At 35.4% G+C, this 54,635-nt stretch overlaps 2 protein-coding genes across 3 annotated transcripts; one reads left to right on the top strand and one right to left on the bottom strand.

The window, feature by feature from the left end:
• The first annotated feature begins 700 nt into the window (after window positions 1-700).
• On the top strand, window positions 701-17,392 carry Ac13E (Adenylyl cyclase 13E). Its single transcript, XM_089732211.1, has 8 exons — window positions 701-915; window positions 1,236-1,592; window positions 1,730-2,736; window positions 2,820-3,074; window positions 3,281-3,634; window positions 6,298-6,683; window positions 8,296-8,499; window positions 9,998-17,392. The coding sequence occupies exons 2-8, from the start codon at window positions 1,306-1,308 to the stop codon at window positions 11,810-11,812; spliced, it is 4,308 nt and encodes a 1,435-aa protein (XP_089588337.1). The 5' UTR covers window positions 701-915; window positions 1,236-1,305; the 3' UTR covers window positions 11,813-17,392.
• Window positions 16,426-54,060, bottom strand: LOC114241825 (gamma-aminobutyric acid receptor subunit alpha-2). 2 transcript variants are annotated; one of them, XM_089732223.1, is made up of 12 exons: window positions 53,842-54,059; window positions 53,671-53,684; window positions 28,636-28,979; window positions 28,209-28,276; window positions 26,964-27,184; window positions 25,740-25,822; window positions 24,999-25,133; window positions 22,088-22,215; window positions 21,673-21,858; window positions 20,848-20,976; window positions 19,981-20,170; window positions 16,426-18,387 (listed from the first exon to the last, which is right to left on the bottom strand). In XM_089732223.1, the coding sequence occupies exons 3-12, from the start codon at window positions 28,913-28,915 to the stop codon at window positions 18,224-18,226; spliced, it is 1,584 nt and encodes a 527-aa protein (XP_089588349.1). In that variant the 5' UTR covers window positions 28,916-28,979; window positions 53,671-53,684; window positions 53,842-54,059; the 3' UTR covers window positions 16,426-18,223. The 2 variants fall into 2 exon arrangements, with proteins under 2 accessions (XP_089588349.1, XP_089588348.1); XM_089732222.1 differs by lacking the exon at window positions 53,671-53,684 and having other exon boundaries at window positions 53,842-54,060.
• Between the last annotated feature and the right edge of the window lie 575 nt (window positions 54,061-54,635).

Below are 54,635 nucleotides of genomic sequence, written 5' to 3'. Positions count from 1 at the left end.
AATTTTCATACGAGGCTATTGCAGCTTGATGGCAAATCGTAAATATGATTTATAAAATTTGGTAGTCACATGTCTGGTCTGCGCATGAGGGTATATTGTACTTGTATAAATATTCAAGTACACGACTAAGGGTAGCTCCACATTACATGACACCTACGTCATCTCATTTGAAGTTTTATTAACAGCCAGTTAATTTTGTTACCAGCCAGTGCTATTTTCAATCAATTTTGTATACAAGTGCGTGTTGTATTTATATAAATACTGTGTGCTTCACGAAATTGACCGGACAACAAAAAATTGAAAATATCTTCTTCTATGCAAACTGCAAGTGGCTGATGGCTTATACTAGCCATCAGCCACTTATATGGCTTATGGAAGAGGATGCCTAATCCGAATCGAATTAAATCAATAGTAACACATAGGAACCAATTAATCAAGGCGCAAAACGAAACATAGAGCGTAATTGTACGTATTCGACTCCGTTCATTATTTTTGATCGTTTTAACTATATTGTGGTATTCATTTAATTTGGAAAATATTGTCTCAATTTTCTATTGTCTGAGATAGATGGACTGGAACAAACAATTAATTGATTTCTATTTAAAAAAGAGAATATAAATGAATAATAACAAATGATTAAAATCGATCTGTTTCCCTGGAAATCGATTGTTAAATAAAACGATTTTAGATTGCTGCACTATAGTTTTCTGACACTGTTGTATGAATTGTATGTATAGCAGGCACTATCGCCTAGAAATATTCTTATCCTTTTGTGATATCCTATTGTGTCTTCTGCTCATGTAATATATTTTTTAGATTTCACATAATTACGAGAAATGCAAGTAAAACATAGCTTTAATTCTAATAATATATGTGCAGTTTAACCTTGGCGATCAATAAGTCGAGAATGAATTTGTAAGTTTTTTCTTTAATTCCAAACAAATTAATTTTACATAGAAATGTACATACATATACCAGTGTTTTATAAAAAAAGGTTACCAACTTATTATTTTAAAATAACTATTAAAAATGTTAGAGATATGTTAGAATATTAATGCTTCATAAAGAATAAAATTGAAAACATTAAAAAAAAAGTATACAGAAAACTATTTCTGATATGTTCTTTGGTTAAGATTGGATGAGAACAGTGAAGTTTTTTTTTTAAAATAGCCACACCAAATTGCTCATGTCTAATGACTTGAAATAAATGATAGATCATTATTTGTAACATACAGAACCAGAAGTTTGGAAACACCAAAGGCTTAAGAGAATGGATTTGAATAAAATAATGTTAAAAAGATAACAATGAGTGCACCGAGTGGGTGTGTCAGCTGCAGTGGTGGGTCGCAGCAGTTTGAAAGTAAACATGACCCTGAATGCTCTGAGGGTGAAGATGCCCAAATCAGAATGGCTCCTCATGTACAAGCATACCTGGCTCGTAATAACTCAACCACCAACTGTTGTGGCCTTACTATACCTATTGCTTTCGAAAGAGCTGCCCCAGGCACATGGTGGAATCCTAGATTTGATTCAGAAATTCTTGAAGGCCAATATAGAAGTAGTTCCTTTAGACAAATAAGATTAAGATTTAGGTAAGTACTTTCATATCAAATCTATCTCATTAAGCTTTCCTGCATGCATGTATTGATGTTGTAAAAATATTCAGTATTATGTAAATGTGAATTCATCTTGTACAGAATACTATCTATTGATGTCTTTCCTTTTTCAGATTTGCACTTTTATACATTTTAATATTTTCTATATCATGGTTTGTCTACTTTGTGGTCCTTGGCTTGAATGATGTGACAGTAAAATGGCCATTTTTGTGTTCCCTGTTTGCTGGAGTCCTATTGATAACTTGCATAATGCTCTTGGTTACCTTTACGAATTTCTATAAAGTGTACACGTTCAAGTTGTCTCTGGTTATGGCATTAGCTTTATGTACCCTTAGTTTATCGTTGGTGACTTTGACGACACAACTTGAAACTAGCTTTTATCAGGCTGCAGATATTAGCCAATCAGGACATTTTACAATGTGCATTGAAATACTGCTGATTATATATACACTGACCCCGTTGCCATTGTATGCCTGTGTTATTTTGGGAATAATATATTCTATAGTATTTGAGGTGCTCAACATTGTGTTGCATCTGTCAGAACAAGAATGGCAAGCTTCTGGAATGTTTGTAAGGATTTTACTACAACTTTGTGTACACATCATTGGCGTGCATATTTATCTGATGACCTTTGTGCGAATGAGAGGTACCTTTATGAAAGTGGGACAGAGTTTATTAGTCAGAAGACAACTTGAAATGGAAAAGCAATTAAAAGAGAAGATGATTCATTCAGTTATGCCACCGAAATTAGCCAGTAATTTGATGAATGAACAAGTGACAGAAGCTGATACTAATGTGAAAACTTACCACAATCCACTTAATAGTAGGATATCAAATCCAGGATCAGACATTAAATCACTATTTAGACCATTCAACATGAGCTGTATGGACAATGTCAGCATTTTATTTGCTGATATTGTTGGTTTCACAAGAATGTCCAGTAAAAAAGGTGCTGAAGAATTAGTAAACATTTTGAACGACTTGTTTGAAAAGTTTGATGAGTTGTGTCAAATACATGGATGTGAAAAGATTTCTACTCTAGGAGATTGTTATTACTGTGTTTCTGGTTGTCCTGAACCAAGACCCGATCATGCAACTTGCTGCGTTGAAATGGGGCTAGGTGAGTCACCTACCAAACTGTGTAAAAAACAAACTTACTTTAAATTTTTTACTTTATTATTAATTTTCATTTGGTTACGGCAGGTATGATTGAAGCCATACAAGAGTTTGATAGAGAGCGTGGGGAGGGAATCAATATGAGAGTTGGAGTTCACACAGGAACTGTTTTGTGCGGTATTGTAGGAACACGAAGATTTAAATTTGATGTCTGGAGTAATGATGTCACATTTGCCAATAAAATGGAGTCAACAGGAAAACCAGGACGTGTTCATATATCTGAAGAGACAAGTCAGTTTCTGGGTGGATCTTATATATTAGAAGAAGGAGATGAAGTATTTGGTGAGCATAATTTATAACAATTCTTAAAAAACTTAACAGCAATAACAGCTTTATAGTTTTGTTACTGAAATTAATTTCTAAGGTTTCTTAATTAAAAACGTTTTGACCTTATTATTTAATCTATATATAAGACCCTGAAGTAATTTTATTTGGTATTTAACACAAATAATTAAAAACTAACAAAGGAACTATATTGTTTTGTCCAGGTCATAAGACATACTTTATTGAAGGTCGACAAGTATTTTGCCCGTACGATCGTGAGCAGTGTCTAACCCCATCGAATCCTGTAAACTTACGTCTGATTATATCTCCGGCGGCCTCACCTCAGTCCGCTCTGTCCTCCAACTACTTCACGGCACCACTTACTCCGAAAACCGAGGACAAATTAAATTTAAGGAAGCCAAACTCCAATAACTTCCTTTCGCCGACACCTTTCAATTTTCGTGCTAAAGCAAGCTCATTGCCGAGTATATTAGATTCGGATACTGAGTTAGACGACAACAGAGACAAAGGCCTCACCGAAAGGACAGATAGCTCATCGAAAAGTCCAACTTCTGTAGGTGAGTACAAATTTACAATGCTAGAAAGAGAGAGTCGTCGTTGTTGTCAAAATATTTACATACGCTACCGTTGCCTTAACAATGATTTGATTAATTGTTGAATAGCGTAGAAAGTCTTTGCAATCAGAATGCTGAGACAAGTACCTGATAAGATTGCAAGTGTCCGCTCGTGAAGGTGATGCTCCCAAGTTAATTAATGTGCATGACATGTCTCATTGATAACCATATCGTTAATTCAAGATATTTTCATGCTATTTTTAAGAGAACTGTGTAAGCTGATTACTAGGTGCAGCAGCAATAAAAATATTTATTGCTGATTATGGTTGTTAAATATTTATCCTATGAATGTAATTATTAGTCCTGTTTATTTTTGCATGCTTACAAATTAAATTCTAGTATTCACTGTATATTGTGGGCATCAAAGTTTTATTCGTCGAAATAAGCTTTATCGTCGATTAAATTTTATAAAGCAGATTATGTAATATTGTATGAATGTAAGGTATTCAAATCCATCCCTTGTAAATAGGCTAGTGTACTCGCTTTAATAAGAAGCAAGATCTGTGTTATTACATTCAAAAATTCTAACTATAGATCCATCAGTCACGTTCGGACATTTTTATGAAATTTATCTCTTCAGGAAAATCGTTTTACGGCGCCGCGTCGGTTGTAAAATTGAAACAAACATAGTAGCACATAGCATAGCGCCGATGACGATGATAACGTTACAATCGTTTTTGTCCAATTAGCGAGAACATTAGTTCGATTTAGAGCAGCAAATTATAATATTGGCGCTAAATAAATTTGTCGGTCGGCAAATAAAAATCATTTTGGTGGTGGTTGTATAACAGAAATTTGTCTCTAAAATTCGTTTTGTTTCTGTCTGGTGAATATAAAGGACCTCACCATTGTCAACAATTAAATGTGACCGCTCATTTAAAATAATAGGGTTCTCGAACTGTAAAGCTTGGCCCATAGACAAAGCCCATTGAGTTTCTTAATGGGTTTTAGTGGGTCGCCATTCCGATCCGGTGGTAGATTCGGCGAAGCCCTGTCATCACCAGAGCTAGTGTTAGCAAATTCTCTAGACTAAGCCCGTGAGTTCGCCTACACGTTCGGTGAATTTAGTACAACACGTTTTACCACGTAGATAAGATAGAATCTATTTAGGTAAACAGTAATAATGTTTTTATTTATGTTTACTTGTAATCGCTTACCGGCGTCTATGGATATAACTAATAAAATAGCGCCCCTACTTTGGGACATGAGATCGAAAACATCGTATTGTTTAATGACAGTTCCGCCCAGTTCCTTCCTAACTAGAAAGACCCGGCAGCCACAAAAAAACAGGAGGTTCGTAGTTCTACAATGTACGTGCGTGATAAAAAAGAAAATTCTAGACTGTTTCTCGGTACCTACTCGTATTCGTTCACAATTCGGTGCATCGCCAGTAACGTATACATTTTGCTGGTTTGGTTTTTATTATACGATGTTTATTCGTTCGTGGAAGCCATAAACATGAAGGAAGTGTTGAATAATAAATTTGAAATTTCAAGTTCATGTCTCATATTAGATTAGAATACCATTGACTCCTGTAACCACGTAAAATCACGTGGGTCGAAAGAACGTTCGCAAATTTACTGAAATCTATATATTTACTAGAGCAAAAACTTTATACCCCTTTTTAGGGAATTTCGCGGACGGAGGAGTATGAAATTTTCCACACTTATAGAGAATATAGAGGAGTGCAGAATACTAATATTTTTTTTGTTAATTATGCATTAATAATACATTAAATCCATAAAAAAAAATTACACACACTACCATGTATTTGACACACACGCATATAATTATATACTCTTCGTTTATTGTCAAACTTTTGTTATTGCTTAAAGTCTGTGGTCAAATTGAGAATAGGTTAATATTGTTTATCTTTAATATTATTTGTCTAAAGTGTAGTTTTGGAGAAATCTGTGATTGTAGAAGTATAGTAAGTCTTTGACAATAGAACCATAATTATGTTCAAACTTATAATTTCAATTAATTATAGTCGAATTTCGACTACTGCGGGATCACTAGTTATAATTAATTACAGCATCTAAATGTGGTCAAAAGATTGGTCGGAGTGTGGGTGAACAAAAAAATGACGTCCGAAGAGGCTCAGGCCTTTTTAGTATAATAAAATACATTACGCACATTATCCAAATAATTCGTTCGCTCAATATTATACTTATAATACCTTATGCTCGCGATTTACCTTATATCTTTAAACGAGCAATTCTTGTTATAAATACAAATCAATACATACAATCTGAATCTCGGAAACGGTTCCAATGATTTTCATAAAATTTAGTATAGGTACAGAGGATTTCGGGGGCGATAAATCGATCTAGCTACGATTAATTTTCAGAAAATGTGGTTTTGTTCGTGTTTTCAATAATCAACTTTATTGATTTTGATTTTTTCTTTAACCAGTTCTTTTTATTTTTTTATTCTGTCGGTAAGATCGAAAAATATTATTCATATTTCATCATTTTATCGATATGTAGTTCGTATTGAAATATAATTACTAAAAAATACAATTTGTCATTATCTAGTGCTTAATAATACGCGCATAATGTACTACAATTAAACCGTATAAGTTTAACAAATGTACATATTTTTAGGGAGCTACGGAAAATACACAAACAAGTTAAAGAATTGGAAAGTGCCAAGATTTTTGAGGAAGCATTCTGATACGCCTCTGCACGGAATTAAGAAAGAAGACGCAAGCGATAAAACTATACATTTACTCGAGAGAGGGGACGTGTCTGTCTGTGTCCAGTCTAGCAACGGTTACCAGCAAGTGCCTATCGTGATAGAATCTCAGGATAATAAGAGGCCTCTTCAGAGCAGCAGTAAATTAAATATACCACAAATCAACGAGACGTCATCCTTTGACCGGGAAATAATTGATATCAGATCGTATTTAAGCCAATCCCGAAGCAACATGTCCCCCTTTGCTAGGAGCAGCAGTTACCGGTCACAGCACAGTCGGCAAAATGCCATTGAGGTAATTTAACCTGTATTTCTATGTATTTAAATTTCATTTTCACAGTCAACAGCATTATCTATTGGTGCCTTTATTGATGACTAGCTGTACCCGCCCGCTTCGCTGGACATTTAAAATGAACATAATTATTTATTGTCATAATTACAGTTTCTTTATAAAAAAGAAAATAACTTTCTCTTCCCGTCTTAAATCAATCTTTTCTTTATTAAATAAATCAACAATTTTTTCTTACTTTTAAACAAACAAAGTTTTAATAGTACAGAAAAATATGAATTTAGTAGTTTAATTCATTAAAATTAATATTAATGTACATGATAATAATAATGATCAATAATAAGTTGATAAAAGCGGAAATTTTAAATTTATCGTTTTTGAATATTAGCGCCCCTACAACGATACTGATCATAAACGCCCCCGCGACTGGTGTAGAGACTCCAACACTCATATAAATATTAGCCTATCCATTAAGTACATGTATTTTCTACATGGATACCAAATTTCAATTCAATCGGATGCACGGTTCAGTAGTTATAACGGAACATCCGTAAAAACCACTGCAGATTTATATATTAGTATAGATACAACTGATTACTGACAGAAGATACAATTTTTTTTCTGATCACACGTCCTTGACTCTGAACTGTATCGTGTGTTGGTGATTACGCAACGTTGCCTTTAACGGAACATCTCGGGCGGGTTGCGGTGATTATACAAGACCGAACTGGCACGTCGACTATAAATATATTTTAATGAGCATTGTTCGTTATCTCACCGTCGCCTTGTCAAATAAACCTGTTTTTCTCGTGTCTGATACATTTGTGTAAAGACGCGACTACATAATCCTGCATTATGATGGTGATGATAAAAGGGCCCTTAAAAGCGAATCGACGCCTTCCCGGTCCAGTTCGTTTTGCGTGGTCGTATTACAATTATTGTAACTTCGTTACGGAAAATGTATCACGTAATGTAAATGTTATATTTGTTTTGACACAGTTGAATTTGCAAATATTATCATAATATTATGATGCAAGCTTCGTGTCATTATGTAGTGATTTCCCCGTAGCCACGTAATGATTAGGTGGTGAGTAATCGAGAAACGATTAATGTGTTGAAATGTCATCAACGCAGCTTGACAACATAATTGCTGCCAAATATACCTACTATTATGATTGGATTCAGTGCTAATTCTTGGGCTAATGTGATAATGTATGATTGTTATGTTCGTAATTCCGAATATCAGGTACAAAAATTCTAACGGGACTCGATAAGTAATGTTAGGTGTTTTAAAGAGAAATCTTCTATTTAATGCAGAATAATAACATCGAGGGTTGAAACTTCGATTATGTTTACCCCATTCAAATAGCCGAAAAATTTTGTTTGTCATGATATTTTTCTTCCAAAATTTTAAACTTGTAATGGCTCCCCTGTAGAGTTGCAAAAATGACGCTTAAACTAAATAGCTTTTCTTCGATATATTAACGATGTCCTTATTTATAGGTTTTTTTCATGGAAATTAATACCTAAACCCGTCAACATTAATGTGAACTCTATTGAAGTCGCTTTAAAGACGACGATGCCTGAATAACGATAGGTGACGTTTCTGACGAACCAGATCCCAGTCTGCCGGGCTCGGAGCTCGACCATAACCACCCAGTGCGACTTGATCCGGCCAAAGGACCGACGGCTGAACCTTCCGCTGCCGTCGCCGCAGCCGTCACGTCCGCACGATGACGTCATCAGCATCTGCCCTTCGGTCAACAGTAGGAAAGACTCCGGCATTAGAAGCACCAGCCGAAGATCCAGCATACAGCATCAGGTATTTATGATTTTGAGTGAAAACCGAAATTACTGGATTCGAATAATAAACATTTAAGAAATGCGGAACTAATTATGTTTTGATAAAAGAAAACACGTTAACACGTTGACAGCCATTTAGGTCAAAGGTACGCTACGTGGCGCACTGAAGTAATTATGTCGATTTCTCCCTTTGATTTTCTTTCTAAGGCGCCAGAATATCTAATAAACTTCGGAAAAGATGAATCCGAAGATACTGAGAATAAATCTATTTCTAAGTAACCTAAAAGAATAAAAGATACATTAACAAACAAAGGAAGACAAAGTTAGGCAATCCGGGCGTTTAGTAACAGAAATCGACATAATTACTTCAGTGCGCCGCGTAGGGCACCGATGACCTACACGGCAGTCAACGTGTTAATAAACCCAGTTAATTTATAACAAACTCATCGTTACATATTAATCTTCAAAAAAATTCGAAAATATTAAAGGCATAAAATTTAATATTAAATCTAAAGTCAAACAATTTTCTCTCGTGCAAGAACTAAGAAGATCTAAAAACGATCAAATTCGCATTTGATCTTGAATATTACAACCGTGGTACGGTCAATCGTGCTTTGATGTATTTCGACTAACTTTACATCACGTAAATAAACTATGGAGAAACTTTTACTGTCTTTTTTTTATTTTTTTTATATATATATTCCCGGAACAGAGCAGAATCGCTGCGATTTAATGTAATCGAAACGTGTCGTAAACATGGCTTAGTACTGTAAACACGCTCCTCTAAACTTATGTGCACTGATCATAAATAATTCGGGCCGTAGCCGTCTTACTCAGTTACATGTGCGGTGTTAAACTTTCGATTCAAGAAACGGGGTTAAGGTTGATTCACACCGAACGATGATTCGGTAATAAAACCGCATTATAAATGATCGCACAACCGATACGTGACGTCATCGTTTTTATCGTGACGTATTGCACAAGAACCTACTAGTGTTACTATGTAACAGACGAATACTGCAAATAGACCGACATAAACATTACGAACCACTTTTGCGTTCATTGCAGCGATATTAACGATGAGAAATATCTTTATATTTATTACCTAGCTTGGCTTATCGGTTTATTGGCATTCCCAATCCTGCGGACAGAATGGAAAGCAGTCGACGTCGCCCCAAACACGTCATTTCGAATCCTCCTGATCCAATAACCTCAAGCACCGGTCATTGTTCTCGTCGAACCCGTCGCTTGCGACGAAGGGCTCGACGAGTAAATTAACCCTCAGACACAGCCCACTGAGTTTCTCGCCGGATCTTCTCAGTGGGTCGCGTTTTCCGATCCGGTGGTAGATTCTGCGAAGCACGGCTCTTGCTAGGGTTCGTGTTAGCAACGTCGTCAGGTTTGAGCCCCGTGAGCTCATCTACTAGTTAAGGTTACGCTGATATAGCCTCTCAAGGCTCTCAGCTAGGTAGGTTCATTGGATTTTCGTTATTAAAAATCGAGATACAATGTTTCAGATATTCGCATTAAACCACATCGCGAACTCCCAGAACGACATGTTGCAACATCGGGTCTCTGGTTACTACACGTCGAGTCAGTCGTCTTTGAACGATTTGCATTCAAAGAGTAGGCTCCCGCCGCCCCTCAACGACCAACAGGTGCAGTCCTTGCAGAAACTGCGCAAACAATCTGACCTGCAACTGATACGGTGCGTGCAGGACAACGCCCGGTCCGGGATCAACTATTTCGTTCAGCCGCCGATCAACAGGTTCACGTTGTGCTTCGAAAGCGACGAAATGGAGAGGCATTACAGAGATAAAGCGCACCGGAGCGACGATTGCGAAGACTTACCCCCCACCCTGACCACGTCTAGGTTCAACACCGCCCTCGACATACTCGTCTCGGCGCTCATATTTTTGGCGGTGAGCGCGTCCGCGTTCGTCACGTGCAGCGACTGGTGGCGCATCGTCGGTTGGTTTGCGTTCTTCGCGGTCATCGAGCTCGTTGCTATAGCGCTCTGCTTTTATAGGCACTATTTAAAATGGCAAACCCACCACGATCCGCGTTCGGTCGCCGAAACGTTCCGCGATTCGTTGAAGATATTCAGGAAATTATCCGATTGGTATCCCTGGCATCTGTCTGGAGGATTAATGATTAGTTTACCGATTTTAATAGTTCTAATAAATTTTTCGTGTGAAAATACAACGTTGCCGATTCTACGCGGCGAACAGTCTTTCTATGTTTATCTGTTGTGCATTAGTATCGTCCATTTCTGCAACTTTACCCAGATGAACTGGCTGGCCAAAAATACTCTAGTCACTCTTTACGCCGGTGTGTTCCTCTTCGTGACATTTCTCGGTTGTCACGAAGTCAATACTCAATATTTGGATGGTGATATTAAATTGTATCCTCAATTTTTAGCTCAAAATTTAACAGATTATTTTTATCCTAACGATAATACTTCCGATCGTTCGGAAAACAATAATACACTGAACTACGAAGGTATGCATCATAAGCTGCACTTGACGGAGTTGTATCTCGATGTTACTCTCTTACTGATGCTCGTTTGGTTCCTGAATAGAGAGTTCGAGATTAGTTATCGTCTCAGTTTCTATAGCAACGTTGTTGCGAATCGGGACAAGCAGCGCGTTCAGAATATGAGGAATCAGGCCGACTGGCTACTGCACAATATAATACCGCGGCACGTCGCCGATCAGCTCAAAAATACCGCCAAATATTCGGAAAATCACAAAGACGTAGCCATCATATTCGCGAGTATAATTAATTTTAACGAGATGTACGACGAATCATATTTAAAAGGTAAAGAGTATCTGAGAATACTCAACGAACTGATAGCCGACTTCGATGAACTTTTAGAGAGGCCACAGTTCCAGCACGTCGAGAAAATTAAAACAATAGGCAGTACGTTCATGGCGGCCAGCGGCCTCAACCCCGACCTGAGGCACGCGTCCCGTGGCACGTACGACCACCTCTATCAACTCATGGATTTCGCTTTAGAAATGCAGAAAGTCGTCGACAATTTTAACCATGATTTATTCGAATTCGATTTCATATTAAGAATCGGGTATAATTTTGGGGACGTCACGGCTGGCGTCATCGGAACTACGAAACTGTATTACGATATATGGGGTGACGCAGTGAATATTGCATCGAGAATGGACTCGACCGGGGTGCCGCAGAGGATACAAGTCGGGGAAGCTTGCGTTCCCGTGCTGTCCGCCAGGTACGAGTTCGAGCCCAGAGGCAGTGTCTATGTCAAAGGGAAGGACGACATGAATGTATACCTGCTCGTAGGAAAAAAAGATACGTAGATTAATGAAAAATGTACTATACTACTTTTCTAGGTTAACGTAGTAATCTGTGATTTTAATTTAATGCTGAAGTCGAATTATAGAAATGAAAAATATTTATTGTACGCGTTGTGTTCTATACGAGGCGGATAGATAAATTAATTAGTTGTTGAAATATATAGCTTTTTAAATATAGTGATGTTTACGGAATTAACTTGAAAATTTTAAAATAGATAGATTTAATGATTAGTGAAATCTCCTTGCCTGTAACAAAATATCTGTGACCAGTGTTCTAGTCTCCAAATTTTTGACGTGATCTTTTTAATATATGGAAGCCGTACGAAAGAACGACAAGAACGCTTTTAGAAAATGTAATCGAATATGTACGGTAGTTCTTAAAATTTTGATCACTGTCATAGACTACATGATAATTAGTAGTAACCTTCTTTACAATAAAAAGCAATTTTTATATTTGTAAATAAACAATACGTGACCATTGATGACCGGTTTGGTCTTAAATGATCTTTATATTTATTGAATGTTTTAGTTTGTAAGTAAATGGTACTAATATATTGTATATTTTTAGTTTATAGATGAATCGTCGCTTTTTTTTAAGAATATATTTTATCAATAATAGGGTGTCGTAAGTTATGTAATTTGGTATTTAAAAAAAACGATTTAATACTAAGATGATCCACAAAAAAAAATAGGGAACTGGACAGATCTTATTTACCAAAACTACAGCGTTAATGTTATAAATCGCGGACGAGCGTAATTTCATTTTATGTGACGTCATTCGGGGCCAATATAAACGAACAACAAACCATAGAACATACACTAAAAGACAACGATTAGCCAGATATTCTGATATATTAATATAATTTGAAAATTCACAAAAAAATAATTTAAATAAGTATAAAACTACTCACATTGTTTTGATATTAGCATTCGGTTGCCCATAATATAGATATAAATATAGTTGCCCATAATAAATATTGTGTCATGGCAACCCTAACAATTTCGTTACGAGGCAAAGGGCAATACAGCTTACATAGGCGTAAAAGCGATAAGTAATTAAAAATCGTGGACCGAACGTGGATCATGCGTGCCTCACCTCTGGTGTCATTTGTAGGGAAAATTATTCTGCTTGATTTCCTTTAACTATGATCACATGCGACCGGCAACCTCTTTACTATGTATTGAAATTGTAAACAGAAGAATATTTTGCCGTTTTGACTAACTACATTGGAAAGTAGATAAAAATTTAATCTACCTTAAACAAACACAGTCGTTAAATAAATATTACAAGAACAGACTCGATTTAAAATATTGTTTTTTTTGTTTTTGGGATCATATTAGATATTTTGTTAACGTTTTTTAACATCGATAAATGATATTTCAACTCGTACCTATGTATAAGACTGTTTCAACGAAATATTCTTGTATTTTAATATAAGGAATGTAAGGAATTACTTCGGCTTTAAAAACGCAATGTTCTTTGACATTAGACGCATAAAGTCGGATTTATGTTTTTTTTTTAAACACTCCCTTTAATATTGTTTCCTATATTGTTTTTGTGTTCTTTTCTTGAAATATCGAAGTCGAGCATAATTTTAAGTCAATTGTTAATATTAAAAAAAACAATCCTGACCATCACACAGATTACATTAGAACTAAATAAGACAAGTTTGAATCCAGAATATCCGACGTTACGCCTCTAAAGTCGAGATTTAGCTGATCGTGCTTTGATAATGTCACAGTGTCAGGAATCCTCAGTGCGATAAGATTGCGAACTGTCTTCGTTTTCAGGGATAATTTCTCACATCATGGCGGTGAATCACTTACCATCAGGTGGCCCGTCTTGCTCGTTTGCCTCTTAGTTGTTATAAAAAAAAAAAACAGATAAAATAATTTGAATGTATTTACGATACCCTATAAAATACGGTTTGCTCACTCGTGTACAATATTAGCACAAATAGAGATCGTTTTGCATAACGAAACCAAACATATTTATTTGTCTTCAGTCTGAGTCTACTTTAAGTAAGTACATTTGCAAAAAATTTTTAGTTAATCAAAAAACTTGCAACGCATTTAGTGTGTAATTACGGGGACTATTTTATACTAACAATTCTATGTCTGCGATGCCAGAAATAATTCTAAATATATATGTATATATTTAAATGTTTATATATCTTATACAGATATAAATATTTACAAGATACATCGGAAATTTAATTCTATATTCGGTAGACGTACTTCTAACTTATGATGAAAGCCTTAAACACTATACATTCCAATTGTATTTAAAAATAATATGCCTTCGATTTGTTCTATTTTCCTCTATGTAATCGTCGAAGGGAATGTTCTATGAACTGCTGATTAATAAAAGACTGTGTGCATGTGGCCGTAACAAAAACACTGCTCGATGCAGTCAACAAAGATATTGCAACAATGAACTTTTACAAAATCATACGCTTAATGATGAATCGAGAGAGTCAGTTGTTGCAAAATTATAAAAGTGAAATTAAACGAAGATACGCTCCCATGCTGGCGATCGAAATGCAAATTATACATTTAATAATGTCAGTTAAGTCGAACAGCTGTTCCGGCTGGCTGCTGACAGAAAGGAATACAGGAAGCCAACGGCCAACCTTCAGGATTGAAGAGGCACTGGAAGAAGAAGAAGAAGTTAAATCGAGAGGCTGCCTATGCTATTTAGTGTTTTTAAATTTTCGTTCGAAGATATCATGGACATGGCGACACCGAGTAGGGTGGCACATTTGAAGCCCGACGTAACGAGACTTTTTTCCTACCTAAGCTGGTAGGTAGCCTTGAGAGGCTATTCCAGCGTAAACTAACGTGTAGGTGAGCTCACGGGGCTCAAACCGGAGTGTTCCTAACACTAGCCCTAGCAAGAGCAGTGCTTCGCAGAATGTACCACTGGATCGGAAACGCGACTCACTGGGAAAATCCGACGAGAAACTCAGTGGGCTGTAACGAGCAAAAACTTGGGTGGGATGCTTTTTATCTTTAGTAATCTAAACTCTTTTGAAAGAGTTTTAGCGACACTGAAAAACTCTTGGATCGAACAATGGTTTTGTTACGTGCATTGCACCACAGAAATTCGGACCAAATAGAAAATTCGTGAATTGCTTGCTCTCTTCGTATATCTCTCCATAAACGTATTTATATAAATGTGATATATATATATTGGCGATATATATATACTATAAATTGATATTGAAAGTCAATCGTTTTTTTTTGTGACTAAATTATATTAAACAGCAATAGTATGAGGCCACATTTTGTATCGATATTTAAACGTTTAATGGGAAGTTATAAGACTGAATGTTTTTTGAGATTGTGTGGCGTTCGCGCATATGACTGTATGCTAAACTCGCTGCTTGGTTTAAGGGAGCGAAAATAATAGCCTTGTTTTGTTTGCATTGTGCGGGTGTGCTATGCGTCGAGTTGGAGAAATCTTGTTCAAGACTGACGCCCGTTGGCCTTGGATTGCCAAATCAAGACAGGATTTAATGGTGGATTGTATTTTTATGAAATGAATTACTGCATTAATTAATCAATGTTGCAATACAAAATGTGGCGCTTGTTACCTTCTATACCGTAACGTACGTTGAAATCTAAGTGACAAACTTTTACCTACTTATGTAGAGCTTAAAAAAAATTTTTTTTTCTTATATACTTCAACATTTTTGCACTATAGTATTTTCTTCGGTTTTCGCAAGTCGTTTTATTTTAAAAATACTTTTACGGCCACTAAAACTGTTATGTATGCGAAACGTCGGAAATAAACCGTAAAAGTAGTTTTAAATTATGGTTGGTATTACATAATATTTTTTTTAAATATACTTAAAATTTAATATCATGTCACTTTTGTTTTCAATGTCTACTTGTATGTTTAGATTTCGTAGACGCAACATTTAGGGATGCTAACAATAAAATTGATCGTAAAATATTAGAGAATAGATCTGAACGTGGCCTTCATAATTTACATATTGACTGTCTATGCTTTTAATATCGGAATCCTACTTATATTATTATGAATACTTTCAGTTATCGATATTCGACTAATGTTGCTGACACTTCAAGATTTAAAAATTCATTTACTTAAAGTATTTTTTTTCTTTTAATTGGTGATGACATTAATGTCATTAAAAAAGGCTAACTTTCCAAATCATTTTAACGCATAGGTACCTCCTTCTCCTTAATCTCCTCAATCGCTGATAACAAAAAAAAATAGATTGCCAATCAGATAAGAAAAATTACACTTAATTGTTTTTACCTATTTATGTACAGATTGTGATTGATTTAATAATAATAATAATAATAAAAAGCATACATCTTCTCATTAAATAATGTAAAGTAAAATCGCTGCCTAACTCTTGTTTTGCTGCTTGTTTTTTCTAAACTACAAAGCCGATTTTGTACGTTTTTCATTAATAAAAAGAGCTACTAACAAAGAATGTTTTGTGTATATTTTGGACAAATAATCTAAGTTATTATTACGTTGTGTTGTATCGGAGTATTCGGAGTTGTAGTGAAATAGACCACGGGTCTCTTAATAGCTTCAATCAATCATGAAAATAGACAATTGAAGGATAAGTAATAAGTCATTTTATGGTTAATAATTTTTATTAGTTTTGTTTACTACATTTAAATATTTAATTGCTACGCTATTTTAATTTAATGAATGTGAAGTACATGATCTTGAATGCATTTTTTATTGTTGTGAAATGAAAAGTAGATTTCTTCTATGAGTCCTATAAAAGAGGCCGTAGAGTGTGCTTTATTGTGCCAATAGAAACCTGTCCTTGTGAAACTGGAAAGGCCTCCGGGCCACCAGAAAAACCTCAATCATAAAAAAAAAAACAATAGAAAATAAACACAAATGGAAAACATTGAACAAAAGATACTGGTAAGAGGACAAGAACTATCTAAGGAATGATATTAACCGCGGTGTAATTATCGATTTAAAAAAATATATCTATACTAATATTATAAAGAGGAAAGTACCACCACCCCGCCTATTTCCGCCGTGAAGCAATAATGCGTTTCGGTTCGAAGGGTGGGGTAGCCGTTGTAACTATACTGAGACCTTAGAACTTATATCTCGAGGTGGGTGGCGCATTTACGTTGTAGATGTCTATGGGCTCCAGTAACCACTTAACATCAGGTGGGCTGTGAGCTCGTCCATCCATCTAAGCAATAAAAAAAAAAAAAAAAAAAAAGATGGAAAAGATTGTTTGTTTGTTTCGAATAGGCTCTGAAACTACTGGACCGATTTGAAAAATTCTTTTTCCATTAGAAGCCGACATTGTCCCTGATGAACATAGGCTACTTTTTTTTTTTTTTTTTGTTTCATGTGTGTTTTAATGTTTCCGAAGCGAAGCGAGGGCGGGTCGCTAGTATATATATATATACAGGAAGATTTTATTGTAAAATGCATTCTAAAAATTGTTGCGTCTACGTAGATTGTTCTAGATTGTATTCTTTTATTACCCACAATCATGTAACGAGGTGTACGGACTGTATTTAGTGTTCAGCCTTAGATGAAATAAACGATTTTTAAACTGTTGACTATTTTGGGATTGCTATGAACCAAAAAGAGCTTTACAAATAAATTTGTATTCCTTGCCAGTTTTTGTGTCCATTAAAAATAGAAATTCTATAACTTGTTTAAAAACATTTTTTCATTTACCATACACATTTTAAAAGAATTTTCACATATTATTCTCTCACACATCTCACAATATTAAGAAAATGAATATATAGTTAACTATGGTCGAAAAGGATTAGAAGTTTACTTATAATACTGTTTTTATTTATTGCTAAGGTGGGTGGACGAGTTCATGGCCCACCTGGTGTTAAGTGGTTACCGGAGCCCATAGACATCTACAGCGTAAATGCCGCCACCCACCTTGAGATATGAGTTCTAAGGTCTCAGTATAGTTACAACGGTTGCCCTGCCCTTCAAACTGAAACGCATTATTGCTTCACGGCAGAAATAGGCAGGGTGATAGTACCTATCCGTATGGACTCACAAGAGGTCTTACCACCAGTAATTACGCAAATTATAATTTTGAGGGTTTGATTTTTATTATACGATGTTATTCCTTCAACGTGGAAGTAAATTGTGAACATTTGTTAAGTACGTATTTCATCAGAAAAATTGGGGCCCGCCTGCGGGATTCGAACATCGGTGCATCGTTAGATATGAATGCACCGGACGCCTTATCATTTAGGCCACGATTCTAACAAACTTATTTGTAGGCACACATTATTTTCTTACAATTGCGACAATTTACTAAACTTATAACACAAAATCCACTACATAATATTAATGTAATTTTCCTAACAAATCTACAATATTATTAGGTATAGTACGTTTCTATAAGTTTCTGGTATTCAACTTCAATGCGATAAGGTATTAATAGGGTTGTCACTCCAGGCAAAGTCATCGCTCGAGAAGGCATATATCATCCAGTAGAATAAATTGAGCAGTGCAAACGAAGCCGGGAATAAAACACGTGCAGCCCTGTCGATGTGTGAGACGCTGTTGATGTGTCCCCTACTCCCTGAAATAAAACTGAGGTTTAAATACGAGTGGAGATGAGAAAATTTGCTCGTTGAGATTTTTATTGTCACGTTGGTTCAGTGGATAGTGATTGTCTACAGTACCTTATGACCATGTGGTTGTTGTAATAGGCGATTAAGAGATTTGCCAAATAAGTGGCAGTAGTGTTCTCAGAGTGTTATAACAGCATTTGTCGGGTGATAGGGCCGTATTGTAAGTTGAGTATGAGTCGTCTATTATCAAAGGTGGCAATCTGTGCATTTGGACAAAAAAATGTTATTGATATGTCAATACAGATTGATTTGAATATAATCGTCTCCTTCAAAGAATACGGTTCAAAACCTGCACTAAATAAAGGTTAATTCTTAACCTGTTATTTATCTAAGATGTCGTTCAGAAGAGTTTTGTGACTGCCAATGGAATAAAAAGTCAATAATTCGTTTTTCTGATTTACCAATAATTGTCCAAAAGTCACATTGCCGGCTTTGATAATAGTCGACTCGTATCTCTAGCACGAAGCGGTCATGCGGAGTTAAAGGTGGAATAGTATAATTGAGATTTAGACCTTATGTTTTAACATGGAAGGTTGAATTTAGCTTCTGAAGTCAATGGGTTCCAGTAATCGCTTTACATCAAATGAGCCGTTAGCGTGATCATAGGTCTACGCAATAAAAAAACAACCTCGATTGCGTATAGAAAGAAAAGTGTTAGCAAAAAAAGTAAATTCTTCCAGTCAATAAATAGTCAGAAATGGGAGCAGTTGAAAAAAATTCTAATAATGTAACATTGAAAGAAAATATTGACGGGAGAAAGCGAAAATGTCGCATATAATTTGCATTTTGGGCTAAATCACTTTTTACCTTCTTATTATACCATATATTATTATACAATACATACCTATTTTCTACTTTCTATCTCAATAAATATTATTTGTGATGAATTTTTGGGATAGTTTTATGGCTCTGGTGTAATGGGTTTATCAAGTTACGACAATTCCGCTTTCTTCCGTCGAATTATAATATCTATTGACTATTGGGCTTAAGCGTCATTTTTGCAAATTCACAGGAGCGCCATTTCAAGATTAAATTTTGGAAAACATATCATGACAAAAATACTTCTTCAGTTATTTGAATGGAGTAAACTTAATTGAAGTTCAATCAGAAACTAATATTAAATAAAACACACCCTTAAAGAAAAAGGTCGCGTATTAACCAAAATATCGTTTACACCAAATACTTTCACCCCTCGATATGGTACTAGAGTGTGCATGGATTAGGTGCGTTCCGACTTACATACATAGATTTATAATTTCAAACAACTATATTGGCCATACCAATCTTTAAAATTATATAAATGGCGTCATTTTTCAGCCCATTTAATCAATTAAACTAACAGGCAAGTATATAAAATGTATGCGTTTGTTTATAATTACGCGTGTAATTTTTGTGATGAGTTCTCGGCACTTTGGGGAAGGATTTTGCTATACCACTATCAAACGTACAACAGCTGCTGCGTATTATTAACAAAACGGTATTTTTAGCGTAGTAAAATTTTACTTGTTTATGAAATAAAAAACCGTGTAGTTTGTACGCACCTGCTTCCCGTTGTCTCTGTCGTCTGTAGCGATCGTCGCCAGCTAAGCAGTACAAGAGTTGTCTCCAACGAGGCACTCTGGTCTCGGTCTGAGTTGTACGTTCCATGGTGAGGCGGACTACAACTGGCTGTTCAGTTTCCAAGTTATCCGAAGTCGTTGGGTTTGAACTTTGGGATGGCATGGAGAGGTTCTGTAAAATCAATAAAAAATATAAAATATTTTAAAACATTATAACCGATCAGTATTCAAATGTGGAGGTAATATATTTTTAGTAGAAAGAGAATGCAATCGAAGTTTTTTTATTTTGAAATTATATTCTTACAAGTACGCCACACGCCACGATTTGTAAAATAAAAGTAAATTTTTAAATTTATAAATTTATATAATCAGTAAACTTTTGTTACCTTGTGTAGTGATACCGGCACTCCTGCCATATTTAATCATTAAATTCTGTGCAAAAAAAAGTACAGGCTACACATTAAGTCTTATGACAATATAACAAAACGCAAAGTACGCGTTTTATCTATCTACGTCTTCGATCAACAATAGTACTATTGTTGATCGAAGATCTACGTGCTTTATGACGTGAAACAGCAGTTTGCATTTATTTGAATTACTTTTAAAATGTCGTATAGCATGAATCTGTACTAATATATAAATCTACAGTGGTTTTTACGGATGTTCCGTTATAACCACTGAATCATGCCTCCGATTGACTTGAAACTTGGTATCGATGTAGAAAATACATGTACTTAATGGATAGGCTAATATTTATATATGTATTGGACTCCCTAATAATAATGACAATAAACAATAATGTTAATTTTAAATGCCCAGCGAAGCGGGCGAGTACGGCTAGTTACATACATTAGTGGCGGATCTTGCCGAACTACGACGACGCACGGCGAGTTCGCGTGCCGCGACTGCGTCTCCTCCGACTTCTTCGATCAACTCTTCCCATTCTGAATCGTCGATAACTATTTCACCAGAACCGACCTAAATAAACAAAATGAAATATCTCGGTTTTGCGTACGATGAATATAATTTGTTACGTTTTCACGGATTCGAGGTTTCTTGAATAAATTTGAATTAAAATTGACAACATTTCATTCATTTATTCCAGACAAATGCATATAGATTTATGAACTGCATTTTAATGTATTATTCATTTTGATATTACCTATTTTACGGCGAGAGATCGACATCATAGTTTCTACAAGACTGTGTGATTTTAAATTACATTTTTATGCTATACTAGCTGACCCGGTAGACTTCGTAGTGCCTCAATCGATAAATAAAAGACCTAAGCTTTTGTATAAAATAAACTGAAAACAATCAAAAGGAATCCGTCCAACGGGGGACACATTAAAGAAAAAACAAAATTGTTATTTTTATTTAATTCCGAGCATTTTCATATTTATCTACCCTTTAAACCTTCTCTGGACTTCCACAAATAATTCAAGGCCAAAAATAGCCAAATCGGTCCAGCCTTTCTCGAGTTATAGCGAGACGAATTAATAGAAATTCATTTATATATATATATATATATATATATATATATATATAGATTTTGATATTACCTATCTTACGGCGAGAGATCAACATCATAGTTTTTACAAACCTGAGTGATTTTAAATTAGATCTTTATAGATAGCAAACCAATTTAGTAGAATAACATCAATTAAAGCTTGCCTTAGTGAAATAATGCACTCCAGCGAATTCTAGTAGAGTTGCGATGCAGTAAAAGAAACTCATTAGTAAGAACCAATCCAGTGCGGTTGCGTAGCGAACTTTAGGCAAATCGGTACGAGAATCAAGACTTATCGTGGACAGAGTTAGCACAGTGGTAATACCTAAGCCCACGCGATCGGATGTAGCCTGAAAAAACACAATATACAATTAATAGATACCATAAAGTTTCAGTAAAATTCATCTGAGATGTATCACCGTTATCATAAGTAGACATAAAATTATGTATACAGCGTGCAAATAAAACCAACCAAAAATGTCTTTTAAATCTCTATATTCCAAAATGTAATATCCAAGCACAGATTTGTATCCTAATTTGTTATACATATTATTGTTACAAAACATAATGTGTAAATACCTCGCGATGAATCCAGAACGAGACCCAAGAAAGGACTACTATAAGGATGCAGGGCACGTACACTTGAATAAGAAAATAGCCCGTGTGCCTTTTGAGGTTAAAAGAGACTTGTAACACTGAAAAATCACCTGTTAAAAAATAAAAAATTTAAAATGTTATTAGATTGATCCAGTAGAAATAAAAGGGATAATAAAAGGTATAATATATAGGTAATATATAAGTATAATATAACACATAATTAAGTATAATAGAAATCCATTCATAAAGCGACAAAGATAGTTCAAAACGTAAATTGAAACCAGATGCGAATATAATGGTCATTGTAATTCTGCCAGAATAACTGTAGGTTAATAAAAATGATGAACAGAATAAACTTGATAGTACATATATAAAGCAATGGGCATTTCTACGTTTTGGGTCGACACATCTTTAGCTACTTCAGTGGATGTGTATTACTTGAAGCGTAAAAGCCGATTCGTGTCATCGCATTGGCTCGATACATTTGGTTCGCAATATTTTGTATTTGCCCCGAGACGAAAAAAGCAAATCATATTTGAACAAGAAAGCACTTGAGGTCTACTTTGAAGGGCAATTTGAGATAAAATGCGACGCGTGTCGAACATTTTTTTTTCTATAAATAAAGAACGCTGAAGCCATTTACGCTTCAACAAGCTTGGAAGTCTACTTATCTAAATTAGGTTACTTTTATGGTTACGATATAATAGAATATGTTCGCATGTCTATAGACAAATTCACTTAAATACAAAATAAATATGTATCAACTTAATTTCAAGATGACTAAAATTAGTAAAATAAATCCTCGTTATTATTCTCAGTTCGTTGCATAAATGGATGTTATTTTCCATATCTGAATCCCAGTGTACGGGATTCGCATTAAGCTGTAAGCGGATAAAGCCCGTCGGCGCCGGGCCGCGATTAGTGAAGATTGAAAACTGAAATTCTGATGCCAGAAGGTGCACGGTTTATCGTTTACAAACCTCTGTAGAGATTTAAAGCGTTTGATTGTTTTTAGTAAATACTAATGCAGATAAAAATCTATGAAATCCAGATTGGATTTACATGAGTGCGTTAATTTTTTATATAGGTACGCTTCTGGATTATCCTATAAATTATTATAAAAGATCGTTACTAGGTTTTTTATTGCTTAGGTGGCTGGACGAGCTCACAGCCTACCTGGTGTTAAGTAGTTACTGGAGCCCATAGACATCTATAACGTAAATGCGCCACTCATCTTGAGATATAAGTTCTAAGGTCTAAAGTATAGTTACATAATATAGGTATTAAAATTTAACTATTCAAATATATATTAAACACATCAATAATGCGCCATTAACCCACTGAGTTTCGCGCCGGATATTTTCAGTGGGTCGCGATTCTGATCTGGTAGTAGATTCAGCACTGCACTGCTCTTGCTAAGACTAGTGTTAGCAATTTTCGCAGCTTAGGTTAGCCCCTTAGGCTACCAACGATTAGATAATGCGTCATCTAATCTTTTTTTTGACAGCATAATACTTCGTTTGGTTGATCGATTGATTTTAATAGCCCATCTATTCTATACCTAAGTGCATTTCTAGAAACTATCGATCTAGATTTTGACCGGGACACGATAAAAAAATTATATTTATAATATATTTATATATATAGTCGTGGCCTAAGAGATAAGACGTCCGGTGCATTCGTGTTGAGCGATGCACCTGTGTTCGAATCCCAGGCGGGTACCAATTTTTCTAATGGATTACGTACTCAACAAATGTTCACGATTGACTTCCACGGTGAAGGAATAACATCGTGTAATAAAAGTGAACAAAATTATAATTTGCGTAATTACTGGTGGTAGGACCTCTTGTGAGTCCGCGCGGCTAGGTACCACCTCCCTGCCTATTTCTGCCGTGAAGCAGTAATGCGTTTCGGTTTGAAGGGTGGGGCAGCCGTTGTAACTATATTGAGATCTTAGAAGTTATATCAAGGTGGGTGGCGCATTTACGTTGTAGATGTCCATGGGCTCCAGTAACCACTTAACACCAGGTGGGCTCGTCCACCCAACTAAGCAATAAAAAAAAAAAAGATTTATAATATAGTCACAGAGGTGGCTGATGTAATAAGTATTGCTCATGTTTACTCCGAATAAACTCATCGTCTTATGAACGGAAGTTCTTTGCTACTAGGGTACCGCCTATAATACAGGGTTGTACGGAAATGCAGAGCGGTGGGAAAGCACATTAAATATTATAGACAGTATATTTGCTAAAAATAAGTGTCCCTCTCTACAAAGCATTTACATATTGTTCCTATCGAAAAAAATACTGTATTCCATTGTCATTGTCTGCGTCATAATCACTCGAAGTGGTGATTATGATATAATTTTTCCTGTATCTCGCTATACTGATCGAAATGATTCATTTTAATAATAATTTGACGTTTTTATACAATACTAGCGACCCTACCTCGCTTCGCTTCGGAAACATTAAAACACACATGAAACAAACAAAAAAAATTAAAAAAAAGTAGCCTATGTTCATCAGGGACAATGTCGGCTTCTAATGGAAAAGGAATTTTTCAAATCGGTCCAGTAGTTTCGGAGCCTATTCGAAACAAACAAACAAACAAATCTTTCCTCTTTATAATATTAGTATAGATATAGATATAGATAGGCGAGACAGAGACAAAAAATTTCGAAGCTTTGACAGTGCATACTTTTGAGATACCCTGTATAAGATGTAAACGAACACGGATAAAGGAAAACTATTAAATATTGTCACCCCTTCAAATGCTTAGTCTTTTTCATGTACACATTATTATCAAGTAGAAGATTAATTTACTCGCAATCCTGAGTAATATTGGTCGGTTTTACACGGATTATTTCATATAAGGCAGTGTGAGCCTAACGTACCTTCTCGTCTGGTAAATGTGAAATTTCTGTACGGAAAACTGATAAGGTCAAACTGTGAGAGGGTCATTCCGGGAACAAAGTTGACGCTCTCCGAGTTTTGCCATTGATAAACTAGTTGTTGATTCGAGTAGGCGTCTGTGAATGGTGAAAAGTGAATGCAAATAAATTGTGCTATCCATATTAAGACTACACCCCAGGTCTCTGGGTGACAGCATTCAGTTTATAAGATTTTTTACGAATAAAATGAAGATTAATAATTAAACGTACTTTTACGATTAAATATCGCGTTTTTTATCGTATTTGTATTTATAATACCTCCGTTTCGAATATTTGAGATTTATGTTTCAAGATTTAAATTTCAAACCACTCTAGTGCTTAAAATACATGGACACTACAATGTGGCTCTCGTCACTCGCTTGACATATGAGGTCGACGTTTATCTGTTTCTGCTGCTGCCATTAAAATAAATTTAGACTTGATTAGAATCAGAATTTAGATTAAAAATATCAATTACAAAACACAAGTTATTTGTATGCTTCGTATTGGTATTGATTGAAAATACATATGTTCTTCTGGCTTAGATCTTAAATATTTTACAGTAGCATCTGGAAATTTTTAAAAACGTAAAACTCTGTTCTTTGGTATTATGCTTACTCTAAAGATACAGTAAGTATTGTCTATGAAAGCCTCGATGTTCAAACCATAATAGAGTCCACAGACTGGTGTTGAATGATTACTTACAGCTGCCAAGGATAAGAGGGCACGATTGACGATCCATCGGAAAATTACGAAGTTCCATAGGACATTTAGCTTTAATAGTTAATCTGAAAATAATATTAAGTTTGGTTAAATGTTTTATGCTACAAAACATAAAAGTTTCAAAAAATCTCACTTTTTTCGAAAGTCGAAGTTCGAAAGTTAGAACCATTATTTAATTCACTACTTTTAAACTATTAAATAGAAATCGTTATTTTGTAGATAAATAGTTAAAATTAGTACATAGAGTTGCACAATAAATGTTCCTTTTATGCTCGATTTAACTTTCAATTAGAAGTGATTAGCGTGTTCCACAAATCAACGAACTGCATCTTTAGAAGTGCATTTCAAAATTATATTCTTAGTAGGTATCTCGTATACTCGTACCTTATATAGTCTTAGTACCTCGTTATCGATGTGTTGAAATGTTTTCATTATAATGCAAAATCACCAAAAAATAGTCTTCAAATTAATTTGAATCAAATCAAAATTAATCAGACGGATTAAAGAGAATCCCAATGGCGAATAGAGTTTATAGTTTAAGTGGCAAACCAATGTGTGAGTGGAGATCACGATCTGACAGAGTTAATGAGCAAGCACTATGACAGTTCATGCAACTTGACTTGCCAAAAACGTAAAGCAAGAAGCGGATGAGAGTAATATAACCTGAATGGTGCGTAGTGGGAGAAATCTATCTACTACTATTTATTACTACTATCACGAATGTGAGTTGATGTCGATGTGCCGAGCGTCTTGTGTGATTAAATCATTATCACACTTTAAAAATTACTTTAGAGAAAAACAAATATAAGAAAACGTCAGCATTGATTGCTCAAAGCAATTTCTCGTTGGAAAAACGAATGAAAATATGAACATCTATGGCAATTTGCGTCCGATGAAATAACTTAGAGCGTAATCGGAGCGCGAGTATTTTTCACTCTGCCAATTAAAAATGTTGGATGCTTCGCTTGTTCGCGAATTAACTATGAAATTAATGAATCGCCTCTGCGGATCAAATTATACCGGCTTGTTTTCGTTTAGCCTATTGTCTTGAACTTAATCTGAAGATTAACTGTTAAATGTATTGATGTCATAAGTAGGTAATTGCGTAGGTACTAGAGGCAAAACGGTGTGACCTACTTTATTTTAACAGTAAAATAGTTTGGAAATTACACAATTAATTTGTTATTGTCGGTTTAATTAACTTACCTCATTGAGTACAAAATATCACCGTGTTGACTGATGCGGAGCAGTTTATTCGGTACAGTGATAGTGTGTACATAGGAATGTTTTCCGTTGTAAAAATACGTGTCTGGCCTCCAAATCCTCTCGAGCATCTTGATGGAAAGGGACAAAGAGCGGATGGGACCGAGAAACGACAGCCTCGTGTCACGCCAATATTGCCTGAAGTAGCAATCCATCGAATAATCCTAAATATAAAAAATAAGAATAATGTAACGATAGATCATCACACTTTATTCGAATATTGTTTACAACGTTCGTAATGTTTTTACACTATCCATAATTAGACAAGAGATAGTTATTTGACATATTTATTTTTACTGGAGTGACAGTGAACGAGGTCAGAGCCTACGCAATGTTAAGTGATACCTGAGTCCATAGACATCACAGCCGCCACCCACCATGAGAGATGTAGTCGAAGGTTCAATAATATTGTATGTCGACTGTATTAGCCTTCAACTAGAAAAACGCAGGACGGCGGTGAAGATACCAATTACGGATTTACAATGTGGCTTTAATTAGCACCAGCTGTATACTGCTATGATTCGCCACTGTTAAAAATAATGTTCTTGGAAAAGGCTCTCAGCGTCGTAGCAAAGCAATAGAATTAGTGGTACCAACAATAATTAACGACTATTTTTACGGTTTAAATCTCGCATTTTGTATTGTCATTAGTTCCGAAGACCTTACTCTCTTCGTGGTCACGGACGAGAAGAACTGTAAATGTTTCTGAACATGAAATGTTTCTTATGTAAATGTTTCTGAAATGTTTCTGTTTCTGAACTGTAAATGTTTCAACGGCCGTCTGGTGTAGTGGTAAGTGACATGGTCACTACACAAGGCGGTCGCGGGTTCGAATCCCGCCAAGGGAAGATATTTATATGATAAATATAAATGTATTTTCCAGGGTTATGGATGTATATTAAATATATGTATGTGTATAATAAAAATCTTACATTTATATCCGTTATCTGGTACCTGTAACACAAGTTCTTTACGAACTTATCACGGGACCAGTTAACGTGGCGTGATTGTTAGTAAATATTTATTTATTTATTTATTATTTATTCTCACATATATGGTGGGCGTACGTAAAAAAAAATGAACGAATCAACAGAACAAAACTAGAACTGACGTGTTCTAAATCTAATAAGCGTAGGTTGGTATCCAATATATATGGCTTTTTTCAGATATTAATGCAATGATACCTACCATATCGAGTTCTGAAACTGGTCCCATGCTTCTTATTAGTATGTTGGTTTGAACTACAGTTGGATAACCTATAACACAATAATCTTATTTAAAAATATCAATTTTGTAAGTAATGTTTTGAGCCATTTGGAAATAATGCATTAAAATATGTAGTATCGCTCTATGGGTATAAAGATCTCGTCAAAAGATCAGAAGATTTAAATACGAGAACGATATTATTATGATTACTATTTTTCCCCTACTTATTCGCTGAAGGAGCTATTCCAGCTCTCAACCTGAGAGAATTTGCTAACACTAATCCTGGCAAGAGTAGTGCTTCGCAGAATGTATCTCTGGATCGGAATCGTGACCCACTGAAAAGTTCGGTGAGAAACTCAGCGGGTTAGACAATCACGACAATTGAAATTATATTAACACGAAAACTGACCTTTTCCATGCGTTGGCAACTGAGAATTTTCATAATTCTTCAAAAGGTTCTCTAAAACAGAAGTTATATTTTTAGAGACGGCATCGTTTATACTTCTCTTATTCTGTTTCCACGTAAACACATCTGTCTGTTCAAAACTAGAGTTGGCGTAATTGGAAAACATTATTTCATTTATGTTGTTCCAGTAGTCGGATTCTGCGGTATCTCGTGACGTGTTTTTCGCCGCAGACAAAATCTTTGGAGTGTGCCGCGGCGTAGCTTCGTCATGGGATGTCAACATTATTGGAAACGTTCCATTTTTAGTTGTCAAGTATATAGCTCCTTTTGCTTGTACTTGGAGACAGCTGAAAAAAATCTTCTGTTAGAGTGAATTATTTGTGTGGTTTTCGTACTTTCACACCTTTGTATTGCATTAAGTGATAACTGAAGCCCATAAGTATGGACATGAAATGAAAATCTTAATGGTAATGCAATACGTCACCCCTACAATTGGGACTAAGTAGAAGGACTGGTGGTAGGACCTCTTGTGAGTCCGCACGGGTAGGTACCACCACCCTGCCTATTTCTGCCGTGAAGCAGTAATGCGTTTCGGTTTGAAGGGTTGGTAACTATACTGAGACCTTAGAACTTATATCTCAAGGTGGGCGGTGCATTTACGTTGTAGATGTCTATGGGCTCCAGTAACCACTTAACACCAGGTGGGCTGTGAGCTCGTCCACCCATCTAAGCACTAAAAAAAAAAAGGCACAAATATTTCCCTTACACTTTTACTACCGGTGAAATCAGATGGAAATTAGTGTCTAAGATTTTCAGAAGTAGAAGGTAATTTATTCTTAAAAAAAGTAATGTTACTGTGAAAGAAACGAAGGATTATCATGTCGTAGACATGTTATTGATTGTAGGTATTTAGTATCAATGAAAAACTAAACTACTATTACTTATTAAATTAAAGAAACAGAAAGGTGCAGTTTTCGTCTTGTTTGAGTAGAATATTCTATCTTTAATAGCTTGAATTTTAAACGAGACCGAACCAGGTTGAGTGGTTTTCCAATCCGTGTCATATTCTGACCACCTCGGACGCGGCTGGCACGACGCCCGACATTACTTTTATTTTATGCTAAAAAGGGTTCCGTGACCCAATCATTATACAAAGATGTGCTCTATTTGAATTTCATTCATGTAAATAAAGCACCGAGAAGTAAAACTTATGTTGGAAACCGATCTTTGGCTTTATTTAAAGAGTTTTATTTGTGTAAGTGTCCGATACCTATGGTTTGATTACTGCAGCTTTGTACCGTTTTATATTTATTAATTGATAATCCAATTCAAGAAGAATGTTTATAAGACATTGTGTGAAGAGTTTTGGATCAGACATCATTTTTTTAAATACAACATATTATTATGTTTATGAACTACTTTTATAACGAAGAACTCCATCATAGCGTCATAGTATGTTAGTTAAAAAATTCATAACAGAATTTGTTTTATTTTCATATAAATAAAACTAAGTGGATACTCAATTAATTCTTGGTACTTCCAAAGTAATTCTGAGGGAAAATTATTCCGCAGTAGCAAATGTATGCTGAAACACGCTTCCAGCTAATCTGACACGATCAGAGGGTGCCCGTCACTCCCGATGCTAGAGGAAGATGCCTTATTTCCTTCGCCGACTGACTTCCTAGTTTTCGACATGGACTTGTTCACGAGTGATGTGAATTCGAAACCTTTAGTAACAATCATGCAGTACTTATTTTGATATGACGTCATATTACATATACATCATATAAAAGGGCAAAACATTTTTTTTAACGGGCAGACTAGCAACCAGCCCGTCTTGTGTAAAGTTAGCAACCAGTCACACAGGCATTGCTTTTCTCCATTAGCAACGGTTATTAGCATTCAGTGGGCCATAAGTTCGTCACAATAAATAAATAAAACATTAAATCGAACCCTCTATTGTGTTGGTTACGTTATAACAGCTGCCTTAAGATTTGGAATTTATAAATGCTTCGCGAGTGAAACAGGCAGAGGTATTATTTATGCGTATAGGCGCAGTAAGCTTTACCACTATCATTTACTATATCTAATGATTAGAGAGAAACTTTTGTAATGAGGTGAAGTACCTACGACTATGATTACGACTATCAGTACATACGACTATGATTTCATACATGATTTATTAACTTTGCATCCGCTGGATGCAGGCAGCGCAGGACCGGTCTTTGTGGCGAGGCTTGGGGGAGGCCTATGTCCAGCAGTGGACGTCCATGGGCTGATAGATAGATTATTAACTTTACTCTATAGTGGTCTCTGTAGTCTTCAATATGCTGTTATACTTTAGTAACTAACTTTAACTCAATGTAGAAAGCGTATGGAGAATCATGTCTGCAATCAGTGTCTCTTATAGAGTAGCAACTCTAATTGCAATCTGACATTCGACGATTGCGCATTCCGTCTAAGCAGATTTGATTGCTGTTCTATATCAAATCTCGACCTTGATTCAAAATTACTGTGTGACCTAATATCAAAAGGGACATCAAAAGAAAACACATTTAACGGAATTTGCCATTTTCATTAACTATAAAACATTAAGCTGCGTCCAATGTCGGTATAATTACATTCAAACAATCTAAATGTCTTTTCTTCTCAAATATTTTTGTAGTAATTTCCAAAACAGATGAAAGTAATGTTATCCAAAGAGATATAACTTTGTAATAGAACTCTCGTCTGAAAGCTTATCGATGATTGATGGACGGAATGTAGACAGAGACATAATTATAAGACATAACGTGAACCATTTCCATGTCTGTCTTGAATATCGAATTATGGATTAAAATAATTTGCATTATTACAAAATATTATGTTGTATCATATTGAATTAATCCATTATGATTTTATTGCTTGATTACAATACGCAGTTAAAATTGTTTTGTAATAAAATGAAGGAGTATAGGAATTTAAAATTATTTTGCACATTAGAAATATTCATAAAAGTGAATCTCGAAAACAGGGATTGTCGTGGCCTAAAGGATAAGACGTGCGGTGCATTCGTGTTGAGCGATGCACCGGTGTTGGAATCTCAGGCGGGTACCAATTTTTCTAATGAAATACGTATTCAACAAATGTTCACGATTGACTTCCACGGTGAAGGAATAACATCGTGTAATAAAAATGAAACCCGCAAAATTATAATTTGCGTAATTACTGGTGGTAGGACCTCTTGTGAGTCCGAACGGGTAGGTACCACCGCCCCGCCTATTTCTGCCGTGAAGCAGTAATGCGTTTCGGTTTGAAGGGTGGGGCAGCCGTTGTGACTATACTGAGTGAGACCTTAAAACAATATCTCAAGGTGTGTGGCGCATTTACGTTGTAGATATCTATGGGGTCCAGTAACCACTTAACACCACGTGGGCTGTGAGCTCGTCCATCCATCTAAGTAATAAAAAAAAACCAATTCCTAAATTTCAAATAAGAAATAAATCGAAATTTTATCTGGATTTAATCGCTTCTTTGTTTAACGAGATGTCAGCTTTCGCTTGAAATACATTTGAATACGAGCTGGGAATATCTAGGAACTGGTCCCAGTTGCTTGCGGCGTTGATGAGAATTAGTTTCCGCTGAGAAAGCTCATTTTTCTCCTGAACAAAGGTTTGGATCAAGCTAAAAGGGCTAACTGCTTAATCTACTTGCGGAGCATGGAATTTAATAAAAAGTAATACATAATCCTGTAGTTTTTTTTTATTATATACTGTTTTAATGTAATATAAAACGAAATGGGCTATGGAATGAGCACCTTCCTCAAACGAGGCCTGTGGAGAGTATTAAGCCGTAGGCAGCGGCTTGGCTCTGCCCCTGGCATTGCTGAAGTCCATGGGCGACGGTAACCACTCACCATCAGGTGGGCCGTATGCTCGTCTGCCTACAAGGGCAATAAAAAAAAAATGAAATTAATAATATTGTAAAGAAAGCCCAAAAACAATGCAACAAAGTTTCGAAATTGAAATAAATAGCTCAATTGTAAACATTATTCAGAGTTAAAACAGAAAAGTGACGTTAAAAACAACTTTAACGAGCGTCTTCGCTAGAGTTGACGTCGGAAAAAACATATAATAAAAATATACATTGTTTCCGCTCGTCAACTGATATTAAAGTTAAATAGTCACGCGTTAAGCAAAACTAGTGAATTTACATGTTTCAATCGTCTTTTTTGTGATCGTATCAGTATTTAACAGTTCTTTGTCTACGCGCGTCCATGCTGTTTTCGTGCACCTGGTATAACCATAACATAGACGAAACAAAAAGTAAGGTTATAATGTCAAAGACTACAGAATCGTGTTAAGCTTAATGCCGAGTCATGGCCGCTCACAACTTCGGATGGCCACTAGCTCGGCCGCCGGCACAAACGGACAAATGGAAATATACGACGGACATCCTTTTAGCGTGTTACTACGTTGCAAAATTTCTCAGGCAATTGACTTTCTTTGAAGATTTAGTTGCTTTGCTCACTTTCAAAAATGTTTGTTGTATTCTTTTCTTTTTTCAATTAAGACATCGACCTCAGTACTTTAGAGGGCAGCATTGTGATATAGATGTACTAAAATGTCATCAAGTCAATCAAGTTTATGGCATTTTATGGCAATTTTATGGCATTCATATGGGATGCTGCCTTGTGAATTTTCACTAATTCGATTTCCATTCACATTCACAATTTGTATTATGATGTGATTTACTAACGAATTACTTATAATATGTACCTACAGTATGCCTTTTGATACACACTGAGATAGTGCACATCTAAAAGCACATTTCCTCGAATCAATCCCTCGAGTATTAAGTAGTATAAGTGTTAAGTCGTTCGAGTTACTTTCGTATGGCATGCCTATGTATGTTGTAATAATACACATGTAGCTGATTACTTCCTCTTCCAATAAAAGCCATTTTCGCACCAATTTCTGGACATTCATTATGAAGCGGAAACATTCTTCCGTCTATATATTTACGACGAACCATTAATTCGGTTGAAGTGTCGGTAATGTGATGAAAGCCTTCTTCTAATTCTTTTTTGAGCCTCGCCGTACGCAATTACATAGAAAAATGATTTATTTTTCCTTCACACCGCTTCTTTTTGTTTTGTTTGTATGCGAAAATCACTAAAGGCGTTAATCGCAACTTGTGATCTTATGTTCATTTTATGTATATTAATAATTATGTTTAGAAACACATAATGTGGCATTGCTAAGATATGTAGTGGCTTAATTTTGATTAAAAATAACCCATAATTACCCTCCCAAATTAAAAGTACTAAAGTTAGTTAAGAATAAAACAGAGTCCACGAATGTAGCGAAAAATAAATGCTAATTAAAAGTCTATCGTTGGTTTCATAACTGAATTTACTGTTGATCAATACCCCGAAGAATCAGGTGAAATAACGAGGTTGTTTCTCGAGAGATTGTTTTATTTTTTCATCTTTGTACGAACGACAAAAGCCTTGATTACAGAGCTTCATTGGCGAAGCGGAGGGCTCTCGCCCCGACAAGCACTCTTCGTTTGTAACGAAATGTGCCAAATTGTCAACTCAGCCTTCGATCGCGCTTGATATTTTTGTATAAGATTTATACTTCAATCATAAATTAATAGGCTTATTGTACATAAAGCAAATGAAAACAATGAATCATAATTAACGCAGTACAAGGTGTAAAATCATTTGATATTTCATTTGCTAATCCAAAAAATGTTTAAATTTTTCTGTCATAAAAATTACATGATAAGCAGTCCCCAAAGTTGGCACTAGATAACGTCACATTTTCTATAAGCCATCTTGGCAAGTCAAGTTTGGGGAGGCTTTAATTTCCTTGTGCTAACATAATCTGGTAGTCAATTAAAATTTTCTTACGCGAACGTCCTTTATAAATTGTTCTCGGTAAAGGGTTTTATTTATTACCTACTTTATAATTTGACCAGTCCTCAGATTTGCCCTTAAGATGTTTGTATCCGATTGACAACTTTTATACTTCTCTTCTCGTAAAGTTTAATAAAATTAAAACGAATTCGGTGTAATCAATTCTTTTTTTATTTTAATTCAATTCGTGTCTATAATTCGGGTAGATTCAATGAAGATAAAAAGTCATGTATAAAAACCGCGATATTGCTGATCAAAAATATAAAATTAATAATTTGTACACTGGGATGTTCTGGTGAAAGAGTTCGATGATCTGAGAGAACACATAGATGTCCAATCAGCACAACCGCACTTGGTAAGGGCGGGTCCACACATCCAAACTGCTCCAAGATATAGCCCAGAGCCATTATACAATGACCTACGTAAGGTAGGTACACTTCTATAACATCAGATAGATCACACACTAAAGGATTCATTTAGTGCACTATTCAAATTCCACATTCAGGTTCGTAGTTTTCCATACCGAAATTAATTTCTTTATACTCGCCTAAAATGGATAGAATACTTGCAAACGTAAAGTAAGAATTCATTTCGTATTCTCGTTTTCCGTTTTTCAAGCACAAATAATCTTCATAGAAGGTAGTAAGTTCCGTCATCAAAGCTACGAGATGTCCCAATAAAATGAGTAAATTGCTGATGAAGAATGCGTATTGGTTATCAGAGTTAATCTTTCCAATTACAAATCCTAAGAATACTAGACAGTTTCCGATTACTGATAAGTAGAAGTCGATAGAAGACAAAATAATCCTGGGCTTTGTTGGTAGTTGACATCCGTTGGTCTGTGGCATTTTGGAAATAATCGCAGCTCAACTAAGTATTACAAAAGACGATTGTTAATATTTTGGTTGGTTCTTTATGATTTTGTTTTTTGTGCCAATACCCGAACGGACAACATTTAGTTTTATACCAACCATACTGATTTATAGTGTGTGACAAAAATTACTTGAACTTCATCTTGAAAGTGGTTTGAATACGAAAAATTACAAGCTTTTCTGACATATCTAGTGATGACAAATAATGACAATATACGTTCAATAATTTTGTGCTATGGCAACTTCGTTATTTAGTTCTAAAAGCTTCAATAGGATTAACGTTCTCGAATAAAAACCTTATTTTGATGTTTGAATACGAAAAAACCGTTTTTAAGAAATTCAGAGGCGCATTTTCACTTTAATCAATTCGGGCAATGAAATTGAACGGTATTCACCTGACAGCGCTCTCAAATATTCCCCGTTGTTATTCGTTCGAATATATTATTTGAATATTATGCGGTCCCCCAGAAATACAAGGGTTACAAGTATTTGTTTCCTGTGAACAAAAAGGGTAAATTCTTCGGGGTTACGGACACACGCCTCGGTAATGGTGACAGTTAGAATAACTTCAAAAGTTGCCAGAGCAAGAAAATAAATAATGTATTATCTCGTTACATCTGCTAATGTCAGTTGCCTTTGGGCAATCTATCCTAATACCCATAAATACCTAATATTCAAACCCAACCTTACAAAATCCTACGAAACGCAGAAAAGATACGACACTAGCATGGTTTTTTCTAGAATATTTTAGAATGGTTAATTATAAAATCAATATTTTAAAAATCTAAGTATGTGCCGTTCGTGTTCAAATGAATAAGACATCCGGTGCATCTATTCCTTTCAATCAATACATATATGCCGGAGCTTAAAACCTGAAACAGAAAAAATAGTTTTGTGTTCGTACGCACCTAACATACGGTTACAGAAAACTAAAATTCAACCTTGTTATTAGTAACATTTTTGAATTTCGTAGGGTGTACCTAAGTCATCATTTTCATCTTTGGCTGTACAGGCTCGCGCCGAACTCAGTGTTGTTTGAGCAAAATTTTCGTTTCTATCCGTAGATATTGAGTACAAGGTTCGATTGCTATTTGTTTCGTATTTCGGTGTCTCGTTCAAGTCATATTTACGACTCCTTAATTGAAAAGTGTGAGAAGCGGAATAAATTATTTTTTATTTGACTTGGGTCGTTCCATAGGAGCTTCAAAATGGATTTTACCGTAATGAGAAATTATAACGAACGTTATATAATTACAGCGTTGCTTATTCGAATAAAATTTTCATCATCGTATGTTTTTATTACCGCCATATTTGGTACACAAATATTTTTATATAATAATTTATTGTTGCTTCAAATTTTTTTTGTTAAATTCATATTTGCACATTTTACCATACAAAAATAATATCAGTTAGAAATATTAACGTTAGATACTGTCTGTTTATTGTTGTAGATGAATAAAGGAGTTCATATGGTCCAGTGTTATAAGAACCTTTCACAACGGATTTGACCTCTGAATCGCATTGTAACAATCAATGTCCATTTTTATTTAATTATTTGTTTTAGCCGGGGCGGAAGGGAGTCGGACTCAGCAGCTGGAAATAGTGGTCATTATTACCATTTTCGACTGTAGATTTCGATGGTAGACAAGTCGGATACTCGAAGACAATAAAATAATTATCTTATTTGAAATCTAAGTAGACCATAAATCATATCAAACGATTTGAAGTTGAGAGCAAACTTTGTGATTCAATTACGAATATTTTAGATGAAAGTACAAAATCGTCGATTTCGTAGGAAACTGAATTTGAATTAGTTTGTGGATTCCATGAAGTGTGCACCTAAATGGAAGTATGTATGTGGTGGAACTTGCAATCTAGCAACGCCCAGCTACTTCTGAAATTGACTTTCGTCAGGCACTTCTGAATTTCATCGTAATCCTTCCTAGATTCTGGCATTTTTAGAGATTTCAAATATTTGCCAAATTATAAATTTACTTACAAGCGTTCTATTGTACTTCATTGTATGGCTGTTTGGTAGGCAGCGGCTTGGCTCTGCCCCTGGCATTGCTGACGTCCATGAGCGACGGTGACCACTTACCATCAGGTGGGCCGTATGTTCGTCTGCCTACAAAGGCAATTAAAAAAAAAAAAAACTTCATTGTATTAAATTTTATCATAATAAAGTATAATAATACACGAGAAATGTCTGAAATACTCGCTTTTTGTCGGGATATTAATAAGAATAAAAGTATATTAACGGCCCATTTCTTTTTGTGTTAATTTCTTTTAAATAAAGACGTGCGCATAAATAATGAGCGAATAATCGTAAATGATATTCGTGATAGCGTTTTAAAAATATATTAGAAAATGAAAGTCGATTTTTTTTCATATTTCGAATTCTTTATATACATACAGTTTAACACGATTTAACAAACACTTATCGAAAAAGAAAAAAAACAAGTACATAGTTCGAACGTCGCCCGTCGCGTTCTGAATTCAAATAACGCGGTGAGGTGTGAGAATCTTGAGCATAGAGGACTTGCTTTAAGAGCGGTTTGGAATTCTTTCCTCGTTAGCAATATTGAATTTATCGGCAGGAATACGACGAACGACGTTTTGTGCGAGAATTCCTTTGCTTCGTATGATCAGCGGTGATTTGATCTAAAAAGTTTTTATGGTTCACATTTCAGAACTTTTTTTACATGTTACTTTAAAAACGTGCTATATTATCTTTCCAAATAACAAACTCATTGGTATATAAACATAATGTAAAGACGTATTCAAATTTTCTTAAGCTTCTTCTGTCCTTAAATACCAATCTAAAATAAACCATTTTTATTACTTGATAAGTCAATTTGAAACTACACTTATTAAATTTTGTAATCCGCTAAATTATCTATGACTACAAATCAAATTGACAGTTATTTAATTAACTATTTCATTAGTATCTGCAGAAATGACTTTTTCTTTTTTATCAAATACTAGCTGACCCGGCAGACTTCGTAGTGCCTCAATCGATAAATAAAAGACCTAAACTTTTGTGTAAAATAAATTTAAAATAAACAAAAGGAATCCGTCCAACGGGGGGGGGGGGGGGGACACACATAAAAGGGAAAAAAATATTGTTATTTTTATTTATATTCCGAGCATTTTCATATTTTAAGCCTTCTCTGGACTTCTACAAATAATTGAAGACCAACATTAGCCAAATCGGTCCAGTCGTTCTCGAGTTTTAGCGAAACTAACGAACAGCAATTCATTTTTATATATATAGATAATCAGTTGCTATTAAAAACGTTAATGAAAGCTGTACATTATAATACACGAGGATTTGATTAACTTCTAATAACCGATTAGAAGTGGCTGTTGACTTTGACTGTCGTCATCTGTTCGATAGTTGGCACTTTGTCAAGTGAGTGTCGCGCCCTTGCACCACTTTATTGGAGCCTGAAGGCCTGCTGACGTCTTAATCACGGAGTTCGAGTCACTGGGAACGTTTTAATCTGTTCAAATCTGTTGTAATAGCGCTACGATGATTATATGTCGTGTTTGATTGTATGCAATATCTTTCGCTGTAATTTGTGATAATTCGTTCTGTTGTTATTACTGTTTAGTACAAAATAAATAATAGGGTTAAAAACAAAAAAAAAACGCGCGTAATTGAAAAGTAGAATATGTTTTTCGATTAATAAATAAATATTAAATTGTAAAAATGCCTGAGGTTTTAGATGTTGATTATTATTGTAAATATGATATTTGTTGATTAAAAAACCACAAGATTTTTTTTACTGATAGCTAGTTTTTGACTAGTGTGGGTCGAGTAGAATTTACCTTGCTTTAAACCTGACTGCAGCGCCACTCATCGGGTCAAATTGTAAATATTTTCTCATAAAATCCTCATTTGAACTATTACGAGTATTTTGAGTCTAAAGATAGGCAAATCAGTTTAGCCATTCTTAAGTGATGCGATTATCAATAATTTAAGAATTTAAATTTTTTGGAGACCTTCATGTCGATTAATGATGGTCGATCTGCCTACGTCACTGTTGTTGTCGATATTTTTTCGCATTATTCATTACACATGTTCAGAATACAGCTCTCCTTTAACGAAACCTAGTATTCCATTGTTCCTATCTTGCATTTAAAAGTTAAGACTTTGAAACAAAAACCTAATTAATAAATTTCCTTAAAATGTTTTTTGTTAACCAAAAATCTTGCAAATAACGAATTTATTAGTATTACACGTCAAAGAAATAAAACAAATTTAGCATTGAACGGATATCTGTTTCGCATTCCGGCGATGATGTATAGGGATTGTTTCCGTCTTACATATTTTTTACGTAAATACAAATATAAAACCAAATTCATTACTTTATCTATGCAGCGAGTGTTTTAATAAAGTGCCTGTAATTTTAAACGAGCTATTAACTGTCGAAAAAATATTTCAAAAGCCGGTATAGATAATTTTTGTGTGAATAATCTTCCTTTATATATTAAAATTAGATGAATGATTTTATTTTAGTCGTAGATCCCTAAAAGACGTAAAGCTCAGAAAAAAAAACACGTGTGGCACTCGGGGACGGCCGCGGTAAAGCTATTGCTAGCATTTTTATCAACTTAATAATAATTTAATATTAAAACAATAATAAAATAAGACCATTTATAAACATTAACAAAAGCAAAACATTAACTGTCCATTTCACACTCATAAGCTAGACCACGCGAGAGAGCGATGGGCAGATTTTCATGATGCGCATGCAATGCGACGTCACGCCGCGCGCTTATTTACAAACACTACACAAGCGCAACGTGTGAATGTGTTGAACGCGAGCTACACGGTAGGCGGAGTGGGGGATGTTAGGTTTTATTTTCGTTATGGAATTTCTTGATTCGGTCGCCGCGCTCAAAGCCCGCGATAAAAGCTATGCAATAGCTTAAAAATCGCACCTGATAAAACTAGTTTATAACCGCACTATACAGACTAACGACTTTGTATATACAGTATTTGTATACTCCACATTGTCTCTCACTATTACCAATGATTACAGAGTTGTTTTAACGAAATAAAGTCTCAGTTAAGCGTTGATCAAATTATCAAAATAATAAAAAAAAATTACGCGTTGAGTTGACATTAAGTTATTTCTCAATTAAATTAATCATTTCAGTTGTAATTTGCGCTTTTATGACTAAGACTGTTTACGAGGGTAATTCCATTGCAATCACATCTCTTTAACAATCCATTCGATCCTATCAATCAAAATCTATTGTAGTAATATGGTAGAAGTGTTGATTAATTTCGATATTGGAGCCGATTCCATTAAGCATTATTACGCACAACGCAATATTGACACAACACAACAAATAGTTACAAATAAGAATGATTACAGATTTTAATGTTTTTATAATTAAAAATTAAAATTTCCAAAATAAAACAATCATAAATGTTTTTATTTTAAACATTTATCGAGTTATCGATTATCAATCTATTCGAGTTATCAATATAGCTATATTTAAATTGTACTAAGTTTATGAATAATACTATCGATATCTGTTAAATGAAAGATACTTTGAAACAATTCAATTATGAAACCGGTTCGGAAGTATTGGAAAATTGTTCCGTAAAAACTTAAAGAAACAGACAGACGAATGATCGAGTTGCTTTTTATTTGCCGTAGGCGATAATTGAACTAAAAATAAATCTGGAAACGTGTCTTCTATTATATAGTCGGTCCTCAATTCGATCGGATTAGTTGCGTATACTAAGGATGAGTGTCTACTCAATTTACCTTTTTCCTCATCAAATGATAACAACACTTTTTTTGCCAACCTATTTTAGTAAGGAATAACAGATTTTATTATTGATAATTCAAAGCAAATTTCATTTTTAATACGATTTTGTTAGTTTGTATGTAATTTTTGTACTTTTTGGTTTTTGGTACTTTACTACGTAATTTTTGGCAATTTCAAGACTTTAAACTTTGCACACGTACCAAGGACTGTGAATCTATACTAATATTATAAAGAGGAAAGATTTGTTTGTTTGTTTGTTTCGAATAGGCTCCGAAACTACTGGACCGATTTGAAAAATTATTTTTCCATTAGAAGCCGACATTGTCCCTGATGAACATAGGCTACTTTTTTCTTTTTTTTTGGTTTCATGTGTGTTTTAATGTTTCCGAAGCGAAGCGAGGGCGGGTCACTAGTATAATATATATGTATGTATGTGCTGCTTCACTGCCTACTGCTGCTGCATACACCAGTAATTACACAAATAATATTTTGCGGGTTTGATTTGTATTACACGATGTTATTTCTTCACCGTGGAAAGCAATCGTGAATATTTATTTAGTACTAGGTGACCCGGCAGACTTCGTAGTGCCTCAATAAATAAATAAAATACTTAGTTTTGTATAAAATAAATTTAAAACGGGACGCATCAAAGGAAAAACAAAATTGTTATTTTCATTTAATTCCGAGCATTTTCATACTTATCTACCTTTTAAACCTTCTGTGGACTTCTACAAATAATTCAAGACTAAAATTAACCAAATCGGTCCAGCGGTTCTCGAGTTTTAGCGAGACTAACGAACAGCAATTCATATTCAGCAATAGATGTATTATATTTCATTGGAACCTGCTGGCGTGTTCCAATGCCCTGGGCGTCCTATTTAGGCGCGACAACGAGTTTAATTTACATATGTTTGTTAGTAAATTTTTATAATTAAAATTATATAATTAATTAATCTTAACCTAATTCAATCCTGCACGGATGCGAAACGCCATGCCGTTTCAATTTACTAAAACCAATTAGAATCAGAATTAGATCTGAAATTGAGCGGATAGCGTGCATAACATTAGGGCTTGGGTACATTTGAGTAATAGTGTCGGGTTCTACTACATGAATATAAATTATACGACATCTGCGACCCACTACTGTTGAAATAGATTTGTCAGACGGTTACAAGAATCCAAGTGACCTTTATACAAGTTTTTTTTACAACGATGCGAACTAGGTTTATACTTTTGATTGGCGGCGAACTATGAAAAGTCGCTTAGCACTAAGACTACCCGATCTGAAATACACTGAGGCATGTGCATGTTACAATCTAACAGCCAATATGAGGTATAACTTTTCGTGATCGCATTATATTAATGTAGTGTGCGCATTTGATTGTCACAAGGTACGCGATCATCTCTCTACTATGTATTCCTTCGTTATCATCGGTCCATAGTAGAACCTCGTGATTAAATATTCGACATTTAAGTATAGATCCTAAAAATTTGTCTTAAAACATCCGATGCTGAGCTATTTGACGAAGGGACCATATCACAAAATTTGTACAGCTATTACGATTGATATTAATTTTATAAAAACATTTGTAATCAATAACACGGTTATTGTAGCATATACCTACACATGGTAGGTAGGTCGCGATATTTCAAATTTGAAATTTCCGTAAACAAGTGCAACTCATTATGAAAAGTTATGGAAATAAAAAAACAAGTCGGATAATTTATCACAAAAATGCAACACACTGTACGTTTTCTGGTCGGAAATATTTCTTAAAACTTACTGTGCTCTAATAAAAATAAACTGAAATTATACAAATCGTGAAAAGTGCTAGAAACACGCAAACCCAAAAACCTTAATCATTCACAAAAATACTGACTCCATTAGAAATCGAACTTCACCCCCGAGATATACAGTATTCAGTGTCACAAACCACTTGATCAAGCCGATCGATTGGCTTTCAATCCAGTCTAAGCAGTTAAAAATGAGCCTCGTTTTTAAACTAAAATCTTCAAATGGACGAACGAACTGAAGAGATTGAATTAGACCTATATGCTTGTAGATATTGACCGGAACGCGTATCTGGGACTTTAAGTGTCACTCGAAAATAACATTTCCTATTGCTCAACACGTTTGTATTGTACTTATGATTTTCTAAGAAATCTTTACCTTTACCTCCCAATAGAAAGACCCTTTGTGGGCTCGTTGAGCATCTTCTGATGAGCGCCATATTTTATTGTAATATTTTCGGGTTCAATGGTAAGATTAAAGTTATTGTGTTACTATTGCAGTTAATGTAGTGTAGTTTGTAGATAATGTGGGTGTGCTATGGGAAATTCCTTGTACGGTTTTGTTCCATAAAACTGTCACGTTTATTTTATGAAATAATTAATCTAATGTAAATTAAATACAAAAGAACCATTAAAAGATAGTTTGTTTTAAAAATTGAATAAATTGTAATTAATATTACTATTACTATTTATTATTACTGCGGAATAATATTTTTTTAAAACGCTTTTACTAGCTTGATCTATAAACAATACTTATCTATATGTCGTGGTTAAAGACTTTTAGTAATATTAAGACGTTATTTTGACTATTATTTTAAATGATGAAATGTTGTTTGATAAATATCACAAAATGTAGGGTAGACTCCGTAACGCCACAGTATAAAATGGCGGTACGTGGACAGAGTCGTGGCCCTCTACCCGATGATATGTAGGCGAAGTAAAATGTCCCTTAGAAATAAGGTGACACTCTACAAAACTTGCATACGCCCTGTCATGACCTATGCAAGTGTAGTGTTCGCGCACGCGGCCCGCACTCACTTAAAATCCTTCCAAATCATTCAATCCCATTTTTGCAGGATAGCCGTCGGAGCCCCGTGGTTCGTCAGGAACGTCGACCTCCACGACGACCTGGACTTAGAGTCCACCAGTAAGTATATGCAGTCGGCGTCGATGCGCCACTTCGATAAAGCGGCACGACACGAGAACCCTCTCATCGTGGCCGCCGGTAACTACATTCCCGATCCTGCGGACAGAATGGAAAGCAGTCGACGTCGCCCAAAACACGTCATCTCGGATCCTCCCGATCCACTAACGGTGCTTTTAGGTACTTCAAGCACCGGTCACCGTTCTCGTCGAACCCGTCGCTTGCGACGAAGGGCTCGACGAGTAAATTAACTCTCAGACACAGCCCACTGAGTTTCTCGCCGGATCTTCTCAGTGGGTCGCGTTTCCGATCCGGTGGTAGATTCTGCGAAGCACGGCTCTTGCTAGGGTTCGTGTTAGCAACGTCATCAGGTTTGAGCCCCGTGAGCTCACCTACAAAAGTTAGGGTTACGCTGAAATAGCCTCTCAAGGCTCTCAGCTTAGGTAGGAAAAAAAAAAAAGAGTCGTGGCATTCCGTGTCAGACAGTCATTCAGTCCATATTAGACGGTCGGTCTGTCTCACTCAGTGAGTCTCAGTCAGTTAGTCAGTCAGTCGATCTGTCGGTATGTGGAACGAAACTGTCGGTTTACCCTGTCATTGTGAAAGTTGTGTGTGTTGAGTTTCAATAATTATTATTCAAAAGGTTTTATTGACTTTTTATAAACTGAGTTCAATCGAATACGAGTGATGACGGAAACTACCGCTTAGCCATCCCTGACGCTGCGTCGACATATATATAACAAAATCGTTCAACTTAATTTTCACCAACTTGAAGACCAACGATTAACCTGAAAACTAGCCGATGTATCAAGTACGGAGAATAGTACATACAGTTATTTTACTTTACTTTGGCTTAATACCCTGAACAGGATCATCGGGATAAAATTCTTCTTCTTCTTCTTTTTCTCCACCTTATCCCACTATGTGGGGTCGGCACAGCTAATTTTTCTCTTCCATTCTCTTCTATCAGCCGTCATCTCAACACTCACTCCTCTCTCTCTCATATCGTCATTCACACACTCCATCCATGTCTTCTTCGGTCGACCTCTTCCCCCTCTACCTTACCTACATCGGGATAAAATTAAAATATTATTTTAAGTTTTATTTGAACGTAGCTGTTTAGAAGCCTGAGCCGGTACTCCATTAGTTGGTTTGCGGCAAAAATGGGTGAGATGTTTATACCCACTACCGTGGACGGATGACGGAGGAAGATAGTAAGGTAGGTGCTTAGAAGCAGTATCTCGGATTAAGTATCTTTAAAATAGGTATACTGTTGATAATACCATTTTTGTATAATAAATTTCGTAATAAAAATGTTATTTTAATCTTGCGAGCAAAAATTCTAGGAAAAAATTTAATATGACATGTAACTCGAGTAAAAAATTTACATCACAAAGTATGTCAGTTTAGGGTTTTCTATCATATTATTAAGTTAGGAGAGACGCAAGTTTATATGAGCCGAGATTAGTGACATCGTCCACTGAATTTTTTAGCATTAAATTTTGTGTTATTTATTCACACTTTATTGTATAGGTTCTATATTATAAGGCGTACATATTGTATTAAATAATAAATAATTATTTGTAAAATTTGTGCTTTTTAAGAACGGGACAAATACAATTTGAAAGATTAAAATATATCTGACTTTGTACCTGTAATGATAAAAATTATTAACCATATCTTCTACGAGTATACATATGTATTGAAATTTTAAGTATAATTTTCTTTACTCATGATAACATTAACAGAAACCAATGTTCATTTACAAATAAATCATTATCTATAATATAATATGTATATAAAAGAAACGGGCGGAAATAAAACAGTTTTTAGATTTCAAACTATAATAATAAACCTTTTTACAATAAAAAATAATAACAAAAGAAAAAATGTAACGTAAAAAACGAATCTAAATCTTAAGGTATCAGTGCATACGGTCGAAATTTAATCACTGAACAAACGCTAGGGCGCATAAATATTCGTCGAATTAGGAAGTTAGAATTTCATGAACAGATAATGTAAATCGAAGCCAGACATCGACTCTACTTCTATTACCTCTGTATTATTGTGTTCAGTGCAAAAAACATTAACAAAATCTTGTCATTAGTATTCTTTTACACTTTACTTATGCTGTGGTAGTAATAGCAGTAGTATAGTAGCGGATACACAACTGTCTTTATCGTTTTCGAGTATTGACGTTTCTGTGTCGACTGTGCTTAGTGGGCGTTGGCACTTATAATCTATCAAGCGTATTGTCCGCTGCCACCGAGCGACGCGCATCATCAAACTAGCACATGAGCGATGGATGATGTAGACAAGTTATACGGCGCCGAAGGTCTATCGGAAATTCACTTACCGATAAGCGACATTCGGTACACGCCTGGTGACATCGTAACACGCTTAGTTAAATCATTGCAAGATTTCTTGATTCCTCATAGTGAAATACGTTTAGTGTCTATGTATAATTTATTTATTTATTTAAGGATTACCGACAGGGTTTACAGTAAGACATAAAATAACATTGACATGTTTAGAGCAATTGATAACTGCAACTCTAATTATAGGCAATCACAGCATGCATTACATTAACATATTAATAGAGATTTTACAATACTATAAATAATAATAAAAAATTAAAAACAGAAAGATAACAAGGACAGTAATACCCGAAATAATAATAATAATAATAATTTAATGATTTATGAACAGTTAATTTAGCGTGGAAGAAAACTGTTTTAAATATTTAACTTGTTAAAACGAGCGCTCTTGTCTAGACAAGCTGCCTCTTTCTAGATGTAGATGTCCATGGGCTCTGGTAACCACACCGGGTGACCTGTGAGCTCGTCCATCCTTCTAAGCAATAAAAAAAAGACGCACGCTATTTCTTGCAACTTTTTATTTATTTATTTTTTATTGCATAAATGGGTGAACGATCTCACGCCCACCTGGTGTTAAGTGGTTACCGGAGCCCATAGACATCTACAACGTAAAAGCCGCCACCCACTTTAAGATATGAGTTCTAAGGTAGGAGTTCAGTATAGTTACAACGGCTGCCCCAGCCTTCAAACCGAAACGCATTACTGCTTCACGGCAAAAATACCACCGACCACCAGCAAACTTCAGTGTCTTAGAAGTAACGTCTTCATTTAAAGTAATCGAATTGTTCTACAAAGCATTACGATCATATCGCCTTGTCACAGAATAGACGACGCATTATGCAAAAGAGAATAAGCCCTACCGTTCTAGTAGATCTACCATTTTATATGCGTAAAGTACCGTCTCAAATATCAAGAATTCCCATTTTCCACTTTTTAGAAATTGAAAAAAAAAATTTGACTGTTGTTAATATTTTAACACTAATACTACGCTACAAGATCATAAAAATCCACAAAAAAAAAAATTTAAAAAAAAATCTCCTGACTAATGTATTAAAAGATGGTGGATAACTGTTTTGTTCCAGTTAATTATATTCATTTGAGCAGCTTTGTATACGCGGATTCGCTAGCGTTAACGAAGAGAAGCAAATCTTCAGTTAACTAGTACTTTTTTCTGAATGAAAAAAACCATTATCCTATGTGTGTACTTTTGACATGTAGGCAAAATTTTATGATAATTGATTTAGTAGTTGATACGTCATAGTATAACAAACAAACAAATTCACTATTCAATATTATTTTTAGGAAGATGAGCATACCTGATGGTGAGTGGTTATTGCCGCTCGTTAACGTCAACCTACCACATAATTATTATACAAATATACAATTTCGGTAGGCAGCGGCTTGGCTCTACCCCTGGCATTGCTGAAGTCCATAGGCGCCGGTAACCACTCACCATCAGGTGGGCCGTAAGCTCGTCTGCCTACAAGGGCAATAAAAAAAAGTACAACCCGATTTAACAAACTGAATTAAATTAAAAACCCATTTATTAATTATATCAATAAACACCTAAATGACAATTTGTAAGCGATAGAAGACCTTAATGCTGACTTGATAGAATTCTGCATTCGCAAAGTAGGTAATGTTTGTTTCATTTAATTAAGATTCAAACATTCGAGTGTGACAAAGGGAACGTGATCGAGTTAGGGCTCCCTCCCGAGAGGATCCATTTGTCTGAACAGTAATCATTTTACCCACAACTCCTTTTAGCGGTTAATGATTTAATGAACACACTGATAGGCTATTGCGTAGAATCGTTTGTATCATCCTTAATGAAAGACGCGTTGTGAGTTCGATTTTCATTATTGTAACAAATTATAATTCATAAATCATCTGTTTTTATTAGATCAGTTCGCCATACGCAAACATGTTCAACTTTGAATATAAAAAAAAACTTTTATTTTTTTATTGCTTAGATGGGTGGACGAGCTCACAGCCCACCTGGTGTTAAGTGGTTACTGGAGCCCATAAACATCCACAACGTAAATGCGCCACCCACCTTGAGATACAAGTTCTAAGGTCTCAAGTATAGTTACAACGGCTGCCCCACCCTTCAAACCGAAACGCATTACTGCTTCACGGCAGAAATAGGCAGGGTGGTGGTACCTACCCGCGCGGACTCACAAGAGGTCCTAGCACCAGTAATTACGCAAATTATAATTTTGCGGGTTTCATTTTTCAACTTTTTACTGGAAGATGAATGAAACAGCTCACGGTCTATACGGGGTTATGAGAGCCCATAGACAGCACAAAAACAATGCCGCCACCCACCATGAAATATTAGGACAAAGTTTAAATTGCAATGGAAGAAGGCTATTACACCCTTCCAGCCTGAACTTATGCTCAGGATGGTGGTACTCTAGCGGAGATTTGATGCACATTACTACCAACAATTAGGCAAATTTATAAATATTCTTAATTCTAATTCATTGATTACACAATACTATTTCTTCGTCGTCTAAAATCTTTCGTGGACACGTTAAGTTAATATTTATACGACAAGTTAATATTTCCTTAGAAAATTAGTAACTTGGATTTGAACACCGGTATTTTTTCGGATGGACACCATTTCGCTTAGGTTCATACAGATAATTGTTTTTCGTTACTAGTTTCAATAAAATGTAATCGAAAAAAATAAAAACAGAAAACACGATTCTTAGAACAGCATTCCAAAATAATTTCAGTAAGTATAAAAGAGTGTGTTTATGTATTTACAAACGAGATCTTATGAAGGGTTTCAGTGGTCGAGTCTGGTATGTCTTTAGTACTGTGAGGAAACGCCGAATATTTGTAACGTGCCCGTATACAAAGAGCACGTGCTTGAAATAACTAGACGTAATGGTTTTGTTGTGAAAGTTTACCATAGTTACTAAATAGTATATATAATTTTAATATATAGTGATGTATTAAATTATTCAAAAGTGTGCACGGATGAAGAAATTCGTTTTTTTTAGTTTATAATATAAACTAGCTGACCCGACAGACTTCGTAGTGTCTCAATCGATAAATAAAAGACCTAAACTTTTGTATAAAATTAACTCAAAATAAACAAAAGGAATCCGTCCGACGCGAGACACATCAAAGGAAACACAAAATTGTTATTTTTATTTAATTTTGAACATTTTCATTTATTTATCTACCTTTTAAACCTTCTCTGGACTTCCACAAATAATTCAAGAGCAAAATTAGCCTAATCGGTCCAGCCGTTCTCGAGTTTTAGCGAGACTAACGAACAGCAATTCATTTATATATGTCGGCGCAAATATGACTATTTACCTACTGATCATCAACTAATTACTCTGTGATAAGAAATTGATGTTAAACAGTTCCTTTTATTGTAATTTCAATACTTTAAAACGTGTTTGAAAAACGTGTAAACCCGCTCACGTGTTTGAAAAACGTGTAAACACGCTCACGTGTTTAAAACGTGTAAACACGCTCACGTGTTTAAAACGTGTCAACACGCTCACGGGTACGAAGCCCCATAAATACGGCCGTGCTGTCTAGCACTGATTGATTCGTGTCCGAGCCGTTGTACTGTACGGATATCTCTGTAACGTTGTTATGCTTCTCGTGCAATATACGAAGTTCTCGTGAAGTTCTCGTGAAGTTTTGTTTCGGAAACCCAAACATGAGTCATTCATCAAGAAAGTAAGAACCGTGACGTCAGAGGTGCTGACGTCACACTTTTTAAAAACATCACGGCGGTCCCTATTCCGTCATATATATATATATATAGATTATAGGAGTAGTTTTAGAAGAATTTTTCTATGAGATCTATTTCTAGCATTGCATCCACCGGACATTTCGGACGGTGTGCTATACGAATACAAGTAAGATGGCGCCCTCGACTTATTCCCTCGAGATACGTAGCTGAGTCAGAACCTGTTTGAGTCGGGGCCCATCCCAGTCCCTAGATAAACGATAACTGATTGGTACCTACAAAGAAAAGTGCTCCCTCTCACAGCCCGCAACCTGCTTCTGTGATGCTGTAATCACGGAAATAGAACATGACCCGAAATAATGCGTCCCTCCAAATACTCTTCGATGGCTTAGCTCCGATTCGTTACAGATACTCTTCAAAGCCACCGTACACGGTTAGCACTTTCATCAATTGAAAGATCTGATCCATCATTGTTCGCGATTAGCTCAGTCTTCAACCGCCGGGCGGGTCATATTCATGATCCGCAGACTGGCCGACAGATCAGATCGGCTATGTGCCTGAAACACACCTCCATTACAAACCGCTACGATTGACTTTCCACGATCGGATCACACTACTTTTTTTTTATTGCTTAGATGGTTGGACGAGCTCATGGCCCACCTAGTGTTAAGTGGTTACCGGAGCCCATAAACATCTTTTTTTTTATTGCTTAGATGTGTGGACGAGCTCATGACCCACCTAGTGTTAAGTGGTTACCGGAGCCCATAAACATCTTTTTTTTTATTGCATAGATGGGTGGACGAGCTCACAGCCCACCTGGTGTTAAGTGGTTGCTGGAGTCCATAGTCATCTACAACGTAAATGCGCCACCCACCTTGAGATATAAGTTCTAAGGTCTCAAATATAGTTACAACGGCTGCCCCACTCTTCAAACCGAAACGGATTACTGCTTCATGGCAGAAATAGGCAGAGTGGTGGTACCTACCCGTGAGGACTTACAAGAGGTCCTGCCACCAGTAATTACACAAATAAATCATATCCATCATCCGCAGACCGGCCCACAAATCCAGATCGTCTATCTGCCTGAAACACACCTCCTCCAATACAAATCGCTGTGATTGACTTTCCACGGTCGAATCACACTACGATGTTGGTGTATTACATGTTAACATGTTGCTGGTAAACGAGTGTCCCTGGTTCCAGAATCCTGGCGCCATTCGCCGTCAATACTCATGCCGTTTCAAAGGCCTTTGACCATCATGGCACACTGCAGCCGTAGTAGCAGCTTCGTCACTCTCACGATTAGGGACTGACTCCGTACGGGAGATCTGTGTAGCGTCATCGATTACACCATTTTCAGGTAGACACCTATCGGATGAACTATTTGTTTGTTCATACTCTTCTTTTTCTCCACCTTATCCCACTAGGTGGGGTCGGCACAGCTAATTTTTCTCTTCCATTCTCTTCTATCAGCCGTCATCTCAACACTCACTCCTCTCTCTCTCATATCGTCATTCACACACTCCATCCATGTCTTCTTCGGTCGACCTCTTCCCCCTCTACCTTGCACTACCATTTCCATACATCTCCTACATATTTTTTTGTTCATACATTCCATTATTTAAATGAGGATAAAAATATCTGATAATCCTTATTATCTGGTTTCCTTAACGCTATTAATCATGTTAAATTACATCACGAACAAACAATATACGAACAGAATCGACTAATTTACGAAAACTTATTCTAATCTAAACAAAACTCAAATCAAAATTGTTTACGAGACTAAACCGAGATGACAATACACAAATAGGACGGTTTATAGTTAAATAAGAAGCAATTAAAAGTTTAAACGACATTAAGTTCAGAGCGGGTACGTTAATCGCTTCTAATGCAAACACCTGACTTTGAACAACGTTGCCAAATATAGACCAGGCTTCTATTATCTCGGGCAGACAGATTAATCGCAACAATAATTGCCGTTTTAGACGATGTTTTAATATTATTTTTTAACTTCATTGATGATCGTACCTCAGTGAGGTACTGTTACGCATTACGGAAAGGATTACAATATGAAGTTATGATTTTCAATTAAATTGTAAAAACGGCTATTTCGATTTTCAATCCTGAACGCGATACTGCATCGGAACAAAAGTAGGTAGGATGTTGCTACACTATGCTTAACTCTACGGGCATAGAATATTCCCCCCTGCTTCCCCAATAAAAACAAAGATAATCACAATCTGAATAAAATTTGTCTTTTTAAAATATATTATTATTTTATGAAAGGAATACATGAAAAGATTAAGAAGTAATGTGCCGAAAAAGCTACAACAGTAAAATTTTTATTCGACAGTCAGTTTACAATAGCATGCTGTGTGGTATGCGGAAATGAAAACCTGAAAATTTATTATTAGGTAACTCTTATTGGTATTAAAAAGGCACGGGAGGGGATACCAAATATCTGAAGGTTCGGTTAGCAGCAGTCGATCTGTGAACTCGGCTCGTATAATCGGATCTTGCCGTTATTATTTTAGTCATACAGCAATAATGCATTCCTGCCTTACATCTTGTTTAGACCATGAAGTCGTAATGGCCTAACGGATAAGACGTCAGGTGCATTCGTGTTGAACGATGCACCAGTGTTCGAATCTCAGTGAAGTACGTACTCAACAACGCATTTACGTTGTGGATGTCTATGAGCTCCAGTAACCACTTAACACCAGGTGGGCTGTGAGCTCGTCTACCCATCTAAGCAATAAAAAAAAGTCAATCATCATCAATGAGCAGTACATATTGGAGAAACACACGCTAAAACATTCTTCATTCAGTTTTTATCGCTTAACTCTAAACAGCCTATAGGCGAAAGACCATATCATATTCTATTTTTAAAAAAAACTGATTTAGTGACCTTCATATTATCTTATGATAAGTAGTATCGCATAGATTTGTCTACACACGTTTTTTATTCACGATCAGAAACGCAAGTTGTTAAATATTAGTAAAATTTATTTTATATTGACGGCAGAGATTTAGATTGCCATCGTTTCCATCAAGACCAAGTAAAGGTTCTAGATTTTATTAAATTTTGTCTGAAATTAATTGCTTACTCTTTTCCATAAGCTTCTTTATATTTACTTAAAGGAAAGAGATAGATCAGCGGTGATATTATTTATTACGTCTACTCGTATGTATGATCAGCGGTGATAATATATATTATATTATCTAGTCCTACGGTTACTAAATAAATCGCGAATGAATTTCGCGTATAAAAATCCAATTGTAAAAGTTAAGTAAACCTTACGTGTTACATTATTTTAAATTAAGGAATTCCATGATCTTGACGAGGGTCTTTTGTCAAGGAATACAATTAACATTTCGTAGATTCTTTCTTGGAACAACTACTAGCATTTTCATGCAAAACAACCCCGTAACAATACCTGAGATTTACGTCCTAAAATAATATTTAAAATATATTGTTATTTTATGTTTTAAAGCCTATAATAATTTCAATTTTAAATTTGAATAATTAATTCGTATTTTATATGATAGTTAATGTAGTAATAACAAGTCTGTATTTACAATATGATAATCGCTGGAAAGTTACTTACCTAAACAGCAGTAGAAAAACACCCAAAGCTAACATTTCGATAGAACAAATTTATGAAAACTTTTATTTAGTTTGTTTTCATTTTGCGCGTATGTGGCGCCGCGGTTGGCGTGCGGCAGACACGGTGAAGGTTTCGTTAGGAGTTAACTCCACAGCCTCCTCAGAACTCTGAAGCCTCACGCATGCGCCATCGCAAATACGAAAATCCTCGAAAGTAAACCATATCAAGCGGAACTTACCACAAGATTTCTTATGAGTTAAATTTATTTATTGCAAAATTCCTTTATAACTCATAGGGTTTCAAGATCAGAGTGTACATGATCCAAGCGGTCTCACCTCTGCGTAGGTATAGTATGGTATCATAGAATCGAGACAGTTTTGCAGTTTTTTTAATATTTTAAATGGTCGTTAAAATCTAGTATGTGGTGTGTATCTATAGTACCTAAACACACTCACTCTCACGACTGGACGGCAAACAATGTGTTTAAAAGAAATAAAAAAATATATATGTAGGTATTATTTGCGAAACGCCTCGAACATTTAATTCTTAGAAGTTGCGAATTCGAAATTGATACTGTTTTCATGTTAAATTTACTTTCATGTATTTTTATATATTTTTAAACTAAACAGATTTCAACGTATGCACATAGATATCAAGAATGCAAACTTCGTTTCGTTGCAGCATAGAACAATAGTTGCCAAATGAAGTGATCCCCAAGGCCGCGGCTGATTGCTCCGACACTGGTCGGCTTTGGTCGAAGCCTCTCGCCTAATAGGATTCCCTGGTATTGCGCG

The sequence above is a fragment of the Bombyx mandarina genome, chromosome 13, assembly GCF_030267445.1.
Source record: "Bombyx mandarina strain Sakado chromosome 13, ASM3026744v2".
Lineage (NCBI taxonomy): Eukaryota > Metazoa > Arthropoda > Insecta > Lepidoptera > Bombycidae > Bombyx > Bombyx mandarina.
Note: the sequence above shows the minus strand (reverse complement) of the source record. Positions and strands in the feature narration are given on the sequence as shown.

Bases quoted from the DNA above. Each gene is read 5' to 3' on its own strand.
- Ac13E (XM_089732211.1), top strand. From the start codon at position 1,306: ATGAGTGCACCGAGTGGGTGTGTCAGCTGCAGTGGTGGGTCGCAGCAG. The intron at 1,593-1,729 runs GTAAGTACTTTC...TTCCTTTTTCAG, and splicing joins CAAATAAGATTAAGATTTAG to ATTTGCACTTTTATACATTT. The intron at 8,500-9,997 runs GTATTTATGATT...ACAATGTTTCAG, and splicing joins GATCCAGCATACAGCATCAG to ATATTCGCATTAAACCACAT.
- LOC114241825 (XM_089732222.1), bottom strand. From the start codon at position 53,876: ATGTTAGCTTTGGGTGTTTTTCTACTGCTGTTTAG. The intron at 25,134-25,739 runs GTAAGTAATCAT...CACCATTCACAG, and splicing joins CCCTCTTATCCTTGGCAGCT to ACGCCTACTCGAATCAACAA. The intron at 20,171-20,847 runs GTATGTAACTAG...TTGATTTTACAG, and splicing joins CGGCAAGATCCGCCACTAAT to AACCTCTCCATGCCATCCCA.